We start from the raw sequence: 60,948 nt of genomic DNA, 5'->3' as shown, positions 1-60,948 counted from the left end.
ATCGATACTTGACCAAATGAACAATATTCAAATAAAACATAATGCCAAAATGGTATCAATTTTCAATTGATATCGATACGTTTTAATAAAATATCAATACCATCAACTAATTATCAATACCACGGTTTTACAAAGAAAACATAATTAAATTTTGGTATCGATTTTCCTTAAAGTTATCAATTGGGTATCATACCAACTGTGAAATTTTCTTTCTAAATTTTAAATCTTAATGATTTTGAGACTTAATCCTATTATAATTGAGGTTCACAAATAGGTCCTCTTAAAGTTCTAGAATTAAACTATATATATTAGTTTACACGTGATTGATGTTTTAAATACTAGAGTTTTGTGTATGACAAAGCGATTATCAATTGCCTAGCTTTGTCGTAACATTGTTTACTCGAGCCCGGTAGACGGGTCAGGTAAGGGGTGTTACAAATAAGGTATTGCAGGAGGTATTGATGGAGTAAACCACATCTGCCTTGTGGAAAAGGTTAGAAACTCTTTATACGACTAAGTCTCTAGTTAACCGTTTCGTGTTGAAACAATTTTTATTTACATTCCGCATAAAGGAAAATGAGCTTCTTAGAGATCACATTAGTTAATTTATTAATCTTTTCAATGATTTAGAAAATGTTAAGGTTAAGATTGATGATGAAGATCAAGCTATGCTATTATTGTGCTCTTTACCCTCTTCATACAAGTCTTTCAAGGAGACCCTAATTTATGGTAGAGACAAACTCTCGTTCAAGGATGTGAAGGGTCATTTGTTGAGTAAAAATAAATTCGACAATAAGTTTGGTTTGGATAGCAAGGCAGATAGGCAAGCTTCCATTTTGGTAGCATCAAAGAAACGAGACAAGAGATGTCGCTATTGTAAGAAGTTAGGGCAGTCCAAAGTATATTGTTATAAACTACGAAATAAAAGGGTTGTTGAGAGTAACGAGAAAGATGTAGGTGGTGCTAATTTGGTCGATGAAAGTAGTGATGAATTCTTGTTAGTGTCAATGAGCAGTAACTCCGAGCCTACGTCCTAGTGGAACCAAGATTCGGGATGTTCATTCCACATGTGTCCCAACAGAGAATGGTTCTCCACATACAATTTGGTTGAAGGTGGAGTTGTGCGCATGGGAAATGATTCATCTAGTAAGGTAACCGGTATTGGTACTATTAAAATTAGGTTGCACGATGGGACGATTAGAACACTCTCAGATGTCAGGTATGTACCTGATTTACGAGAGAATCCCATCTGTTTGAGTATTTTAGACTCGAAAGGTTGTAGAATCAACATCGAGTCGAGCGGTATTAAGGTGTCTCGTAGGCTCTCATTTTGTTAAAAGGTAAGCAGACCGACAGTCTTTATATTCTGGAAGGTTCTACAGTGACTGGTGAAACCAGACATCCCTTGTCTGTTATAGAGTCAAAGTCAACTCGTTTGGAGCTGGGGCAACTTGGTCTTTGGAGGGAAAAAGGTCTGGCCATTTCGTTAAAGAGAGGTTCTCTATTAGATGCAGGTTTTGAAGAGTTAGGGCACTGTGTTTGTGAAAATCAAACCTGGGTTAGTTTTGATTTGGCATTATACAAGTTGAAGGCTAGAAGTCTTCTAGCTTCTAAGTACATATTCAACTTAGTTAATTCCCTACATAGTTCAAAATAGGCCCGTGGCGGGTTTTGGCAAAGATGGCGTTGTGGAAATACAAGTCAATGTGGAGGTTTGTTGAGTATGCCATGTATTTCAGTCAAATTTGAAATATACTCTCCCAATTAAACACTATTTATTAGTTTCAGTCGAACGCTAATTAGTCTAGATTATTTTATTATTGTTTGACCTATGAATTTAGCCTATAAAAGCCTCTTTTATAACCTTAGAAAATACACTCATTAAAAGATTAGAACTCAAAACACTTTTGGAGAATTTTGTGTTTTCGGGTTTCAAGGTTTAGTTTTTATCTCCATCTTTTGTACTCTTCGTTCTTTTGTCATTATAGTAAAATCATCTTGCCGCGTGATTTTTTATCCTCTTTGGAAGGGTTTTTCCACATTAAATTTGTGTGTTCAATTTATCAATTTCTTCTGCTATTTTTTACTTATTCGTTGCTTAATCGGGTTGATCCTTAACATGGGGTCTTTTCAGAAATGTTGATTTTATTAGGCAAGTTAGCACAAACTTAGGACTGAATATGGGAGGAAAGAAAATTTTTGTCGTTGGAGATGATAAGAATATAGATCCTAATCGAGATTTGGTGAAGGAGGAGTGCCCAGTGGAGGTTGGGAAATAAACGAAACGGCCTCGTAGTTCATTGTTTTCTCAAGTTTCTGATGAGTTGGATCTTGGGAAGACTTCTAATGGACATTATCATGTTCATATATTTGAGACGTCGGTTGGCTCTAGAAGGCAGAGCGGGCAGTTGCAATGAAGCTATTAAGTTGAAATATTTGATGGATGGGGGGCCCTAAGACAAATCGTTGAATTCAACAAATGCTAAAGGAGACTAATCCCAAGATGGCTTTCTTCATGGAAATAAAGTTGTACAGTTCGAGGATGGAGAAAGTTTGGAAGAGCTAGGGATTTATGGAAGGAATTGAGGTGAGTAGTGATGGTACAAGGGGTGGTTTGTCATTATGTTGGAAACAAGGTAGAAGGTTTTATTACATAGTTTCTCTTTGTATCATACTGATGTAATGATGGAGAATGATGCAAAGAATGATAGATGGCACTTTATTGGTTTCTATGGCATCCGATGGAAAATTTAAGGCATCAATTGTGGGAATTACTATGTAGACTATCGATAGAGAGTACTGAACATGGCTATTTATGGGTGATTTTAATGAAATAAAGTATTCCCATAGGAAACAAGGAGGGAGATTAAGGGATGAAAGGGCTATGGAATCTTTTAGTTTTTTTCTTGATGATTGTGATCTTTTAGATGTGGGATACAAAGGTTAATGGCTTACATGGGAGTGAGGGAAATTACAACAAAATAACATTCGAGAAAGACTTTATAGAGGGGTGGACAGATTTGAGTAGGGGGACCTATTTCCGAATTATAGACTTAAACATTGTGCAAATTCAATATCTAATCATTGCCCATTATTACTTGACCCATGTGACCTGATAGAAAGACAAGAGAATAGGTAGCGAACCTCTAAGTTTGAAGTAGCTTAGATACTTGAGGAGTCATGTGAGGATGAGCTTTGACGTCTATGGATAGGTTCAAAGGAGATTAATGCAATTGGCAAAGGAGGTAAGACAACTTTCAGGCTAACCATGTGTACATTATAGTGTCGATTGGAAGAGCTTTGTAGTAAGACTCCCAATGATGAAATGCTGAAATAATTAGTCATTACGAAGATGCAATTAAATTTGGATATTGATAAGAGAGAAAGGAATTGGGAGCAACGAGCAATAGCCAATTGGTTGAGAAATGGTGACTGAAATACAACTTATTTTCATATGTTTCATAGCATAAAAAGGTTAAAATTATTCTTCAACTTGAAGATGGGGATGGTCAGATGATGGTGGGAGAGGAAGGGATTGAACAGGTTGCATGTAAGTATTTTTTACTTCACGAGGTAGAAGGGATATGAGGAGGCTCTTTTCAGGAGTTACGGTTCATGTTACTAAAGGCATGAATGGTTTCTTAAGATCGAGATCCACAGAGGAAGAGATAGAGGCAGCAGTTTACAGATGCAAATACGTCAAAAGAAAATGATATGCCTGCTCTTTTTTATAAAAAAAATTTGGCATATAGTTGGTTAAGATGTTAGTAAATGTTGCCTTGATATTTTGAATGGACGGTATTTAGAAGAGGTCAATTATACGAATATAGTGCTTATTCCAAAGCAAAAAAATCGTGTTAATATGACGCACTTTCGATCGATTAGCCTTCGTAAGATCTTGTTTAAAATAATTTCCAAGACAACTGTTAATAAATTATAGATGATTATGCCGCACTATATTGACGAAGCGCAAAGTGCTTTTGTACTAGGGAGGTTGATCACGGATAACGTAATAGTGGCTTTTGAGTTATTGCATTCTTTCAAGAAGAAAAGAGGTGGACGAAAGGTCTCTTTTGCGTTGAAACTGGATATAAGCATGGCGTACGATAAAGAGTAGTAACATTTGGTAGAGGAGGTAATGCTTAAGATGGGCTTCGCTAAGTCATGGGTGAATTTGGTGATACGTTGTGTAAAGACTGTTAAGTATTAAATGGTTTTGAACGGTCTACTGATAGGGCAAATCTCTCCTTCAAGAGGACTTCGATAAGGTGATCTGTTAAACCCTTTCCTAGTTCATTTCTGTAGTGAGGGACTATCAACACTATTACAGTTAGCTTGTCAAGAAGGTTTGGTGAAGAGAGTAAAACTGAGTCATTCAGGTCCCACAATATCGCATTTGTTCTTTACAGATGATAGTTTGATCTTTGGGGATGCATTTGTAATAAGGTAGTAAATTTGAAAAATGTCTTGAAGGAATATGAGAGATATTAGAGGCAGCTAATTAACTTCACTGAATCCCTTGTTTATTTTAGCTCGAATGTTAATGAAAGTGATCAAGCCTTAATATAAAGAGAGCTAGGCATGAGAAGTTCTATGGATCTTAAGAAGTATTTAGCTTTGCTAATGGTAGCAGGTCGCAACAGAAAATTAGCTTTTTGAAACATTAATGATTAAATCCGAGAAAAATTAAATAGATGGTGTAATCGGTGGTTATCACAAGAGGGTAAAGCGATTTTATTAAATCAGTGTTACAGGAGATTCCTACATATGTTATGTCATGTTTTTTATTGCCAAATTCTTTCTGTGAGGAAATAAAAGCTTTATTATATCGTTACTGGTGGCAAAAATTACAGTCAATGCGTAAAATTCATTGGTGCTCTTGGGAGGGATTGTGCAACTTAAAAAAGATTGGGGTTTGGGGTTTCAATAATTAGCAAAATTCAATAATACACTTTTGGACAAGTAGGGGTGGTGATTAATTAGTAATTCTTCCACTTTGCTAGCATGTATTGAAAGAAAAATACTACGGAAATAAGTACTTCTTAAAAGCTGAGTTAGGAAGCCAATATTCAACTATATGGAGAAGTATTTGGGCAGCAAAAAGGCTCCTACTGAAGGGTAGTAGCTGGCAAATTGGGGATGGAAAGTCGACGCCAGTTTGGGATGTATTGCCTGGAGATAGACCTTACATTATAAATTCACCATGGGTTATTAAGGTGACTTTTTGTGGCTAACCTTGATTGTTGAAATTGGAAATGGAAGGAGAATATACTAAGCACCATTTTTTTGGACCAAGAAGTAAGGAGAATTTTGAGCATCCTTTTGGTGCAGTACAGGCTAGAGAATAGGTTGAGATGGTGTCTGGAGAGTTCTGGAGAGTATACGGTACATAGTGGGTAAAGACTCTTGTTGCGAGGTCTTTCAAGAGATGAGAATGATTATACAAAGACATCAACCCGGATAAAATGTAACATCTTGTTATTAGTAATGTTAGAAACAATGATTTTAGGACTACAATTCCTACAAGTAAATTATTATTTTATTATTTATTTAATGTCTACGGGAATATATTAAGGTCGTATCAAAAATTCGTTAAGAAATTTTGATGTTTAAGTAGTTAATTAAGTAGAAATGACTAAATCATAAAAAGTGTAAAAGTTAAGTTATATTGTTAAAGGGGTCAAATGGCTGGAAATGAAAACTAAAGGACTTAATTGGTAAATAGACCATTTAAGGTGATAGTGGGTGTGCATGGACATGGTTTAAATGAAATTATTATGGTTTTTAAAGAATAAAATGATAAATGATCAATTAAACTTAAATTAAATAAAACAAAATTGGTTAATCTTCTTCAAACTTCTTCTCCACCGATTTTTGGTGAGAAAATAGTCATTTTTACACTTTGAAGGTTTGGTGAAGCTTTCTTCTTACATGTAAGTGATTCTAAGTCCCATTTTTAATGATTTTTATGTTTTTAAATTTGTTCTATGTAATGCTCTAAATAATTTATTTCTGTTTCTATAAATATTTAACATAAATATGTATTTGCTTTAATGGTTTAGTGTTCCGAGTGTGTGTGTGAGGTCTTAGGTTCAAGTTTCCCTTTTGCCTAAAGGTTGTTATTTTAGATCCAAGCCTTATCCTTGATGAATAGTGTTTTATAAATTTGTCTATTAACTTATATCAAAATGAGCTTGTTGGTTCGAGTGGTAAAAAGTCAGGGTGTTAGAGGTCTTGTGTTTAAATCTCTGCATGAGCATGGGTGATAGTTTTTGCTTCAGTTGACTATGAGAGTTTGGATGGAGTTGAATCGGTTGGTTAGTGGTGGATTTAGTGGGATATTAGGGATTTTAAATCTTTTATTTTTATTTCTATTTTTATTTTATTTTTCTTTCCAAAATTTCTGACGTCAAATTTCTACTACTTTACCCTTTTCTGACGTTTTTTCCTTTACTCAAAAAATCATTATTTCGTTCTTCTTCTTCGATTCTATTGGTGGTTCTATTGTTCAATTATGCCATTGGTTTTGTTGAGTTTTCTAATCGATTGGTAAGTAAAGTTTTGTTCCCTTTTAACTTTTGATTTGGAATTATAGTGATGTCAATCTGTAGCGATTGATTAGTGGAACTTCGTGTTTAGGAGCAGATTGTGGAGCAAGGAGTTCCACTCCAACAGTTTAGCGTGCATTAGAGGTGGTTGTTGTCTGCGGTAAGTAGGGTTTGTGTTGATTCTTGTTGTCGAATTCATTAATCAACTTGCTAAATCTTTAATGGGTACCCTGTTTTTAGGTTTTGGAAGGCTTGGGATTATTTTTGCATCGAAATCGTAAGAAGTGTGTTCCCAAAACACTAAAAATCGAACTTCGGTGAAAGCTGAAAAACTATACTGTCAACGCCACACAGGCGTGTGCCTGGCCATGTGGTTGGTCGTGTGTTTAACGAGGGCATGGCCGTGCGCAAGACACGACCGTGTGATGGTGTGAGTGTGGTCGTGTGGGCCATACGGGTTAGGCTAAGTTGGGCGTGTAGGGCCACACAGACATATGGGTTTAAGGGCAAGTCGTATGGGCCACACAAGCAAGGCCAATCTAGGCGTGTGGGCCATAGGGCGTGCGGGCCCACACGGGCATGTGGGCCCATATTTCTAAAATTTTCCTTAAGGTTGCACGGGTTGTTCCGATCGATTGTAGGCCTACTGTATGAATTTATACATTACGTTATACAAATAATATAGAGCATGCCACATATCTTACTCATCTGACCCAATATAACATCATACATCTATTTGACTCGACATCCAATCCAGCTTGTCCAACATGTGTGCTCACCATTCATGAGGTATACACTAGCTAGCCAGGGTCTTGCTCGCCACTAGCTCGCCCATATTCTCATGGTTTTGCTTGCCCTTTGCTCACCTATATATTTTGGAGAGTATTTGAGGACAGTTAAAACTCCTAAGATGATAACGTGTCACCACACATGGCACCTAGTTACCCCTAGCACGTCACATCAGTAAATCATGCCTTATATAGATATATGAAGATGAACCACCCTAAAAAGGGATAAAGGAACAAACACTCAACACACTACATCATATATGAATCCTTTCATAAATAATTTTAATTTTTTCCTCTTTTTTCACTTTTTTATACTTGGAGATTACTTTTTATTCTTCCGAAAAAATGTCATTGTTAGAAAGAAAAAGGAAAACAGTGATGGATTGATTTTCCTTCTCCTTTGAAATATGAAATAAAATTATTATATTTTTTACTTATTATTTTTTAACAAATAAGTTATATTTTTTAATTATTAGTAGAGGAGGAAGGAACCCATTTAATCTAAAAGCTTATAAAACTTTAACCAATTTTGCAAACAAATTTTAACATAAATAATTTATATTTGATACAGTAAACATAAATAGTTTCACATATTACCACTGAATTAAATAATGATATATCTTAAATTTTACCAACATTATAAAAACTAGAAAATTAATTAATCATACACTAAAGTTTTCAACAGGACAAACAAAGACAAAAAATTTATCAATCTAGCAATCAAAATCAACTGCAGCATTATTCGGCATTTGTAGCACATAATTAAACAGCAAGAACTGTTGTAGTGCTAATTATCAACAACTAAAGCAACCAAAGGATTAAAGCCATTGCCACAATCAACAAAATCATATCTAATAGTAAAGTGGCCTTGATCATGACCTACTCCATTAGTATTCAATCGGTTGAAAACTCCCACATCTAAATCTAACCCTCCATTGCTGCATCTGTCCAGAATCCTCACTATTTCTTGAGCTCCAGTCCTTGTGCTTCTTACTCTCAAGCACCTCCCACAAGCAGTCAGGAAAGAAGGACCAACGAGGCCACAAAAGGTAGTCCAACCATACTTATTCCTCCAAGAATATTACTTGTTAGCATCCCATATAGAGCAATCGACATTCACATCCATCAAATCCCATCCATTTTGCTTTGGATTATAGAAATGGTAAGTAGACCACACAGTCGCTCCTTCTCCTGTAAGGGGAGGAAGGCCACTTGTACAATTGCTCTGACAATTTTTTGCTGGTGAACAGCAATATCGGTGTTCCCACACCATCCATATTGGCTGCAACATAAGTTGTTAGGGCATAAAGCTCCACCAGTTTGCCGACCACATTGCTTGGCCATTGTTGCTCCCACTAAGCTAAACAAAAACACAAACAACATCACAAACTTAACTGTAGGAACTTAGAAAACAGATTAAGAATTTTCTGCAGATTCTTGTGTTTTAAGCCTGTTGGAAATTGGCCAACCATGCTGCTGTTACATTTTTTGGTTGAAGTGCATGCAGCTTGATGACATGCTGCAACACGTATGCTTGCTGTAACGGTAAGGTTTTCTCTGTAGTTTCATTATAATTAAACTAGTTGAAAATGAACAAGTTGATGGCAACTTGATGCATTAGGTGTTGAATGACTAGTTTAGGTGGCTTGTTTATGTGTACAAGCAATGTTTATCAAGTTACTAGGCTACTTAGTGGTAGTAGGTAGTATTTGTTGATGTATTTGACTATAAATGTATTGTTTTTCTAGTTGAATGAATGAGCTGAATGAGCTATCAGCCATAAGCTCCCTTGATGCACATTTGGAAGCAAGTAAAAATACTTCTTGCATCTTGTTCATTATTCTATTATCTCTATTCTCTTCTTTTGCTGCTGCAATGTTCCAACAATTGGTATCAAAGCCTAAGTCTTAAGGGACCATTGATTTTGCTTCTGCTACTTGTTAAAAAGAAAGAAACTGTCAAAGCACAAGCAAGTCATTAAGGACTGCTTGTAGAGAAGACAGCATCAACTCAACCTTATGAGACCCCCAAACAAGCTTGAATAAGAAGAATGAGGAGTTTCAAGGAAAGTATGTGAGCTTTCCAATGTGCAAGCTGCAAGCTCAACAAAAATGTGCAAGCTGCAAGCTTAGCAAGATGTCAAAGCTGCAAGATTAGTGAGAAATGCGAGCTATGAGCTCATCAAAAAGTGTGAGCCCTTTATAGTTGCAAGCCTGTTGAAGACAGTAAGCAAAGTGTAAGCCTGTCGAATTGCAAGCCACAATGGCAGACTGAAGGCAAGCAAACTATACTCACGAACTGTTTGTGCGAGAAGAAACAAGACTGTAATGAACAAAAAAATAAGACAAGAAAGAAAAGATGTGTTTGAAGGCAAGTTGTCAACCAAGGCTATGAAGAAGGAGAAGACTCCATTTGATGAACAAATCTTTGGCATAAAAGACTGGTATAGTCAAGTGTGTAAGTCAAATTTGGTTGAGAATGAAGCCAAGGTTGAAAATGAATTGCTTGGACAGAGTCAGCTTGAAACAAAGCATCTAAGGATTACCAAGTTAAAAAAAAACCCTTGATGAATGATTTGTATTTACAGCATGGAGTCTAAGGAGGAGTGTTGGAAATTGGCCAACCATACTGCTGTTACATTTTTTGGTTGAAGTGCATGCAACTTGATGACATGCTACAACACGTATGCTTACTGTAACACAATCCTGTTTCTTCTCGCACAAACAGTTTGTGAGTATAGTTTGCTTGCCTTCAATCTACCATTTTGGCTTGCAATTCAACAGGCTCACACTTTGCTTACTGTCTTCAACAGGCTCGCAATTATACAGGGCTCACACTTTTTGATGAGCTCATAGCTCGCACTTCTCGCTAAGTTTGCAGCTTTGACATCTTGCTAAGCTTGTAGCTTGTACATTTTTGCTGAGCTTGCAGCTTGCACATTGGAAAGATCACATACTTTCCTTGAAACTCCTCCTTCAGCGTATTCAATATTGTTTGGGGGTCTCATAAGGTCAAGCTAATGTTGTTTTCTCTACAAGTAGTCCTTAATGACTTGCTTGTGTTTTGACAGCTTCTTTCTTTTAACAAGCAGCGAAAGAAAAATCAATGGTCCCTTAAGATTTAGGCTCATGATACCAATTGTTGGAACATTGGTAGCAGCAAAAGAAGAGAATAGACAACACAGTACAATGAAGCAAGATGCGGGAAAGAAAAGATGTGTTTGAAGGCAAGTTGTCAACCAAGGCTGTGAAGGAGGAGAAGACTCCATTTGATGAACAAATCTTTGGCATAAAAGACTGGTATAGTCAAGTGTGTAAGTCAAATTTGGTTGAGAATGAAGCCAAGGTTGAAAATGAATTGCTTGGACAGAGTCAGCTTGAAACAAAGCATCTAAGGATTACCAAGTTAAAAAAAAACCCTTGATGAATGATTTGTATTTACAGCATGGAGTCTAAGGAGGAGTGTTGGAAATTGGCCAACCATACTGCTGTTACATTTTTTGGTTGAAGTGCATGCAACTTGATGACATGCTACAACACGTATGCTTACTGTAACACAATCCTGTTTCTTCTCGCACAAACAGTTTGTGAGTATAGTTTGCTTGCCTTCAATCTACCATTTTGGCTTGCAATTCAACAGGCTCACACTTTGCTTACTGTCTTCAACAGGCTCGCAATTATACAGGGCTCACACTTTTGATGAGCTCATAGCTCGCACTTCTCGCTAAGTTTGCAGCTTTGACATCTTGCTAAGCTTGTAGCTTGTACATTTTTGCTGAGCTTGCAGCTTGCACATTGGAAAGATCACATACTTTCCTTGAAACTCCTCCTTCAGCGTATTCAATATTGTTTGGGGGTCTCATAAGGTCAAGCTAATGTTGTTTTCTCTACAAGTAGTCCTTAATGACTTGCTTGTGTTTTGACAGCTTCTTTCTTTTTAACAAGCAGCGAAAGAAAAATCAATGGTCCCTTAAGATTTAGGCTCATGATACCAATTGTTGGAACATTGGTAGCAGCAAAAGAAGAGAATAGACAGCACAGTACAATGAAGCAAGATGCGGGAAAGAAAAGATGTGTTTGAAGGCAAGTTGTCAACCAAGGCTGTGAAGGAGGAGAAGACTCAATTTGATGAACAAATCTTTGGCACAAAGACTGGTATAGTCAAGTATGTAAGTCAGATTTGGTTGAGAAGGAAACTAAGGTTGAAAATGAATTGCTTGAGCAAAGTCAGCTTGAAACAAAGCATCTAAGGATTGCCAAATTCAAAAACAAAAAACTTGACGAATGATTTGTATTTGCAGCAAAGAGTCCAAGGAGGAGTGTTGGAAATTGTCCAACCATGTTGCTGTTACATTTTTTGGTTGAAGTGCATGCAGTTTGATGACATGCTGTAGCACGTATGCTTGTTGTAACAGCAATGTTTTCTCTCTAGTTTCATTCTAACAAAACTAGTTGAAAATGAACAAGTTGATGACAACTTGATTCATTAGGTGTTGAATGACTAGTTTAGGTGGCTTGTTTATGTGTACAAGAAATGTTTATCAAGTTACTAGGCTACTTAGTGGTAGTAAGTAGTATTTGGTGATGTATTTGACTATAAATATATTGTTTTTCTAGTTGAATGAATGAGCTGAATGAGCTATCAGCCATAAGCTCCCTTGCTGCACATTTATGAGTAAGTAAAAATACTTCTTGCGTCTTGCTTCATTGTTCTGTACTCTCTGTTCTCTTCTTTTGCTGTTGCCAATGTTCAAACAAAGCCACAATATCTTGCTGAAAAAACAAAGGATTCGAGCTCAAGCAAATAAGAACCAAAAACAAGAAGTGAATTTTCTGAATGGTTCATAGATTATATTTCTTAAAACATCACATTACATATATCAGGTATACAACTTGACTGAAAAAAAAAGTTACCTAAACACACCTAACTCCACTATCAAGGTCTTGAAACTTATAAAACCTTGCTTGGACACTTGGTTAAACTGATTGATCACATCCATCAACACCAAATTACAACAAATACATCACTAACTTAGTTCAAATGTAACTAACAAAATGTTAACTAATCAACAAAACAACAGCATGTTCTTCAGCTGCAATCTGCATGGCTCGAGTTGAATGGCTGCATGAAAGCCATCTTTTAACATTAGCTTTATCCATTTCTTTTCTTCTTCTTCCGAAGGGATGGATTTAGTATACTATGATGTCTATAATTTGTAAAGGTTTCATACTAAGATATATTCATGTTATTAGGACTAAATTTACCTTAGAACTTAGATTAGCTGACTTCATATTATATTTATGTGTATATTAAGATGACATCATAGGTGGTTAGGACGTAAGAGTTAAGGGTTTGAATCTATATAAGAAGCGAAAAAAAGCTAGAGAGTTTTAGGGAGCTTTTGTTTTCCTTATTAGTTATCAATTTATTTCATTATTTCAGTCTAGCTAAAACTGGCATATGTTTTTTTAGGCTTGTTTTCCAAACGGTTAATTTGTGCTTAGACTTGGAAATAAATCTTTGTTCACAATCCTTAAAGATTAAAAATAGCAAAAAAAAAATTTATCTATATCTATGTACATATTTACTTCTATAAAACCTTTATGATTGAATCTGATATTCAGAACTAATTTGACACCCAATACATTAAAAAGAACTTATTAATAAAATTCCTGATTCACCTAACACAAAACAAGCATAAGACCACCCACATCCCACATCATCTCCCATTCATTTTCTGAATAAATCTAGCTACTTGTTTTAAAGCTGATAAGTCATGCCAACTTTAAGTATCCGCTTGTGAGGAATATCAAACACCTTCTCTCTTTGCCTTACATTTCTCTTCAACAAATTATATACATGATTAATCACTATCCTCTTCATTATATTGGCTTCTTTCTTTGCAATCACCTCACTTTCACCAATCATGTGAACTATACCTGCCTCTTCCCATTCTTTCTGCAGTTGTTCTATTTCTTGTTGCATGATCTCTTCTTCCACTTGCTTCGCATTCGCAACATCATTGTTCCTTTCAACGATTTCCCCTTCCGGTTCTGTGCCCTTTTCAGCATTGTTTCCAATGGTAGATAGCATTTGATTTTGCAGCAGTATTTCTTCTTGGATGAACTCTTTCAGTCTTGTCACTAATGTTTCCTCAAAGGCCACTTCCCGCACATCTTTGTATCCGTATCGAACAACACATTGAAAGGCAAAAAGCTCTCTTGGTTCGACTCTTCGGAAAAAGTATCTTTCTTCCGGTGGAACTTTGTTAATGTGTAGTGATTTCATGGAAACAAAGACAATGATGGAATGCAATGCTGGTACATTTGAGACATAATGCTCGAAAATGGGTGGGATACCATGAACCAGCTCTGAATAGAACATGGCAAGTCCTGGAATTCTAGACATGTTTTTGTTGGCAGATATCTCCTTTAATCTTGCAGGGGAAATCTTATGGTCAAGCTCGTAATGGTACTTTCTTCGATACACATCATTCCAAACATACATTATAATCATTAAAACTGCTGAAAATGCCAGCGGCAAGTACCCTCCGGAGGTAAATTTATAGAGAACTGAACTCAGATAGAGTAGTTCCACAAATCCAATGGTAAGAATGTATAAGATTATTAAAAATATGTTAGTTTTCCATATCATGATCATGACCAGAACCAGCAAGGATGATGTAAGAGTCATTACAAACACTACAGCAGTTCCTGTAATAACATTGAAAAGGAATAATGGAAATTCATTAGCATTGTAAATTGAGAAGAGGCTAAAGCATAAAATGCAGAGTTGTTGAAATGATTACCATATGCATTGCCAATCTTTACTGTGGACTTGAAACCCGCAGTGACACCGATACAAGCCAACATCAAAATGTAATTGATTGCTGGTATGTAAACTTGTCCTTCATGATTTGCGGATGTATAGACAACTTTGACAGGAGGGAAACACCCTAGAGAGAGTGATTGATGGACTATTGAGAATGTCCCTGAGATCATTGCTTGACTTGCTATAGCTGCAGCCAATATGGACACTACAAACATTGGCCAATACAATGGACCTGCACATTCATAAATAATTATCATAAGAAGCCACTTATACATGATTAACACTACTAGAAAAGGAACCATGGACATTTATTCACGACCTGGAACTGATTTATAAAATGCATCAGAAACCTCATCTGGATACTGGCGAAGATAAGAGGATTGTCCAGTATATGCCAATATTAAAGCAGGGTAGACCATGGAGCACATGCTGACTTGAATGGCTCGAACCGAGAAATGACCAAGATCAGCAAATAGTGCTTCGGCTCCTGTTGTGCAAAGAACAACTCCACCGAGAGAAATCCATGCATCTTTTTTGTTCCTGATGAAGTACTCAACAATGTACATTGGATTGATGGCTTTAAGAACTGTTTTATCGTGTTTTATGATGTTGTAGAAACCGATTCCACCAATGAGTACAAACCAAACACAAAGAACGGGAGCAAAGGTGTAACTCACTCTGTGAGTTCCAAATCTTTGAATCATGAAGAGGAAGATCAATATTACTACTGATATCCCAGCAATCATATCTGTTTACAACACTAAATCTTGTTTAAGCCACATAGATATGTCAATAAGGAATGATAACAAACATATATATATACCGTCTGTGAGGGCAGATGTTACTTCCTTGACACCAGCCACGGCAGATAAAACTACAATACACCAAGTCATTTACTTTTTTTTCTATTTTTTTGAATTACCATGAAAAATTAATAAATTAATAAGAAGAGAAAGTAATTAGTGAATTACCAGAGATGGAAGGAGTGAAGATACTGTCGCCAATGACCATAGAAGTACCAAGCATGGTGACAAGCAATAAGAAAATTTTGGCGAATTGGCTCTTCTGTAAGCTAGACTTTAGTACCGAAGCTAGTTTCAATCGCTTGCTTGGCAATTCCAGTTTGTAATTGGATACTTCACGGTCTTCAGCTTGTTGACTAGGGATCAAACTCACTCTTGCATAGCGACATATCAATGAGTAGAGTGCAAACGTTCCTCCTGATTTTTATTTTGATAAAATTTATCAAAAAACATAAAATTATATATTCTGGCATCAAATTTTCATTTTTGGTCTGATTTTATTTATTATTGTGACTTTACAAAGTAAACCTAATTGAAAATCCTATCATAGGTTTGACTTACCTTCACCATTATCGTTGGCTCGTAAGACAACGAAAACATACTTAACCAGAGGAAGAAAGGTAAGGGTATAAAAGACCAAAGAAAGAGCCCCCAATATATCATCTCTATGCTTTATGCCATTACTGAAGATGCTGGGGTAAACGTAGAGTGGTGATGTTCCAAGATCCCCATAAACGATGCCTATGCTCTGAAATGCCAGATTCAACACCACCCACCAGTTCGAATCCTTCAATCCAATACATAACACATATATTTAGTACGTATAAATGGTAGTTTTCGAAATAAAATTGTAAACATGTAGAGAAGGTAGGGGATGGAGCAGGACCTTGGAGTGGGAACCGTGCTTGGCTGGGGCCTTGACGGAAACAAGATCCATGGAACCATATGGTTTATGCAATATTGGACGCATGTTTCGTTTGAGTTGGTCATCGGACATTGGAATGTCGACTCGTATATCGTCTTCTTCGGCAGTAGCGTTGGACATTGCTTCAAAGCACTGTGATCGAAGCACTGTGATTAAAGACTTGTTTAGAAAACGAGAAGGTTGGATTAGGGTCAGTGCGTATAATTTATAGTAGGAGAAAACACACCACACGGCTGAGACACGCTTTGTAAATCCTCAAAATTTTTCTTTTCCAAGTATTTGGTTTATATGGTAAGTAGATGAGATACTATCCATCTTTTAATTTCTTTTCCAAATAAATTTTAATTATTTTAATTTATTTTTCTTTAAATTCTCGTTCATATTATCATCTACATATTACAACAAAACGAAATTGTTAGTACTGATAAGAAAAACAATTGAGCTTAAATAAATAAAATAGTCATGGTGTCGTAGAAGAATCACTACCTTAGAAGTAAACGAGTCTGTCCTGATCGATATAATCGTATAGTGAACGTCACCCTCAAGGTTAATATAGTACTCTAATAATTAAAGAAAATGGAATACAATTGGTATTACTTTTCTCAAAAGAAATTGAAAAAACTGGATAAAAAACAGGCCAACTAAGGAAAGGAGAAGGAGAGAAAATGTTATTGTTTACTTGTGAGAAATAAGAAGAATGACCTACTATTTAAATTGTTTTCTGAAAGAGAAAACAGAAAAATAGGCAACTGAAAATATTTTAAAATATTTTCTGCAACAGTAGAAATTTTGGTAACTAAAAATATTCTTAAAACATTTTTTGGATTGCCAACAATAAATATACATATTAATAAATGTATGGATTAAATTTCTAAAATATTAATTATAAATATTATAGAAGTGTATACAAAAGTTAGTACCCCCTCCTGCACGTTATATATATATTGGGTGAGATTAACTCACTCGTGTCTTAAAAATTGGCTGGAGCTTTGACCTCTAGTGGAGTAAACGCAGGTCAAAATGAAGGGTTAATCTCTTGTTTTTAACTTTATTATTATATTATTTTTAACATAAATATAATCAAAATTATTATTTAATATCAGTTTTTTTAATGGATTTAAATGTAGTGCTTGTGTAATGTGTTATGAATATCTTATTAAGTGAATGTTTCTCATGATCAAAATCAAGATCAAGTTTTGATATACTTTAAATTCTTATGCCTATAAATAGAGACTCTGATGAAGCATTGTAATTATCCCTTTGATCAATAAAGTACATTCTCTATTGCTTTCATAATTTCTTTATTCTTTATTCTCTACATCTCTCTTTATTTTATAATATAATATTTTTATTTGTTAAAATAATATTTAGCATTGTTATAAAAATTATTAACTTTAAAAATAACTAAAATTATTTACCATTTAGTATAATAAATAATTTTAAATTATTATAAAACAATTAATTAAAATATTTATAAAAAAATATTGTGATACATATTATTTTATTAAATAAAATTACAATTTCACATTTTTATAATAATTTAATAAAAATAAAATATTTTAAAACTTCTATTATATATAAATTTTAATGTGATGTGCTTAATAGTCATTTTACTTTCTCATCTCATCGCTACAGTTGCGTTTGAATCCAAACACATACCTAATTATTGATTTTAATCTATAGACTATTAATTTTAATCTCACTAGAGATAATGTCTATCCAAAAAAACTGCCAGATAATTCAATTTGTTCCACACAAGTTTTCACGATAAGAGAGCAGCATCTTCCACATCTTATATCATTCGAAAAAAAGTCTAATTAAAGAAAAAAAATGCAACGCAACATCTCTCAATGCCGAACCATCGATCCCATCTTTCACTATCAAACAACGTTACTCGACAACAACTTTCTAAAGATCGTCAAAAAAGCATCCCATAAAGTTTGACACCTCCCTAGAGAAAAATCAAACTCAAATAATGGATAAACCTATTGATTTTGATCTTATATTGATGTTGTATCCATAAATCAGTGATCACAAGGTAACAAACTAATAATATAAGTGAGCAATTGATAAATTTATAAAATTTAATAATCAAAATGTAATTTGAATAATACATAAATAACTAAATCCATTATCCCAACTATAGCTTAAAAATATAGAGAAAACAAATTATAATTATAATTATACAATATTCATCCCAACGTACAAGCGAAGACCGCTATTTACTATTTATATAGTACATGCATGCAGATTGACATAATTCATCTCCTTCGCCTTCTTGTAGAAAATTTGGAGAAAGCCTTGGCAAACCAATGGGGTTTCCTTTTGATCACAACATACCCAATCACCGCTCCAAATAAGAATCCACATCCATAATCTAACACCACTACTTTCCAATCCAATCCATACTCTTCTGAAAAAGTTGAAGATGGAAGTGGCAGGCCTCCAGAAATGTTGCTACATTCTTTTAGCAAGGGTTTTCCACACATCCCTAGATTTCCTTCAAAGGAGTTACTTTGAAAAATCTCAAATTGGTTGCCTCGCGGTATGAACCCTGTGAGACAATTATAAGAGACGTTGAGGAATGCAAGGAAAGTGAGTTGAGTACTCAACTCCACTGGAATTCTACCCTCTAGCTTGTTCTGAGAAAGGTCCAAAGATTAAAGATTTGTGAGCTTCGCTATGGCTACTGAGATTCTTCCAACGAGATTGTTATTCGAAAAGTTGAGCAAGTGAAGCTCTTTTAGCTTCCCAATCTATTCTGGAATTTCTCCATCAAATCTGTTGCCGGAGAAATCAATGGCTGCAAGAGTCTGAATGATCTTTGGGCACTCCATCTCCATGCCTTTGTCTGTAATTGTCATTGGGTAATCATAATCCCTGGGAACTTGCATAACATTTATCCTCATATCTAAACTTTCAAGCATGTATTTAGGAGTTGGCGAGTTTTTCCCATCTAGACTTGATATGCTAATCCATCTCTCAAAGTAACCCCAAGGCAGGGTTCCATTAAATCTGTTGTGAGAAAGATCAATGATTCGCAACTTGGGAAAGACAACAAGATTCAACTTTGGAGTCCCTATCCTACCATAAAGTGCATTAGAAGATAAATTAAGAATATTCAACTCTGGAAGAGTCCTCAACCAGGAAGGGAATGTTGGAAGCGTGTGGATAATTAATAGTTGAAAATACACACAAATATTACCCAATATAAATACAATTTTTTTTCTTGCTCAAACATACTATTGTTGGCGAAGAAACCAGCCACTAATACGCTATATGTCACTTGTATTTTTTATTGACATGAAAATATTTTAAAAAATTAAAAAATACATTTAGGATAAACCCAAACAATTACTTGTCCTAGTTCATTTGAGCATGGACAACAATTTATCTAGGTTTAATTTGGACTTGATTTTTAAATAATTATGAAAAAATTATTTATTTTAATATTTTTTTATGTGACAAAATCTGCCACATTAGCATGTGGTACACGTGGCACATCATGGGCCGCTATTTTGGTGTTTTGTTTGTCACACCATTGCTTAAAAGTAGAAATAGTTTGAACTTTTAACAAAAATATTAGTTTGCTCTTTCATCTACTACACAATGACTATATTGTCCATTTTTTGAGTAGAGGAAGCAAAATACAATCTAACTCCTATCATAAAGCCCCCATGGTACTTCTACTTAATCCCAGTCATCCTTTCGTAGGACAAAACATGTTAGCGAACAAATATAAATATAAATATTAAATATAAGATCTGAACAAATAATATATAAACAAATATTTATATTTATGTAAAAATATCAAATCTGAAAAATAATTAAATAAATAAGATCTTGAAAAAACTAGAAATCGAATAAGATGTTGAGGCTTGTTTTCATAGTTTCCTTAAGATAGATTCAACCGTTTCTATGGTACTTGGAGAAATGTTGATCGTCTGTCTTTCAGGATGCAACAACAAAACGATCGCGGCAGCAGTACCTCTACAGTGATCAATGAACAAACATTGCTTTCTTCTATCACCGAAACGTTTGAAAATTTAGAGAGAAAAGAAAAGAATTTTTTAGAGTGAAATAAATTCGTTGTTTGTCTCTAAAAAATTTTGCAGTATTCTTTAGGCTTTTATAGATATTCAATATGGAGGAATTTTAGAAATTTTTATGAATAAAGATACAAAACTGCATTAAAGGAGCCTTTAAATCAATTTGAATAAAATCAAATCAAATTGATTGGAATAAAATCAAATTGAGATTTCTGTATAATATCTGCTGAGAGAAAAAAATACGTAATGGGCTAAAATATCAACAAGCCTAAAAAGACCCAAACATTCCACATCATGTGAGTGCACACCCCCCTTGCACATGAGAGAGAGCATTAGCTTAATTATTCAATAATTTATAGTTGGTTTACATATATATACAAGTTTTACTCTTAATTCTCAATCAATGTGGGACAAATGTTTTTCATTTTCCTCAATATAATTCAGAAGTAGTTTAATTTGAGCATCAATTTCTCATTCATCACTCAATCATTTTAAGTATATTATATCCCGTTGTAAATGTCTTATGGGGTAGAACATAAAATCATAATTTTATGATTCAAAACTCCTCATTTACCAATCGAAAATATGTCTCAAAGATTCCAAAAATCATATTTTTGCAACACCTTTAATTCCATATCACTTACATAAAAAATTGAAAAACCCATATAATCACTTAGAACACACATGGATGGAATTTTTAATGGAATGGTTAATTTGCACTTTTTTCTAATATATAAAAATTATTTTTTTTTATTTTTTTAATAGAGAAAACAAAATGTAATCCATCTTTGAGTTTCTATCATACTTTTACCCATCTAACACCCAAAAAAAAAAACCATTATCATCATCTCTCAAAACTAATTGCATCGCCAAAACGCACCATTGAAGCATAAAAAGACAAACGGAATTAAGCTATTAAATTATTAAGGGAAACTATTTACTTGGTCACCCAATTTTATGGGTGCTTTTATTTTGGTCACTCAATTTTTCTGGCACTTTTATTTTGGTCACCCGGAATGAAACTCTTATAATTTCATCATCCAAGCATTAAATCTCTAATGACAGTTAAATGTACACATCATATCATGTTCAGACTTTCATTTTGGTAACCCAACTTCTAGGTTGTTTTCATTTTGTTCACCCAAAAAATATTTTCTTTTAAGTATTGATCATGGTAAAAAAAATTAAGGGTTAAAGTGAAAATGTGGTAGAAACTAAAAAAAATAAATTATCAAATTGTACTTGCTTATCTCATTGCCAAAAATTCTAAATATCTTTTTTAATATTGAAATTTTAAATTTTAAAACATCAAAAATAAATAAATAAATTATTGAATGTTATGAATATCTTATTAAGTGAGTGTCCATCAAGATCAAGATAAATTTTAATATACTTTAAATTCTAATATTCATTAGAGTTAGATCTCTACTTCATTTATACTTTTTTTGCTTATAAATAGAGACTTTGGAGAAGCTTTGTAAATATCCCATTGATCAATAAAATACATTATCTATTGCTTCCCATATTTTTTTGTTCTTTACTCTTTGTCTATTTATTTTATAATATGTTATCAGCACGATTCTCTTTGAATTGTTTTTCTCCATAAGTTGCAAAATTTTTTCCCTTTCATCATGCATTTCCTCTTTCAAGCAACAACCAATGCAAAAGTTGGTCACTCAAATTTGATACTCAAGTTGTTGTCGATTGCCTTCTAGAGCTACTGCTATTTCAGTCTTCAATTGAGGCCTGGATATTATCGGTAATCATTATGTAACGAAATTTATATAATCCTTACCTGGTATGTTTTTCTTCTTTGTTGATTTATTTTTGGTAAAATTATTTTATGAAAAATATTATTACTTTAAGGTTTCTTTTAAACTAAAATTCTTTTATTAAATTATAGTATGTATGATATTTGGATGATTAAATTTTTTTATGATTAAATTATTGTTATTAATATGCTTGAAATTATTGTATCATATCTTTTAAATTGAATTTATAAATATTTGATTAGAGCATCATAAGATTTTATAACATATATGTGGTATTGAAATTTGGTACAATGTGTATCGGATAACTTTGAAGCATCGTACACAAAAATTTTTATTTTGTTTATTAAATGATTTTTTTTACTATTAGATTATAAATGTTATTACGAAAACAAAGTTGTTTTACTACTTGTAATAGTGCTCATGATAATAGCTAGGGTGATAACAATGATGTTAAAGAATCTCAAGTATATTTTACTATGATTTATTTATTATATCATGTTTATTATAATTGGAGACTAATCATGACAACATGAATAGATAGATTTTGATTTGAACATGTATGTTTTCCGATGGTGATTATGAAATAAAGTATCAATGAAGGCGTTTAGAAGTCTATCCGACCAGATTTGTTGTATTCCCTGAAGTGAATGCAAACATAAAGAAAAGAAAAGATATAATCATGGACCACTAAAAATGGGAACATAGTAATAAATAAGAGAACAATGAGAGTTCTCAAGATAACTCTTCAAAGTGTAAAGATAATCTATATTATCAATGTGATATGAAAGATTATTGGCCACATATGTGACGTATGCCCAAATATTTTGTTTCTGTTAATATTCTTTGAGGAATGATATGAGAATGTAATAATGAATTCTATCATTACAAATATAAAATATTTATCTTATTTGTTACTAAAACAAACAAATATTATTTCAATATTTGATAGTACAAAACTAGATGAAAACTCCAAAAAAGCTAATATATCAATATCTAAAAAGCACAAAATTTGTGATGGCTAATGCATTAGTTTTAAAAGATATTCATTATAATCAATATCATATTGGGATTGTGAATGAAGAAAAGATTATATTTCATATGAATCAAAAGAGGATTGGGTTATTGGTTTATATTTATTACTCTTGTTATAAATTAAATTGATCGTGACTATCTTTGTGATCTTCTTTTTCATCATCCCATTAAGGGGTTTAAAGCGAAATATTTGACTGTGAAAGATCTACTTATGAGCAATAAAATATGGTAAATCTATCTAAATCTCGTTATGGTTGGATGCACCTGAAGTTACAAGTTTTTTAAAACTGTGAGTATTACTCTATAGTATTCATAATAAGTTCTCAATTAAATTTACGTGGAAAAATATTACTGATGAGAACTGTGCAAGAGAGAACTTATTCAACTTTTCATAATTCAAATGTGCTCCTACGGTAGCAATATCATGAAAAAAAATTACTTATAATTGAACAAAAGTTTTTAACCACGAAACCTAATCATTCCTTGAAGAGAATGTAACAATATGTAATAAATTAGAAAGACATAATCTTTAATATAGATGTAGTAAATTGGACTATAATAATAGTCATGGAGGATTGTCGTAATAAATTTTCTCACCACCAAAAGTGGAAAAATGAAGAAAGTAAGAAAAGAACAAGAATTTCTAAGAACGTTTTAAGAAGAGAGACAATTTATTTATGAAGAGTCATTTGTTATGTATCTATTATACACTTGAAAAATAAGATCTACTCTCAAAATTTACTATTACTAGATTTTGATTGGATTCAAAGTCTACTACTGAAGTTTAATTTGCTTACTTCTTATCGTCAAGACTCAACATAGAAAAAAAAGGTACGCTTTTAAATATTAAATCAACTTGATAGGTGATTTTAATATTTTGAGATGGTCTTCTTTTTAAGTTTTGATTACATGTGTTAAATATTGTTTTAAGCATCTCATTTGTTCATGAAAATGAATATTAATTTATTTATTTATGTCGCTATAGTAGGTTTTATAATTAAATAATATATTTGATTAAAACATATTTTATTTGTAAATTTATATTAATAAACTGATGGATTTTATGGTTATTCAGATTTGATTTAGTTCAAAGAATGGTTAAAGGTAGTAGTTCATACATTTTATGTTATTCCGTTTGTTAATTATTTAGAGAAATAACATGAGCAATTGTAAATGAAAAGTTTTATGAGCTTGAATGGTTGGATTTTGAATTAAATTTCATGCATGTTTATGCGAAAAATTGCTAGTTTTTCATTATGTCATATTTTTATGTTTGAGATGTGACATTTATTGATATATTTATATAGGCTTGTTTCTATACATGACCTAGACAATTATTCTTGGTAGTTAATTGATTCTGTAAAACTCTTGTTAAAAGGGTTTTAAAGTTATTTTGAATCAAATTCGGGACTTCTCGCATCCGAAGCGAGAATCATACCACTAAACCAAATACCCTGTATTTGAAGATTTGACATATTTTTTGAAGCGAATATGGCATATAATTATTTAGAAATTATATTTATTGACTTAGTGGCATTATAGACTTCACATTGATTTAGACATTTCCAGTAGTAAATGTCACAATAATACCTATATGTGGATACAAAGTCAAAGGAATAATAGTAAACTTATCAATTTGTTACAATTTAGTACAATTGAAACGCATGTTAAAGTAAACTAGAAGTTTACTAATATAAATGCATTTACTACTTGGCATGACCAGTTAGACTATCCTAGATCATATATGATGCGAAAATTAATTGAGAATTCATATGGACATTCATTAAAAAACTAGAAGATTCTTTAATTTAAAGAATTCTCATTTGTTGTTTGTTTTCAATGAAAATTGATTGTTAAAGATAACTTATGTTATCAATGTGATATGAAAGATTATTGGCTACATAGGTGGCATATGCCCAAATATTTTGTTTCTGTTAATATTCTTTGAGGAAAGATATGATAATGTAGTAACGAATTTTATCATTACAAGAAGAAAATATTTATCTTATTTTGTACTGAAACAAACAAATATTATTCCAATATTTGGTATTACAAAATTAGTCGAAAGCTTCAGAAGATCTAATATATTAATATCTTGTGATGGTTAATCCATTAGTTTTAAAAGATATTCATTATAATGAAGATCATATTGAGATTATGAATGAAAAAAATATTATATTTCATATGAATCACTATTGCTATAAATATCTATTTTGAAAGGATGAAAAAAAAAGGAGGATTGAGTTATTGATTACTCTTGTTATTAAATTGAATTGACTATAACTATCTTTGTGATCTTCTTTTGTCATCATCCCATTAAGGGATTGAAAGCAAAATATTTGACTGTGAAAGATCTACTTATGAGCAATAGAATATGGTAATTCTATCTAAAGCTCGTTATGGTTGGATACACCTGAAGTTGCAAGTTTTTTTTTAAACTGTGAGTATAACTCTACAGTATTCAGAATAAGTTCTCAATTAAAATTATGTGAAAAAATATTACTAATGAGAACTAGCAAAAGAGAAAGCTTATGTATGAAAAGTCATTGGTTATGTACCTATTATACACCTGGAAAATAATTTTATAATCATTTTTTTGGATATTTGAATATTTTGGCATATTCCCTTAAGCTAAATGTAACACCCCAAACCCGGTCTAATCGTTATGGCCGAATCTGATTGTGTCACATGTTAAAGTGTTTAAAAACCATAACTTGTGTTGGAAACCATAATTTGCTTAAAACATTTCTTGTTTAGAATCTTTTCATTATTATTTATTAATTCTAATATCATGTTAATTAATCATTCGAAAGCTTTCAAAACTTTTATTCTACGTGGAAGCTTTTAAAATAGTTTGCGAATTCGTGAGTATTTTGTTAAAACGTTTGGTTCTTTTGAAAACTTGAGTTTTCCTAAAACTAGCAGTTATAAATTAAAAATCCCAAATTTAAGAAAAATCCATAGACGACTTTATCATAGTAAAATACCCTAAATAAAAGTTTAAAAACCTAATTAAATACGAAATAGTAAAAAGGGGTCGTGTGGCCACCGCTGAGTCCTCTGCCGCTTCAATCCGCCTAAGTTTGGAGATCACCTATACAGATAAAACAGAAGGGTGAGTTTATGAAAACTCAGTGTGTAATCCCCATATAAACAAGCAGTCAGGATGCAATCATAGTTTGGGCCTAAGCCCATTTCAGTAACAGTATTTCAGTAACAGTTTCAATTTCAGTTAGGGTCTTTGCCCATTACAGTGTCAATATTCAGTACAGTAACAGTTATGCAGTATCAATTCCTACCCAGCCAGCCTCTACACTCCAACTCCGTCCAACCCTACACTCCATGTGGGGATATAATCAACCCACCCATCCATACACTCCAAAAAGTATCGGATGCGGCACTAGACAGTAGTTTACAGCTGAGCTGCCAGTAAATTAAGATCGAAGCCTTTCAGTACACTTCCTCCGAACATTATAGTCCCTAACCCAATGCAAAGCAATACACAAATATGACATGCTATACATAATATTACGCATGTAAACCGGGCATATAGTATCAAATCAGTAGGACATCATCATGCTTAATCATATCAGTTATATAGTCACTTCAGTCAATTAGGGGTCTAGGTAAGCTTACCAACCCTACAGTAGGTCCACAGTCGACTCGGGTGACCCGTGCAACCTTAGCAATAAAACAGTGTAAATGGGCCTACAAGCCCATGATGTTCGCCCGTGTAGCCCACATGGCCCAAATTGGCCTTGGCAGTGTAGATCACATAGCCTAGCCCAAAAACCCCACATGCCCATGTGGTTCACCAGTGTGGGCCCACACACTCGTGTGGCCTACACGGCCCAATTCAGTCCGACTTGTGTATCGCACATGGCCAGCCTCATCGATCACATGCCCGTGTAGCGTCGACTGCCTCACTTTTCTACTTTTCACCAATTTTCGATTACAGTGTTACGATTACATACCTGGTTCAATTTTTACATCCAAAAACTCCTAAGTACACCGATACCTTATATTCAGTAGCAGGGATTCCCCGTCCCCAGAATATTGGAGAGCGATAAACAACCCTTTGATAAACCCCAGAAACGCGAAGAGAATGATGCGTAGAAAAAGAGTAGAAATAAAAATGACCGAAAAAGGGAAAGGTAGCAAGGCGAAGGTTCGACTAGGGAAAGAATAGGGAAACGTTAAGAGACTTCCAGCAAGAAAGGAAGAAACTGAAAGTTGAGAAGAAAACCAATACCACCTTATTTCACTTACTGAATAGACGGAAACAAAGGTTGCCACAAACGAACAATTGAAGCCAAGAAAAACAAAAAGAAACGCCAATGGTGGGGGAGAGAAACGGAATTTGGCAGCAATGGGAGAAATTGAGGAATGAAAACAGTAGAGATGGGGGAAAATCGTCAAGAAGATGGAGAGAAAACTGACTCTCTCTTTTTTTCAAAAAGAAAATAAAATGATCAGATTTTGGATATTTTTCCCATAATCCCCTAATTTCCTCCCACTTATCCCTAAATTCACTCCCACACTTCCCCATATCCCTCAAACACCCCATAACCGTCCACTACTTCCCCACACACCTCAAACACTCAACATTTTACCACACCTCAAACTCTTACATGGCACAAGCAGCAAAATAATTCCCTTGTTCGCGCAAAAACTCGAACCTCAGACCTCCAGTCACTTAACACTCCACCTAACCACTAGACCAGCAGGCCCATTCTGACATATTTTACCAATATTTATTTATAAGCCTACTGATTAGAGATAGGAGTTTATTCATTTAAAACAAAAATTCTACCCAAGTCATGGCTTGAACCCAGGACTTCTCAAATACTCTTAGAACACATAGCCACTGAAGCAAACAAGTATTTGTGTCATTCGATAGCAGAAACATATATAGAAAATTTTAGGGACACGAGTATTGTATATAATTATTTGGAAATTGTATTTATTTCATTGACTTAGTGGCATTATAAACTTCACATTGATTTAGACATTTACTACTTGGCGTGACCAGTTAGATCATCCTTGATCATATATGAGGCGAAAATTGATTGAGAATTCATATGGACATTTATTAAAGAACTAGAAGATTCTTTAATTTAAAGAATTCTCATTTGTTGCTTGTTTTCAATGAAAATTGCTTATTAGAAACTCACTAGCTAACGTTGAGATTTAATGCCTTGTATTTCTGAAATTAATATTGGCCTATTCATCCACCATATGGATGGTTTTGATATTATATGATTTTTGGTAGATGCATCTACAAAATAATCACATATGTGTTATCAACTTTCAACCTTTCTTTTGCAAGATTGCTTGTTTAAATAATTAATTTTAGATCATGCAATTAAGATAATTCATCTTGCTAATACTGATGAGTTTATATCTCAGTCTTTTATTGATTGAGTTTGAATTTTTTGGTAAAAGTTTGCTATTTATGCGCATAATGGTTTAGAGAAATTATTGATTAAACACCTCTGATTAATGTCTAAACCATTACTTATGAGAACTAGACTTCCAATTTCAACATGAGATTATGTTGATTTACGTGCTGTACACATCGAGCCAATAAGTTATAAATACTTCCTATTACAATTGGTTTTTGATCAAGAGCTAAATATTTCTCATCTTTGAATTTTTGTATGTGCATATATGTTCCAATTGCTCCACCACAACACACAAAGATGAGTGAATCCTCAAAAAAAAGTTGAGAATATATATTAATTACAAGTTTCTTTGTATTATTAGATGTTTTGAATGTATTGGAGATTCAATTATGACATGATTTGCGATTAAAATTTTGATTCGATAGTTTTCCCGACATTAGAGGGAGAGAAATGATAACTTGTAATGAGTTAGGAGAGAGTAATATGAACTAGAAGTTCAATAAGCATAACTCATTACAAGTTAACTGTTAGATGCATTTACAAACTTAATGAGAATAACCAAGTGTTATATATCATCTAATATTTTAAATTGAATCAAAGTCCTAATGGGACAATCAGTTAGAATAAATAATAGATTGATCGGTTCCAAAGATGAAAATTCTTCTAGATGGTCATATAGTGAAGGCGAGTGCTCTAGAAGAGACCCAAGACATAACTAATAAGTAAAAGTCTAGAAGAGATTCAGGTACTTGAAACTGAAATCTAAAAATAATGAAAATAAAAGATCTTGATAAGTTATGTCAATTTGAGAAAATGTGGAACGGAATAATAAAAGTGGTCGACAATGATTTTGCATGCATTATTATTATTATTAAAATAATAAAATAAAAGGAGGATATTGAATAAATCTATTGAGCAATATAGATCTGGAATAAACTGATCAAAATTGAAAGACACAACTCAAGTACAATTAAATTCGTAGAGTTTTTGGACCAGTAGTCACTACAGCAAAATAAGCTTTTAATGGCACTTTTAGCGACATTTGGACAAAAAACGCTGCTAAGAATCGAGCATTAGTGGCGCCTTACATAAAACGCCACTAAAAATGAGCATTAAAAACCTAAGCCCAACGGCATCGTTTTGTACCTTTCGGGGCTTTAGCGACGTTTTTAAAAAAAGGGCCGCTAATGCTCAGATCTTTAGCGGCGTTTTTAAAAAAGCGCCGTAAAAACATTTTATCTGTCTATTTACTATTTAATTTGTTTATTTATATTAATTAAAATTCAATTTATCTTTAATTGAATATTTGTTAAAAATTGGTAAATTTGAAATAAGGACACGTAGAAATAATTTGAAATAAAAAAACATAGAAAAATATTTGTTAAAAATGGAGTAATTAAAATACTATTATTTAAAATAATTTTAATTTTTTTGGGTACATGATTGATTGATTTTTAATTTATATATTAAATAATTTCAAATATAATTGTAAAAGATACGATAGTATTAATTTTAAAATATTTAATTTAATTATCATTTTAGTTTAGGGTTTAATATATATGGTTTAGGGTATATATATGGTTGATTTAGGATTTAGGGCCGGTTTAAGAGTTACAATTTTAAAGTTTATAGATTATGGAATTAAGGATTAGGGATTAGGGATTCTGATTTAGGGGTTGTGATTTAAGGTTTATAGGTTAGGGGTTAGGGGTTAAAGGTTAAGATTTAGGGATTTAGGGTTTATGGATTTGGTGTTAGGTTAAGGTTTAGGGTTTAGATTAATTAGTGTGTTTTAATTTACATATTAAATAATGGTTAGGGGTTAGGGATTTGGGGTCGGGTTAGGGTTTAGGGTTTAAGGTTTAGATTAATTAGTGTTTTTTAATTTATATATTACATAAGGTTTAGGGGTTAGGGGTTAGGGGTTTGGGTTAAGAGTTAGTGATTTAGGGTTTAAAGATTCGAGGCCGGGTTAGGGTTTAAGGTTTAGATTAATTAGTATTTTTTAATTTATATATTAAATAAGTTCTTATATAATTGTAAAAGAGATAATAATAAATTGTAAAGATTATTAATTTAAAATTGATATGCAATATACAATAATTGAATATAAAAAATTGCAAAATATGCGAGCTTTGGCGGCGTTTATAGCAAAAACGCCACTAATATGTATTAGAATTTTCCAAAACGGTTTCGTTTCATTACAAGAATTTAATTTATTAGTGGCGTTTCTTCTGTAAACGCCGGAAAAGGTAACATTAGCGGTGTTTATGACTAAAAAATATTTAATCTAAACCATTTGATATATTTAAATATTAGGTTTAAAAAAATTAATAAATAAATATAACAAATTGATACAGATAGGTAACTATCTATTTTGGATATATAGGACCAAATTATAACAAATAAAAATAAAATACAAAAACTAAAATCATTCCACATCGAACATCTAGCAAAATAATTATATTTGAGTTAGGAAGAAATATCTCTAATAAAATGGAGGTTAGATCGGAAATGAATAATATAAAATCATGATTAACGTCTCAATCTTTAATAGAAATTTGATATGTGAGAGATTAATTGCTTACATTGGATAATTCTAACTTAATAATTAATTACAGCTATTTAATCATTTTTTTCTTATTAAAATATATGATATTTATTTTGAGAGTACTTGATTTTTTTTATAAAAATTCAATTTATAAAAAATAATAAAAATGTTTTATAAAATCACTTAACTAATAATTTTTAACAGGCAAAATAAAAGATTTTTAACATAGCAAAACAGTATCGTTTTATTCCAAATGAAATAATTTTTTGCGGTGCGTTTTTATAAAAAATGCCACAAAAAATATTTACTTTAAAAAAATAGCGCCATTTTATAGAGCAAAACAATGTGGTTTTATTCCAAATGAAATAATTTTTTGCGGCGTTTTTATAAAAAACGCCACAAAAAATAATTTTACTTTAAAAAAATAGCGTCATTTTATATAGCAAAATAGTGTCGTTTTATTCCAAATGAAATAATTTTTGCGGCATTTTTTATAAAAACGCCACAAAATTCATTTTACTTAAAAAAATTCGCGCTGATTTTTCCCCAAATTTCCCCCCTAAAACCTAAAAATGAAAAAATCCCAAATTTCCCCCTAAAATGGAGGCACCAAAGACGATTCATCTTCTTTGATGAGAGTAGCAGTGTGAGGAATGGGAATTCATCTTCTCATTTGTTGAATATCAGTGTAACACATGCCTGACACATGCTTAAACTTTGACCATTTCATATGGTTGTTTAAACTCACTATATCTGTATTGTTAGCTTAATTTTAGGTAGTTTATACTTTGATCTCATCTCCTAAAGAATAGGGATTAGCTCGTGTATAGCTTGTATATATTCTTCTGTATCTTTGATCATTAAAGATAGAAAAACTAATTCCACAATTCTCTGCTTCTTTGTGGTAACCAGAGCTTCCAAATCTTAACCGATCCAAATCCAGTTTTTTTTTCCTCTAATCTCGTCCCCTCCAATGGCCCTCCCTACTGCTAGTGGTGACAACACTCTCACCACATCGCCGGTAATTCAATTTCATCCAGCATCTCAACTCCCGATCAAGCTCACTGGGAGTCTCAACTTCTCTACATGGAAAGCTCAATTTTCCATGCTTATGTATGGCCACGATCTCTACAATCATCTCGATGGCACCAAACCATCGCCTGCACGTACCATTGGCGAGAGTGACAACCCAAATCCAACTTTTAGCCTTTGGTTTTGATAAGATCAGCTCATTCAGAATGCGCTTATGGCATCGGTCGATCCGACCATTGCACCTACGGTGGCCAACACTTCCTCCGCTCAACGTGCTTGGGAAGTCCTCCACTCTACTTATGCCAACAAGTCTCACTCTAGGCTCTTTAGTCTACGCGACCAGCTTGCTCGCATCTCCAAAGACACTCAATCTATTTCAGAATACCTCTCTCGTGCCTGTGCAATTGCTGATGACCTGGCTGCGGCTGGTGCCCCACTTGCTGATGGAGACTTGGTCATTCACATTCTTCGTGGTCTTGGCTCCAAGTATCATGAAATCTCGGCTGCCATTAGAGCCAGAGATGTGACCATTTCTTATGAAGATTTGTGCGACAAGTTAATGGATCATGAGGTGTTCTTAGCCCATGAAGAATCCAAGAAGCCGATGGCTCCTATAACAGCTGCAGTAGCATAACGCGCAAGATCTTCGAACAACACTACCCCTCGGAACAACCGAAGAAATTCCCAGCCGTGGCGTAACAATGAACGATCCAGCAACCAATCCTCCTACTGGCAAGACAACAATCGCTCATCAAATAGGCGCAGAAACAATTCTAATTCGGATGTTCGCTGCCAATTATGTAAAAAAAACATGACATGAAGCGGATGTTTGTCGCTCAGCCTCGCACAACTATTATGAGGCTAAGGCAAATTTTGCAATGACACACTCTTAAAATCAAAACACATGGCTGGTTGACTCTGGTGCATCGCATCACATGACTTCCGAATCTCATGATATGCCTAAATATTTTGGAAATGATGATATTACTGTTGGCAATGGTATGAAAATTCCGGTAACTCACTCAGGCACAACACACTTACAAGCATCGAATTTTGTTTTTAAGCTTCCTCACACTCTTTGTGCTCCTGAGCTTAAACGCAATTTAATTTCGGTTTCACAATTTTATCATGATAACCAAACATCAATTGAATTTTTCCCCTCTTACTTTTGTGTGAAGGATCTCACCACGAAGACACTATTGGTGCACGGACGGAGTAGAGATGGATTGTACGAGTGGCCTAGCCGATCACCTTCACAACCCACAGCCTTCACTGCCCACCACACCGTGCCAAATACAGTCTGGCATCATAGGCTAGGTCATCCAAATTTAAGATTTTTCAATTTTATTTGCAGCAAGTTCCAGTTATCAGTTTCAAACAAAAACAATTTTACGACTTGTAATTCTTGTCAATGCAATAAATCCCATCGTTTGCCGTTTAAAGAGTTTTCTCTCACAAGTACAAAACCTTTGCAAACTATTTTCAGTGATTTATGGGGTCCTTCTCCAGTCCTTTCCATTGACAACAAGTTATATTATTGTATCTTTGTTGATCAATTTACCAAGTATACCTGGTTATTTACTTTGAAACTCAAAAGTGAAGTCAAAACCATTTTCCAAATGCTCAAACCATTGCTTGAAAAACACTACTCCACAACCATTCTCTCCCTCTACACTGATGGAGGGACTGAATATAAGAGCCTAGACCCATGCCTTCAAACCAATGGTATTGAACATTTAGTGAGTCCACCTTACACACCACAACGAGTAGCCACTGTTGAGCGTCGACATCGACACATAGTTGAGACGGCAAAATCCTTACTACATCAAGCTACCCTTCCTCCCTCATTTTGGTCCTTTTCTTGTCACCATGCGGTCTACTTAATCAATCGCATGCCCACTCCCTTGCTGCAGTATAAGTCCCTCTATGAACAACTACACCACAAAACACCAACCTATAATAACCTTAAAAGCTTCGGTTGCTTGTGTTATCCATGGCTCAAACCCTACGCTAATCATAAACTTGATCCCAAGTCTAAGCCATGTGTCTACCTAGGCGTGTCAACCACTCATCATTCCTACATTTCTTATGATCCTGTGAATTCCAAGGTCTATCTATCTCGTGATGTCTCCTTTTTTGAAACCGAATTCCCGTATCAAACACGATTCTGTAACTTGTTACCCACCTCCAAAATCATTGAGTGGGATATGTTTCCCACCAACAATCAAGAACATCACTCCTCAGTGCACCCAAACGAACCTGCCTTACCTCCCTCAATTCTCGAACCATGTCTGCCCCCATCCATGGTCTGCTCTCAACCAACCCCACCAACCAGGACTATCGACTCGTGTCCGGTACCACTGGCGTGCTCGATCACCCTAGGTATATCTTCTCATCCTACTGCTCCTTCATCACCAAACAACGCCTCTCACTCACACACCAAGGCAACCCCAGCCCTACCCGATAACCCAATTGTTTTATCAACACCTATTGACGAGTCAGCCTCACCCTCATCTGATACAGCCCATGCCTCGTCCCCAAGCCCCACTGCTACTGCCTCTTCCCCTCCGATACCACAACCTTCCCCTGTTATTCCACGAGTTGTCACTCGCTCCCAGAACAATATTTTCAAACCAAAAAAACCATTTAGTTGCCTTACACTTGTCTCACCTGAAACCATACCCACTACTGTGAAACAAGCTCAAAAACACAAAGAGTGGCGGGATGCTATGAAAGAAGAGCTTGATGCTTTAGCTCGAACCAGAACTTGGGAACTAGTTCCCAAAGATAACACTAAAAATATTGTTGCTTGTAAGTGGATTTTCAGGATAAAACGCAAGTCGGATGGAACGATTGATCGTTATAAAGTGAGGCTGGTTGCCAAGGGGTTTACCTAACGACCAGGCATTGACTACCACTCAACCTTCAGTCCCGTGGCCAAACAAACAACGGCACGAGTTGTACTATCCCTTGCCATTTTGAATAATTGGGTGCTTCGATAGCTAGATGTCAACAATGCGTTTCTACAAGGCGATCTTACTGAAGAGGTTTATATGTCTCAACCTCCTGGTTTTGCATCCTCTACTGCTCCGACTCATGTATGTCGTCTTAACAAAGTAATTTACGGCCTCAAGCAAGCTCCGCTGGCATGGTATACTGCCCTCACGACCTACCTGCATGAGCTCCTCACGACCTACTTGCATGAGCTTGGTTTTGCCAAGTCTAAATCTGATCCTTCTCTCTTTATAATGTGCAATGGTGCAGTCCAAATAATTGATCTGGTTTATGTCGATGATATCATTATTACTGGGACTCATACTTCCACAATTGACCGAGTTATAAACTCTCTTGCCAATCGATTTTCAATAAAGGATCTTGGGCATCTACACTATTTTTTGGGAGTTGAGGTAACCCGAACCGTTGACAACCTATATCTCACTCAAACAAACTACATTGTCGAACTGCTCAGTGCTGAGAATATGCAGGATTGTAATCCTGCTCCTACACCGATGAGCAGCACTAATTTGTTATCTTTACGTGATGGAGCACCCTCATTTGATGCTACACGCTATCGTACAGTGCTTAGTAAATTGCAGTATTTATCCTTTACAAGGCCTGGCATTAATTACTCTGTCAACAAGCTCTCTCAATTCATGCATCAACCATTCGAGCTGCATTGGAAATCTTTGAAGCGTATACTACGATATCTGCGTGGCACCACTACACTTGGTTTGAGACTTCAATCTGCGCAACAATTTGATCTGTCCATGTATGTTGACGCCGACTGGGCCGGGGATCTTGATAGTCGAAATTCAATATCAGGCAACATTCTGTTTCTTGGACCAAACCCGATCAGTAGGGTCTCCAAGAAATAACAAACCATTGCTCAGTCATCAACTGAAGCGGAGTTCAAGGCTGTTGCAAACTCTGTATCCGAGGTCTGTTGGGTCACCAATCTTCTTCTAGAATTGCGAGTTCATCAAACAGTTCCGCCAACGGTATATTGTGACAATGTCGGCGTGATTTATCTCAGTAAAAATCCTACAATCCACACTCGTATGAAGCATGTTGCTGTCGATTTTCATTATGTTCGTGATAAAGTACACCGAAACCAGCTCCATATTGTTCATGTTCATGTCAAGGATCAACTTGCAGACACGTTTACCAAACCCTTGGCAAATAATCTTTTCCAACTTCATCTGTCCAAGCTTGGAGTTACTTCGAACTCTCAGCTTGGGGGGCGTATCAGTGTAACACATGCCTGACACATGCTTAAACTTTGACCATTTCATATGGTTGTTTAAACTCACTATATCTGTATTGTTAGCTTAATTTTAGATAGTTTAAACTTTGATCTCATCTCCTAAAGAATAGGGATTAGCTCGTGTATAGCTTGTATTTATTCCTCTGTATCTTTGATCATTAAAGATAGAAAAACTAATTCCCCAATTCTCTGCTTCTTTATTGAAACCTGAATCCGAAGAGATATTAAATTTTGGTGAGAATAAGAGAACTGGGAATGGGAATTTGTTCACAGGAAACTCTCCATTCTTCGTGGAGAACAAGAAGAGGTCGCCTAATTCAAGAGGGAGCAACGAATAAGCTATGCTTTCGTTTACTTCAGGTGTAATTTTACCTTCATCTGGTGTGGTGAAATCAAGTGGGAAGTGTAGGAAAAAAGTAGCTGAAAGTTTTGGGTTTTGCTTCGTTGATTTTCTTTTTGTTTCACATTTTCCTACTGACCAAACAAAGGGTAAAGATAGAATGTTATTTTCCTCATTTTTCTTTTTGTTTTCTTTTTGTTTTGTTCTACAATTTTCAAGTTATTCTTGGGTCTCATAGTTTTCTAATTTTACTCTTTTACTAAGATTAAATGCCATCAGGATTATTGTTTCCTCTAATAGATCTAGCATATCGATTTGATTAATGCTTCTTTGTTTCAACGCTTGAGAAGCTATTAAAAGATCATGCTGGAAAATATGCGACTGGAGATGAAGTTTCCATGGTTAGTTTCATTCTCTCCTGTTTATACATGCCTTTGAATTAATGTGGTTTGATTTTTTTATTTATTTTTATTTTTATTTTTATTTTGAGGGGGTGCTTCCTGCAGCAATATGTGATTAAGAAAATGTAAATCAGGCATCATCTAGGTGCCATTCTACCCCTAAACTATATATGCCTTTGGATTTCAGATGAAATGAGTTAGCTATAGATCTAAGTTCTGTTTGACTTAGCTAATATCATCTTCTGTTTCTTGTTATAAAACCCTTTTAGAAGTTCACTCCTAATGTACTGTAGAATAAGAAATATCTGAAACTATTTATTTTGAAATGTTCTGAATAATACATAAATATGACCTGTTGACTTTGTTTGCAGGCAGATCTATTTCTAGCACCACAGATTCTGGCTAGGATTGAACGATTCAATGTTGACATGGTAATCTGCTTATTCCATTAACTACTAGTTTCTGCATCCAATTGATATTTGTTCACTTCTAACTCATTTGAAGTTGCCATTCCTCTCCTCACACTCAAACGCAGGCATGTATTCTTGGCTTTTCTATTTGCTCTTATGCTTCTGAATTTTTTGTGAGTTAGAGGGAGAAAGATTGCTTCATATATCATCATCCTCCTAAGATTTTTCAATGACACCAAATAAAATTTTTAGCTCTTAACTCAGGTTTCTTTTTTACTTGGATTTGTACACACACATATATCACATTATGCAAAAGACACATATATCACAAAATTACTCTCTTTCTTAACTTTTTATATTATATAAATATATGTTTTATAAGATTAGCTTTAGCTCTCAGTTTTCACTTTCACATTGAGTTATTTGAGCATTTTTCATATTTCTTTCTAATGTGGGACAGATTTCATTTTCTTAAAAAGAAAAAAATTATATTGTTTTTGTTGCCTCAATCCTATTTATTTGTCTATTTAACCTCATTGGATATAGAGTCTATGTTGTCTTTTCTTTTCAGTTTTTCCATTTTAGATTAATAGTTAAACTTCAAAGTGGTTCTGCTTCAAGTTAAAACAGTGGGGTTTCTTACATTGATCATCTTAAGTTTTTAGAAAATATTTTTCCTGTTGATTTGGATTTTTTAAGGTTATTTTTCTTTTTCCTTTCTAAAATGCTTTTTTTGGATGATTTAATGAATATGGCAGATTAAGCTTTAGAAATCCATGATTAACTGAGGACTTTATATTGGGTCCTCGGTTCAGTTGTTTAAAATCTATATATATATTTTTTATAATATGCTATGTTATCCAGACTTAGATATGTCCTTGGAGGATCATATCCCAGTACCTTTGTTTGCATATGTGCTGGACACGGGTGCTTTAAATAAAATGAAGAGTGATTGCTGTCAACTAGGAGTTTTGATGATTATGATCATGATTGTTTCATATATATATATATTTCACCTATAGTAACATTAATTTTGTAAATATATTTTCTTCAATTCTGAAACTGCTTTAATATCTCTTATTATCTTAAAAGTTTTGTTTATCTCGGTAACCTTAATTTTGCAGCTGCTACTGAATTTTTTGAGCTTCTCTGCTTCTAGCTTTTCATCTATGGCCAGATACTCAGTTGTGACTAATAAGGTCTCAATGAAGGTTGTTGAAGAATTCATTCTAGAATAGTTGAATCTGACAAAAGGCACAAAATCTGAAATTAAGGTACCTAATTCTTTTTTTCCTTCTTAGCCATTAATCATTATTGAGTTTTGACATGGGGGATCTATGCTACTATATCTATGTTACTCTAACTCATCATTTTTTCTGAAGTGCTAATGTTTGACACTTGTGTTTGATGCATATTTGGACATGGATACGTGAACATGATCCTCCAAATATATGAAAATCCATAAAAAAGTTGAGCATACCTATGTGGGATATATACCTTATCTGAAAATAAAGGTTATACCTTTTTAAAAACCTGCTTAATACATTATATAAATGTCTTCTTAAAAGTTTGTTAGGGCTGAAGCATGCATTAGTCTACTATAATTTGCCGCATAAATGAAAATTCAGGCTGATCTAGTCTGTTGCTTGCAGCATTTGCAGGTATTTTGTGTAGTTTAAGTTGTGAACATTGGGTTTTGATTTGTCATGTGAACAAATATGATGAATCTAAAATGCATTTATATTCTTCTATTTGCAGTTAAGATTTGAAACTGAAGACAAAGCAAGGAGACTTCTTAAGTAATCTGTCATTTTTGTTGAAACCAAGGGGTTATTTTTTCGGAATTACTCCTGAAAAAGTGATTGCCAAAAACTGTTGTTTCTAGATTTGTGTATTTTCCTTCTTCTTTTTTTCTTGTGGTTACTGCTGCACCTGTTTCTGGGAGGTGATTGTGTAAACATTTTAGTGTGCTTTAGTTATTGTAAGAATATTTTTAACATTGTTAATTTTAATATTATTGTAAGAATATTTTGAATTATAATTCAGTTATCAATTTATATCATATATCTTTCATTGAATTTGAAGTATCATTTAAATTTACCGTTTTTGGTTGGATTTTATGTTACAAGAAGGATCTGTATATGGATGAAAATCGGGTGTTACAAATTTGCCAAAATTAGTGGCGTTTTTCATAAATGCCGCTAAAGAACGTACTTTTAGCGGCGTTTGTGGGTAAAGCGCCGCTAAAGGTCATGTTCTTTAGCGGCATTTGTGGTAAAAGCGCCGTTAAAGGTCATGGTCTATAACGGCGTTTGTGGGAAAAGCTCCGCAAATGTTAGCGACGCTGTCAATAGCGGCATTTTTTGCGGCGTTTGTCGAAGCACCGCAAATACTTTTAGCGCCGCTAAATACCTGTTTTGGTGTAGTGAGTCCAAATATCTAAAGGTATAAAGCCAGTAAGGGTGCAAATGAAGTAGTTTTGCAAAAGCGAAATAAAAATATAAATTTTTTCGCTAAGTCTTGGCATTGATTATAAAAAGATATAATATTATTTTGTGGTGGATGCAATAACCTTTAGATATATTATTTTGACAATTCATAAAAGATTTAACTTGCGTCTAATGGTTGTTGTTATAACCTTTTATGAACCACTATATAGTAAAGTTTATATTAAAATCCTTGAAGGATTTAGAATACTAGTAGCATATTGAAATTCTCGGGAAATTGTTCATTTATATGAATTAAAATAATTTGAACATATGTGGTAAATAGTAGTTGAAGGAGGACTATAAAATGATCCAAAAATACCAATTTGTGTTTTTATAGAAGAATCATGATTAAAGTTTGCTATGATTATTGTTGAAACTCTTGAAGATATCAAAATATATTTTCCCCAAATTTTCCCTCACTCATGACTTTCAAAAGAATGGTGATATAAATGCTTAACAAATACATTCAAATAGTCATTTGAAAAACTAGTATTCAAGATTGAATACGTAGAATATGAGAAAGTATGTGATGTTTTCACAAAGGGGAGTAATACGTGCTATACTCTTTTTCCCTTAACCGAGGTTTTGTCCCATTGGGTTTTCCTAGTAAGGTTTTGTCCCATTGGGTTTTCCTGGTAAGGTTTTTAATGAGGCGGCATATTATGCGTATTATAGATATATGTACTCTTTTTCATTCACTAGAAGTTTTTTTTCCCACAGGGTTTTTATCTTAGTAAAGTTTTAACGAGGTACAATATTATCTACCAATGAACATCCAAGAGGGAGTGTTATGAATATCTTATTAATAGGATATCCATCAAGATCAAGATAAGTTTTGATGTACTTTAAATTCTGGTAAGATCTCTACATTATACTTCTTATGCCTATAAATAAAGAGTTTGGAGAAGCTTTGTAAATATCCCTATTGATCAATAAAATACATTCTCTATTGCTTCGCATATTTTTTTTTTGTTCTTTACTCTTTGTCTATTTATTTTATAACATTGAAAACTTTTTATCCCCTGATAATGTCAGTCAATTTGTTAGTATGATATTGAAATTCATTAATTTTAATTAATTTAATCTCCTAAAATTTAAAATTTTGTTTTATGTTTCAAAATTAAAATCAACTCAAATAACTCATCTTTAATCTAGAAACATAAAATAGAATTTTAAAGTTTAGAAGGAGATTAAATTAATTAATTTCAATATTATACTAACAAATCGGTTGGCATTATCAAAAATAAAAAAAGTTTCAACAATTTATTTAATTGATTTTTATGTTTCGAAATTAAAAAATTCAATATTAAATTTTTTTTAGGTAATGGGATAAGCAAGTACAATTTGATAATGTATTTTTTTTAGTTTCTACCACATTTTCACTTGAACCCTTTTTTTTTTTACCATGATCAATATTTTAAAAAAATGTATTTTTTTGGGTGACCGAAATGAAAGCAACCTAGAAGTTAGGTGATCAAAATGAAAGTATAAATATGATGTGATGTGTACAATCAATCATTGTTAGATATTTAACACTTGAGTGATTAAAATGAATGTATCCTAAAAGTTGAGCAACGAAATTGTAAAAATTTTATTTTGAATAACCAAATGAAAGCGTCCTAAAAATTAAGTGACCAACTAGATAGTTTACCCATTATTAAATCAAAAGTCTTATAGTACTTAATAATCCCTGTAGTTAAACGACATTGACAACTCACGAACTGTTATCCTGTAAAACCCCTTCACCTCTTAATTTAGGTCCCTATAGCTCTCATTCTCGTCATTATCATTAATAATCCTTTCAAAATTTTCACTTTAAATAAATAATTTAGGCAAGTGTGGTCCATTTTGCTCAGAACCCATAATATTATCATTAATAATCCTTTCAAAATATCTTGATATTTTGAAATTATTTTAAAAAATTATCAATGAAATTATTATCTTTAATAGTTTTCTATAAAATTTAAATTTCTTTTGACTGTATGATCTTGAATCTTCCGTGTTAAGCTAAAAGTAAAAAACAAAAAAATCCTTACAATTACTTAAATTAATTAATTTTTTCTTCCATGCCAAACAAAACTCTTAATCTTTTTCATCACTTATTTACCCAAATGAAAAATAAGCAATTAATTTAATTAACTGCAATGATATTTTCCTTCACTTTTAGTTTAGCATGAAAAATTCAAGATTATATAATCAAAAGAGATTTTAGTTTCATAGACAATTATTAAATATGAATCATTTGAGTTGATTTCGTTAATTTTAAAATTTAAAATGAGATTAAATTAATTAATTTTAATATTATAGTAATAAATTGGTTGACATTACCAATAGGTAAAATTTTTTCAACAATTTATTATGATGTTTTAAAATTTAAATTTTAAATATTAAAAAAATTAGAATTTCTACAATTGAAAATTTTGTGTACTATTTTAGTTTCTACAATTTTTCCACTTTAATCATTGATTTTTTTTACCCCAATCAATATTCTTAAAAAGATATTTTTTTGGGTGACCAGAATGAAAGTGTGAACATGATGTGCCGTATATAGTTAACCGCAGTCAAAGATTTAATACTTGGGTGACCAAAATGAAAGTACCTTAAAGATTAGGTGACCAACTAAGTAATTTAGTCTTTTTAATTTATGATGATGTAAAAGTTACATATTGCCTACATAACATATTTGATAATTACAAAATTAGGAGAGAGAAAAAGGGTTAACAGAATTTGAACTTGTTTCACTTAAGTGCCATACACGAGGTTTAACCTCTACTGAGTTTTAACATATCAACAGATTCAGCATACTTTCATATCTATTTTTTTTCCTTTTATGATCTGACATGAGTTACATCACTTTTCAGCCAAATTATTGGTGGGTTTTATCCACTTTGAAAGTGGATTAAATGCTATTCCTAGTCATGAAAATTGTTAGGTATAATCGTATAAGCAAAATTAATGAGTTCTTAATTACCAATTAATTTGTTGAATATAAGAAACATATGATTTGTGTTTTTAATGTTACGTACCAACAAGTCATGATAAAATGTTTGAGTAAAATATTTTATGTAAATGTTGTTTTGATATATGGTGTTGGTGTCATATCAGTATTAATTATATTAATTAGTATGTATCGTTTCGGTCTTAAATGGGTATCAAGTAATTTACGTTTTGTTTTGGTTAAAATTTTGATGTGCTTCCTTCGTTTCAATCCATTTCGGTGTGTACCTGCCAATTCCAATCCGTACAAAATTAAAATATAGTTATTAAATTAGATTATCGAAAATAAATATTAATTTTAAAATTTATATTTACATAGAACTATATTTATATATATGAATGTAATTAAGATATATGATGTATAATTTATTAAGAAACTAAAAATTAAACTGTAAATATACATGTAAAAATATTTAAATATATTATAATTTATCGAGGAATTAAAAATTAGACTACAAATATATATGAAAAATATTTAAAATTATCGATAAACTTGAAACGATACATCAAAACATGGTGATATTGATACGTATCAATATCAAAACTTTTTATATACATTTATGTATAAAATACTAATTACCTTACTTACAATATTAAGCGACATAGAGAGGTGATATTTTCTTGACCGTGTGCAATTTACACCAATCATGTGGTAAGCTACATAGATGTTTCAATAAATTTAAGTTTGTGGTAAGTATATTTTTATCATTCATCGACACTATGAACAGATATTTAGATTCACCAATAAATAGTAAATGTATAATTAATAATAATTAAAATTGCATCTAACAGTATGTAATTCTTGACTAATCAGCAATTGTTCAAACTCGTATTTATTATTGGATTGGCAATTCAAAAATACTTTATGAATTTGCCCCTTTTGGCTTTTTCTCTTTATCAAATAGGTACATAAAATTGTTTTATTTGGTTATAGGAGGGAGTTCTCTTATTCTTTAATTTTAAGAAAAGCTTGAATCTCAACAGGCGACAAATTGGTAATCCACCAGAAGGTGGCCTCGGGCATGGCCTCTGCCATCAGTGTCAATCTGCTGGAACACGGCTACATCTAAATCTAGGCCTCCGTTGCTGCACTGATCCACAATTCTTACTGTTACTTGTGCTCTTGTAGCTCTATTTGTCACCTGCTCATCATAACCAATATTAGCTTATTATGTATCATAGCTCTTAAACTCAACCAGACATGATTGAGATGGTGTTGAAGTAATGGTCAGCATGCAGCAACCAAGACTATCGAAGGCACTACATGCAGAAGCTGCTGGTTCTTCTAGTCAGCAAGCTGTTTATGTTTCATTTTGTAATTTTAAGTTAGAGTAATGTAACTTAGTTGCTTTATAACTATGTTAGGTTTATGCTTGATGTAATTTTGATGTTGATTGAGCTGATAAATCAGCTTTGTTTATTTGTTCAAGCTAATTAGCACAAGTTACTATGTGTATTAGTGGTAGTAGGTGAAGTTTAGGTCAACCTACTGTTTTGTCAAGATTGTAAACTTGTTTATGTATTGGCTTTGTGCCATTTTCAGTTTAAGGAATGAATTCAACAAGTTTTCATCCATATGCTCTCCATTTTTAGTTTTGCTTCAAAATCTATTTGAGTTTTCTGCTTTGTTTCTCCTGCAAGTCACGAGACTTGCTAGACAAGCATTCTGTTGAAGCTTGCTGCTGTTGCACTTAGATCCAACAGATGGTGAAAGAAACAAATTGAAAACTAACCCTTAAGCATCTTCCACAAGATGCTTGGCCACGAGGTCCGACCGGTCCGCAGAAGGCGGTCCATCCATACTTCTGGCGCCATGCTAAGGGCTTGTTTGCATCCCAAGTTGAGCAGTAGGCACTTACAGCATTTAGGTTCCATCCATTTTGTGCAGGGTTGTAGTAATGGTAGGTAGCTCTGACATTGGAGGCACTTTCACCACCGCCGCCACTACCACCCCCACCCCGACAGTTACTTTGGCAACCTCTAGAAGGTGAACAATAATCATCTGTGGTGCCACAATAACCAAACTGGCTGCAACAAAGGTTGTTAGCACAAGTCCGGCCACCGGCTTGGCGCCCACACTGCTGGGAAGCGGCAGTAGCTAATAAGCATAGTAAAGAAACAAGGGATAGGCTTAGATTACCCATTTCAGTTTTGTGTAATTTTCATGCTTAAGGCAGTTCAATGGTGTTTGAATTTATAGGAAGGGTTTACCGAATGGCATTTAATACGTTTGGCATTGAGGGTCGTGAATTTCTACATCATAATAATACCTTTGAATTTCTACAACGAGAGTAAAAAGAAGGCAACTGAAATGTGTCATCGTACAAATACTCGGCCTTTATGGTCACCAAAAGATGACTGTAAGGAAAATAAAGATTTTTTTTTCTTTGAAGAGCAAAATAATAATAATAAAAGTTATGGAAAGAAAGAAGCATACTTTATTCCTTCAAAAAAAAATTGTTTGCGAACAACATGCAATATCATAAAAAACAGTTTACTCTTTTATTTAATTTACAATGATTAATTTTTCTTTTTGTGTAAAAAATAAAATACAATCAACTCTTATTATAGAGGCGTCCAAAGTATTTTTTCTTAATCTTACTCATCTATTAATTCCATATCACTTATATAAATTTTTTCAAAAAATCATTATCATCACTTAGGAACACATGGATAAAATTTGTAATAGAATGATAAATTTATATATTTTTTAATATATAACGAATAATTTTTTCAATATTTATTAAATAAAATAAAATATACTCCATCCAATATAGGAGACTAATACTATTACCCATCTAACACCCCAAACAAACATTATCATCATCTCTCAAATCTAAATGCATCGCCAAAACGCACCATTGAAGCATAAAAAGATAAATTGAATTAATCTATTAAATTATTAAAGGGTAAATTATCAAGTTGGTCGCCTAATTTTTAGGTCACTTTTATTTTAGTCATTTAGAATGAAATCCTTGTAATTTTGTCATCTAACTTTCAGCACTTTCATGTTAGTCACCCAAGCGTTAAATCTCTAACGACAGTTAACTGTAAAAGTCATATCATGTTTAGACTTTCATTTTAGTCACTCAACTTTTAGGTTGCTTTCATTTTGGTCACAAATTTTTTTTATTAAAGTATTAATCGGGATAAAATCACATTAAAGATGGAAAAAAATAGTAGAAATTAAATGGTGCATTAAAAAATTGTCAAATTGTACTTGTTTACTCCCTTGCAACAATTCTAAATTTTCTTTTTCAATATTGGAATTTTAAATTTCAAAACATCAAAATTAATTAAATAATTTATTGATTTTTTTTATCTATTGATGGTGTTAATTTATTTGTTATTATAATATTAAAATCAATTAAATCAATTAATTTAATCTCCTTCTAAAATTAAAATTTTATTTTATGTTTCCAATTTAAAATAAACTCAAATAACTCATCTTTAATAATTGTTTATGAAACCCAAATTACTTTTGATTATATGATCTTGAATTTTTTATGCTAAGTTAAAAGCAAAAAAACAAAATCATTTCATTTAATTAAATTAATTACTTTTATCTTCCATGCCAAATAAAACCAATAAATTTTCGTCACCTCTAACCCAAATGAAGGACAAGCAATTAATTTAATTAATTGTAAGGATTTTTTATTTGCTTTTAGCCTAACATGGAAGATTCGATATTATATAATTAAAAAAACTAAGGGTGCGTTTGGTTCGCTGTATTGGATTAGAGGTGTATTGGATTAGAGGTGTAATAGTAAATCAACTGTTTGGTTGAATGTAATGGAATAGAGGCGTAATAGTAATCTTGTGTTTGGTTGAATGGAATAGAGGTGTAATAGCATAATGGAAAAAACTAAAATGACTAGAATACCCTTAGCATAAATTTGTTTTGGTAAATGATTATTGTTATTGTTATTTAAATTTTAATAAGATTATTATTATCAATAATAAATAATTTAATCATATTTAAACATAATTTTTATTAAATATATTTTAATTAAAATATATAATTTAATAAAATTCTTAATAATTAATATTCTTATATGAATTTACTCAAATCATAATATATGATACTGTAAAATATAAATTAACATAATTATTATTAAATATATTTTAATTAAAATATATAATTTAATAAAATATAAATTAACATAATTATTATTAAATATATTTTAATTAAAATATATATTTTATTTAAAATATATGATTTAATAAGATTTAAAATAATTATAACTAATTAATTATATTTTATGAATTTGTATAATTTAAAATAATAATTATTACATATAATTTAATAATTAATATTAAATTTCATAAAATTCTTGATAATAAATTTTCTTATATGAATTTATACAATTTAAAATAATTAATATTAAATATAATTTAATAGTGATATATAATTTCATAAAATTCTTAATAATAAAATGTTCTTATATGAATTTACTAAAATCAATATATAACTTGAGAATTATATTCTGCATAAACATAATTAACTTATATTAAGAAAATGTTAGATGAAAATGAAATTGTACATCATAATCCATATGTTATATAGTTTTACAACATCAAAAAGTTTGAACATTGATATTTAATGGTGAGAAAGAAATCTTCTGACCCATTCCAATCGGGCAACAGAAGGTAAACTAAAGAAAACGATCATTTGAGTTGGATGATCGGGAATTTTACTCAAAGCATCATACCGCTGATCGTCGATTAAACCTTCAATTGACCATAAGGCTGAATATAAATTTGAAGCTTTCTCTTCCATCTTTTCTTCTGACTTCTGCTGAACTACCACCTCGGAGGCAATACTCCTACTGATTTGATCGCCAACGGACTGGATTTTTTCCCCCAACAAAGTGGCAGCCTCTTCAAATGAAGAATACACATTATCACGAGCATCAGATTTCTTCTTTCTCTTGTTTGAAGATGAGGAACCCCCTTGGTCTTTATCTCCTCGCAGATCTGTACCAGAAACATCCATGTCGTCTAAAGAGACGTCAGCTTCGCAGTCATAGAATGTGTTTCTCTCTTCATTCATATCTGTAGTACGTTCATCCTCAGCATGTATTTCTTCAAGAACATCAGCAGCTTTTTGAGCGTCTTTCCCAGTCGCCCGATCTCTTGCGTATATCGCAGTAAGCTGGTTGTAATAATGGAAAGTACGATGTCTGAACTGAGAGGCTTCTTTGTGACTCTAAAAAAAATGAGGAAATCATATTAGTTATAAGTTTTGTAAAAAAACAAATAAATACTTGAAATACATTTTACCTTTACATAGGGTTTCCAAACTGCATCTTCAGCAACAACGAGCTGCCTATGCTCGTCCCAACAAAACCACTATTGTTTTGGCCATTAAGCATGTCGTAGACGACTGACCATTCCCTTTTTAGGCACCTAATCCGAGATTCAATATTTGGTTTCGCCTTCAACATTGCTCTTGGTAAAGCCTTCTCTAGCATTTTCTCTAGCTCGTTCAAATAACCAGCTTTGAACCCGGTATCAGCATTAAATGTTCCTACATTGTGCAAATCCACCATGCAAGAAACCAAGGCTGCATCCTCTTCTAGAACCCATTTTCTTTTGCTTCCTCGAGAAGCTTGAGAAGAAGCACCCGTTGGTGGAACACCTGACATATTGTTCTTAAGAAAAAAAAACAAATTAACATTATTTACTATTTTGAATATCATGAATCAAAGGGTGAACAGTTTATAATATTATATCGGTAGTTCAATACAAGAATTTAAATTTATAACACATGCTGAATGAAAAGATAATTAAATTATGATTCACCAAAGTTTAGTACAATACAAAATTTTAATCAAAGACCACCAAAGTTTCATAAACTAGATACATAAAATAACATTAACAAATCAATTCAAACTCAATTTGTCCCTAAACCTAACTAATTTCTAGATGCTTGCCATTCATCGAACATTTGGGTGGCTAGTTCCATCCTCCAAGTAGCCCAAGCATCCGATGGATGAATATTTGTGATATTCGGTTTATCGTCATCCACCACATTAGTAGGTAATCCTTCTCCCACCTCCGCTTCAATGGGATCAATACTCATATGGGTTCGAATAAAATTATGGAGCAAACAACATGCTATAATAGTTCTATTGTGCACCCATACAGGATAAAACGATGGACTCCTAAGTATTCCCCATCTAAGTTTTAATAAGCCAAAGCATCTTTCAATGACATTACGTGCTGAGGCATGTTTCATATTAAAAAACTCTTGCGGAGAACTTGGCTGATAACCTTGACGCCACTCGTTCAGATGATATTGCTGTCCTCTAAATGGTACAAGAAATCCCTCAGAATTTGTGTGTCCAGCATCAACTAGATAATAACAACCTATAAAATAAATTTTTTAAAAAATGATTAATTTAGCAAACAAATTTTGATCTTAATAACTCGATTCAAATTCCTCTAACTATACACTGTACCATGAGGAACTTTTAGTCCATGTCTTCTACTAATGGCATCTCGAAGCACCCGTCCATCGGCAACTGAACCTTCCCAACCAGGAAGAACATAAACAAATTGCATCTCAGGTGTACAAACACCTAGCATATTTGTTGCTATGTCACCTTTTTGGGTTCGATATCTAGGTTTATCAACTATTGGCACCCTAATCTTGATGTGGATTCCATCAAGAGCACCTAAGCAATTCTATATCACATGATATAAAACCTTGAGTTAGAATACCAATTTAAATCTAAGTCAACTAAATGTTGTACAAGCTATATATAAAACTCAATCTAATACCTTAAACCATTTCCACCTTGTGTCAGAAGAATCGGCTGTAATTGGCTCTGGCTTTTTAAATAAGACATCTTGTAAGCGTATGACAGCATTTAAAACACTATGAAATGCTCTGCTAATAGTTTCCCCGGACATTCTAAAGTGATGCTTGATAACTCGATTTTTCAGGTGATGGGAGATGATATGTAAAAACATTGCTACTTGCTCATCAACCAGCATGTTTCTTGACGACTTCAATCCCCCTATCGATTCTAACATCTCACATAATTTAAAAAAGGCAGTTCTATTCATCCTAACTTGTGAAACACAGGTCTCGTCACTAGCATATACAAGCCTTTTCACATAATCCCGTTTTGCATAAAAATCTAAGGTATAGGACCTAATCCTTGGTCTATAAGTATGTAGGCTAAGGCTGGCACCCATTCTAAATAAGAACCAAATCGCAATTCTACAGAGTTCCAACCATAATGTTAATGCAATACCAATTCTTTTACGCCTCACACTTTGTGCAATTAAAGGCAGACGAGTCATTACTGCAACATATTAAAATTGGAACACACTATCAAAGAATTGAAGTTGCAATTACACATTATAAAAAAAATAAACAATATTAATTTAGAACACACTATCAAAGAATTGAAGATGCAAATTAAATTTTATAAAAATAATTGAGAGACAAACAAATTAAAAATGAGAGCAACTAGGTTATTAATTTTGGGGGAGTTGATAGGATTATATGGGGGATAACTTGACAAGTTGCTTCTCAAACAAAAATGCTTATAAGAAATTACAGGAAGGAACATTGAATCTAAAAGAATCAAGCTGGCACGTGTTTATTTTTAGTTACTCAAATTATTAGTAAAAATTTGCATAAATGATTGATAGCTATTAACAAATTTAATATTTTAAAGATAAATAATTATAAATTAATAATATATTGTGTTTAACATATAGAAAATGATAATATTTTGTAATCAAATAATAATAAAGAGGTAAACACTCCATAAGTAATAAATAATCTATAACACACAGGTAAAAAATATTATGGAAAAAAATTTAAATAATAAATATAATATTAAATATGTTTTTCTATTAATATTAAATTTTAATTGTTATGCCATGTTTTATTTATATTTTCAATTTAAATGTATAGTTTTATATTAATATTATATAATCAAAATGATTTTAATAATATTTCAATTAAAAATATTATATAATCAAAATAATTTTAATTATATTTTAATATACCTTAAATAACAACTATGAAATTTTTATTTCAGCTTAAAGTTAGCACAATTTATTTTAATAATGTTTAAATTTGAACGAGATCTTTGAAAGTATCAAAATCGTTATATTTTTACCATAATTGATATTAATACAAGAATTGGTACTAAAGTTTGATGTCCTTTTTAAATTATAACGAAGACTTGGTACACCATTATCTTTAAGTATCAAAATATTTATCAAATACAAATAATAGATTAAAAAAAGAAAAAACACAAGTACCAAATTATATATTGCTCCTTTTTATAACAACATTCTGTCCATGAATTTCCTCTTTAATACAAGAATTGGTACTAAAGTTTGATGTCCTTTTTAAATTATATAGTACTCATTAATGGTTTTGGGGACAAAGGAATACAACATATGATATCCAAGTACAAATCAGATGTGTGCTCACATGCAATTTGCAATCATAAGCATAACCTGGTTTTTTTAATGAATGAAACAAATTATAAAACATCTTTTAAGGTAGACATATAACCATAAATATTCGACAGTTGCATGTTAATCTTCAAAAGATCCTAGAATTCCAACGATTTGCTTGAAAGTTGGACAATGGAAGGTGGAGGAGAGAGAGCAAGTGAAAACAGCAACCACGTGATAACTTTTTCATGATTGTTTGGAAAGAAAGGAAGTACATCCACAACTGAAAAATGGGTTAATGTTTGATATATTGACAGATTATAAGTTTGATAGATAATTTAAAACTTTTAAAAGTAAGATGACAGATTTGGTAATGAAGAAAGCTTTGGGTAATTTATGTTCCTTGGGTGGCATCAACTGGAGGTACAGGTCATGGCTTCATTTTCACTTCAATATATATATATAGCCGAATAAGAAAGGGTTTTCTTGGTTTCTCATATATGGCCAGAAGCAGATACAGTGGAAGGAGACCTTATCAGGTAAATATTTCAGAAAGAGTGAAACGTAAAAGCAACATATAGGAAAATACTCTCTTAGTTTCATAATTCCACACCAACTTGGAGATCAAATTAGCAGTAAATGTACTTGGGTGTTAACTCATTTCAAACATTTCAAAGCATTCAAAGTTAACAGTACCAAATTAATAGCACCATTTCAAACATTTATCAGTGAGCAAACATTTCAAAGCATTCAAAGTTGAAGTAGTAACAGCACCAATTCAAACATTTCAAAGCATTCAAAGTTAACAGTACCAAATTAACAGCACCATTTCAAACATTTATTAGTGAGCAAACATTTCAAAGCATTCAAAGTTGAAGTAGTAACAGCACCATTTCAAACATTTCAAAGCATTCAAAGTTAACAGTACCAAATTAACAACACCATTTCAAACATTTCAAAGCATTCAAAATTAACAGTACCAAATTAACAGCTCCAGGACTATGCATGTCAATCTAGAGCTCATTATATGCAGGTTAAATTGCAGTAGCCATGACAGAATATCAGAGTGTTTCTATTCAACAAAAATCTCAAAAAGCATACAAATCCAAACAAGACATGAGCATTCATAGTCCTTTGTTTTCATTTCTGACTGATCAAGCAGATGGAGCCACTACAAATAAATTATATAACCACTGCAAACAATTGTATAGCCACATGCAATGGGGGGAAACTAACCTGTAATGAGGAAATCGGAGAGGAGACCGATGGAGAACTGCTGAAGCAAAGAACCTGTAATTCAAGACAAACAAACAAACAATGAAAAAAAAACCATAACCGATTTATGTTCGGTCTGAATAAATAACAGATTTATGTTTATTTCTGATTTAACAATCAATATTCATGTCTCTATCTTCTTTTTAAAACTCATTTCTGATTTTATTTAAAACAATGGATTAAAATCATGTTTTTATTTGAAGTTAGTTGTTGTATAATTCCATGTCATTCGGTTGAATTTAGATTTAATTTTCAGTAACAGCAGTGTGTAAATGATAGAGAAACAAAACATGCTAAATAAAATGGCTACACAAGAGAACATGATGTTCATTGATAATAAATTAAGCTACACAAGCAAAAATGGCTAGAGGAACAAAACATGGTACAGAAACAGAAAATAGAGAAACAAAAAACCACTACAGAAACAGAAATTTATGTGTTCATATTCCTTTCTAAGCTGCAATATTTGTTACCAAGTAAAAGAATTGAACTTCAAGAAAGAAAACCAAACAAATAAATAAAATTTGTGATTTAAGCAACGTCTAAATTTGATTATGCATCAGTTAACCCCAGTACTTTCATCAAACAATAAATCTCTAAACCTATGGAAAGAAACATAAAGCAGACAGTCAACAGCAAAATAAAATGATATTAACAAGACTGTCAAGAAAATTCATCCAAGACAGTAAGCAAAATAAAGAAACATAAAGCAGACAGAATATGAAAACTGTTGGAGCAAAGAACCTGTAATTCAGGACAAACAAACAAACAATGAAAAAAAAACCATAACCGGCAAGAAACGAAACGCCGATTTACCAAGAACTGAAACAATCGCATGCAGAGAGGAAAGAAATAGGTTACTCAGAGGCGGAGATTACTGATTCAAGCCGTCCAGAGATCTGACACCGTCGAGTCGGAGAAGGATGCAAAGCTGAAATCGGGAGCTGGTAGAGGTTTGGTTCGCTGGCACGTTCTGTTTATGTTGGGAGGGAGAGGGTCGGCTGGAGTCGATTTCGGCAAGGGGAGGGTAAATAAGACACCGATTAGCTAATCTTTGCTTTTGCAAGGGATTAAAAATCGGTGGTGAAGCAGCCAAAATGTGGAATCCGTCCGCAACGGATTAGGCCGGTATTAGAGAAAACAGCGAACCAAACGTTGTATTCTGTGGGGCCACCGATTCGAGGTGTAATGGCTAATCCATTACACCCAACCAAACAAAGCCTAAAGTTTTGTACACAATTATTAAATATGAGTTCTTTGAGTTGATTTCATTAAGAATAATATAGAAACATAAAATAAAAATTTAAAATTTAGGAGATTAAATTAATTAATTTAATTAATTTCAATATTATACTAACAAATCGGTTGACATTATCAAGGGATAAAAAAGTTTCAACAATTTATTTATTTGATTTTAATGTTTTGAAATTCAAAAATTCAACATTAAAAAACAGAAATTTAGAATTTTTGACAATGAGATAAACAAGTATGATTTGACATTTTAATGTATTTTTTTAGTTTCTACCACATTTTCACTTTAACCCTTTTTTTTACCAACAATATTTTTTTAAAAAATGTATTTTTTTTGGATGACCAAAATGAAAGCAACCTAGAAGTTGGGTGACCAAAATGAAAGTGTAAATATGATGTGGTGTGTACAGTCAACCGTCGTTAGTTATTTAATGCTTGGAGGACTAAAATGAATATGCCCTAAAAGTTGGACAATGTAATTGCAAAGATTTCATTTTAAGTGAAAAAAATGAAAGCACTCCTAAAAATTGGATGACCAACTAGACAATTTACCCATTATTAAACCAAAAGTCTTATATTTTTGAAAGTAGTACTTAATAATTTCACTTCACCAATATACTTCAATCTTAAAGTAGACTCCCTGTAGTTAAACGACATTGGCAACTCACGAACTGCTATCCTGTAAAACTACTTCACCTCTTAATTAAGGTCCCATTCTCGTCATTATCATTAATAATCCTTTCAAAATTTTAACTTTAAATAAATAATTTCATGCAAGTATGGTCAATTTTGCTCAGAACCCATAATATGATCTCATTAAAGCCTTTACCGAGAGTCGCCATTCCTTCCAAGAGATAAATAAGAAATTTCAGTCCACTTAGAATTACATATAACTATATTTATATGAATGTAATTAAGATATATGATGTATATATAACATATAATTTATTAAGAAACTAAAAATTAAACTGTAAATATACATGTGAAAATATTTAAATATATTATAATTTATCAAGGAATTAAGAATTAGACTACAAATATATATATGAAAAATATTTAAAATTATCGATAAACTTGAAATGATACATCAAAACATAAGCCAAAGCCCTGCCAGGGAAAAAATCATAAGCCCGGCCAGGCCCATTTTTTAAATAAATACCAAAAATTTATTTTAAAAATTAAAAAAAGTATTTTAAAAATATTTTAAAATTAAAAAAACTAAAAAAGTATTTTAAAAATATTTTAAAATTTAAAAATATAAATAATAAATATATTTATTATATTCGGGTCAGGTCCAGGCCGGGCCTGGGCCAAAAAAGTGGTGCCCGAGGCCCGGTCCATATTCTAATCGGGCCTCCTTTTTTGCCCAAGCCCATATTTCGGGCCTATATTTTTACCCAAACCCTCCCATATTTTGGGCGGGCCGTTGGGCAGGACCAGGCCGGGCCGCCCGGCCCATGAGCACCTCTAGACCTGACCAACAGGTTGGGTCTGCGTGTTTTCGCCCTAAAGGGTAATTTGTTCAATTGACCCCCCGATTTTATCTCATTGCTTCAATTTTGTTTTTTTTTTAAATTTACCCTGTTTAATTTGAATTTATTCATTTTAGCCCGTATCTCTGCGCAGCGTTTTGGGAAGGCGGATTATTTTTTAATCTGGTCCCCCATTTCATTCGCGTGTTGCATTTTTGTCCCTCATTTGTTTTTAATTTCATTCATTACTTGTTAATTTTATTTCAATTGCAATATGATCCTTTTTTTGTTATTTTTTGTTTTTTAAAACTAGTTTAATATTAATTCATTATTCTTATTATCGTTATTATTATTATTTATTATCATTACTCTTATTGTATCGATATTATTAATATATTTGTTATATTTTCACTTACTTTCTTATATATTTATATTATTTTATAATGTATTCTTTAAAAAAATTATTCAATGATATTATCCCATATTTGTTTTTTTTAAGTTTATTTTATGTATTATTTTAAGTGTATCTTGCATTTTAAATATTGTTTTATTATTTCAAATTTTTTTATATTATTTAAATTTTTCATGAATAATTTTCTTAAGAAATTCATTTCATTTTTTTTCAAGTTTTTCATGTGTTATTGTAAACTTCATACAAATTTTATAAATTGAATACATTTTTTAATGGCATATTTTGCAATATATTTTTAATTCATTTTTTTTATTATTTCTAATTTCAAAGATTATATGATAATATTCTTATAATATATTTTCATATACTTATAGTAATTTATATTAAATGATTTTATTATACACTTATACACATATAATATACCATAGTTTTCAAGTCATATTTTTCACCTATTTCTATATATGTAGATTTTTCATTTCTTTCAAATATATTAATGTCTTTAATCTATTTTTACTTTTTTATATATTTTATATATGTATCATTTATATGAAGTTTTTCTCTCCACGTGTATTATTTCTCTAAAATAATGTATCTATATATTTCATGGATTTTTTTTTGTATTTACTTTTAAAACCTCATTGTATACTATTATTTTATTGATAATTTTTTTTAATTAAAACCTTTATACATTGTTCATTTTAGATTTTTTTTATACATGCGATTTACTAATTATAATTTATCTTTCTTCATGCTACCCATTCTTTAAATTATGTTTAAATTGGTATATTTTGCTTGATTTTTAGTCTTTTTTTTTTTACTAGCCAATGTGGGTATTTGCATCATATATGATCGAGATTATTGTTGCTATGCTTTTGTATTCATTTATTGATTATTCATTATTCATTAATGTATATTTTATTTTCGAATTATCCTTTTGCGTTGTACGTTATCGTTCAATCGCAATATATTCGTTTAAAAGGTTATGTTTTATTAAAATATTGAAATCGTTTTTTATCCATAAGTTTTCAATAAATTCGGTATCTAAGATTCTCGAGAAGATTGTGCTCTAACTTACTGGGCTTCAATTTTCCTTATTGAATTTAAGTAACCGAGTATTTCTTCTTCAATTAAAGCATAAAAAATTCAAACCAAATCTTATCTCGGGAATTCAAAGTGTTATGTCCTAACTCACTGGATACAACATTTTGTTATCTCAAGACGAGGTTTTTAATAAAAGCAAATTTGCATGTTGTCACCAGAACTTCAAAGAATCGCACCCTAACTTACGGGTTTTCGATTTCTTCGTTGAAGCAAGATGACCAAATTTTTTTAATTTTCAAAATAATAAATTTCAATAAAGATTTTTTAAGGGGAATCATTTTTTAAATTTTTTCGGCATTTGACCTTGAAACATTAAATGATCAATTAGGTACCAATTTTGGGTGTTACAAAGGTACTAACACTTCCTTGTACGTAACTGACTCCCGAACTCATTTTTCTGAAACTCGTAGACCAAAATCGTTTTCAATGTGATCCGATCACACCTTAATAAAAGATCGATGGCGACTCCAATCTTCGTTTTAAAGTCGACAACTAATTTTTATTTTTCAAAAAGTGGTTTCGACATTAATCATCCTTCATCCTTTATTTAACATTTCTCTTTCATTCTCTCATTCCCTCTCTTCATTCCCACGCATAGCATCTCATATTTCCTTTCTTTCTTAGCCAGAAAAAACTTGATAAGATCATCTCTTGGTCGGCCACCTTGAGAAGCCATTAGCAAAGGAGCAACACGAGGACAGGAGGAAACTTCTTCAATCGGAGTTCGCAAGACTGCTGATTCGAACAGAGTTTATTCTTCATTTACTTATTACTTTGATTTTAATCATGTTTGCAATGTGCTTTGTTATCTTGTCATCAACAATGGTAGCTTAAATCTATTTAGCTAGAATGATTGAATCAATTCAATGAAGTTTGTTTAAATCATGTTTATAGTGTTTTTGCCTCAGTCATTCATGTTTTCAATTAAACTCAAGCATGTATTTCATTCATATGTGATTGGATGCATTAGAATTAGCTGAGCGATCCTAACCAGACAACTGCTAATATACACAATAGTTGAAAAGTGCATGCTTAATTTAGATCCTAACCCGACTAAATTAAAGGTTCATAATAACTTTAACGAGCTCTATTATCTTGCATAGTTTTTAGGTTTATGTGATTAAATTGTTTCAAACTTAACCTATACCTGTTATGTCACATGAATTCTTAAAAACCTTTAGTTTAATATGATCAGTAAATGCATGTTTTACTAAGTAAAATGTTTCGAAAGGACTTAATTTGGTGTCAAACTCATAAAAGATTGAGTTGCCATGGAATATTTTTTGAACACTGTTAAACATAAGAAATATGAATTAAGTTGAACACTGTTAAACACAGTTGTTAACCTATTCTTGTTATTGATTGTTAAAGTTTGTGTTGTTGTTGCTAAATTCATCTTATACATTTTAGTTAATTATCAACTTATATTAGAATTGTATTAGGGATCATCTTGCCACTGCACCAAAATAGGTTTTTAGCGACATTTTTTTAGGTTTAAAAGCACCGCAAAAAATGCGGCTATAGACAACGCCGCTAAATTTTACGACATTTATGTTGAAAAAAGGCCGCTATAAAACATGACCTTTAGCGGCGCTTTTATCACAAACGCCGCTAAAGAATATGACCTTTAGTGGCGCTTTTATCACAAACGCCGCTAAAAAGCATGACCTTTAGCGGCTTTTTTGACAAAAAAAGCCGCTAACACCGCTAAATTACATAATCTTTAGCGTCGCTTTTATCACAAACGCCGCTAAAAGTATCATTAGCGGCGTTTATGAAAAAACGCCACTAACTTCGGCAGATTTGTAATATTCAGTTTTCATCCATATACAACCCTTCCTGTAGCATGAAATCCAACCAAAAATGGCAAATCTAAATAATACTTCAAATTCAACGAAAGATATATGATATAAATTGATAACTAAAGTATAATTCAAAATATTATTATAATAATATTCCCTTTACAATTGCAGGTTCTTCATAATACCCAAAAAGGGTTGATAACAGTGGCAGTAGAATCTGAACAAAACTACCTTACAGAAAATGTTCCCTTTACAACAAAGTCAGAAATAGCAAAAAGGATGGCATTACAACAGCTATTCACAATATATGCCCCTAACATGAGAGGATGAACAACAGCACTAGAATGCTAGCAGGAACATAAAAATGACTACAAAAGCATGTACCTCCTCGTTTGGGTTTGGAAATTCAATCTTCCTGTCAATTCGGCCTGGCCTAAGAAGAACTTGATCCAAGATATCAATCCGATTTGTAGCCATCAGAACTTGTCATCGATGCATCAAAGTAGGTAAAGGAAGCAAAAAAAAGAGTAGCCGCAGGCAAACTAAAAGACAGTCTCCTAATTTGACAAATCACCATCCAGTAAAGTAATTAATACCTTGATCTTGTTAGATGCTTCAAATCCATCCAGCTGGTTGAGAAGCTCCAACATGTTCCTCTGCACCTCACTGTCACCATTGCCACTGCTTCCAGATTCCATTCGAGCAGATCCAATACTGTCTATCTCATCCATAAATATGATTGATGGAGCATGCTCCCTAGAGAGGCGAGAGGAAGAAGAAGGAACCACTTAAGCAAACAAAGAAGTATAAAACCAAAAAATAACAGCATGGTAGATAATCAGACAGAAGTGGAAGTACTTTGTCTTTCAGGCTACATGTCTGGCTATTAGCTAACGACTAATCACAGATGACACGCAACTATCCACATATATATTAAAAATATGTATTCTTTTCTTCAATACACTCAAAACCAAAAAGGGCTTTGAAATCAAATTTGTATATTAGTACCTCGCTATAATATATAACACGGTTTACTATACCTATGCATTTGTATTTATTTATATGAACGAGGACAAGCAAGGAAGAAAAATAAACCTGGCCATGACGAAAAGCTCTCTAACCATCCGAGAGCCCTCACCAATGTATTTCTGAATTAATTTAGAACCAAAACCCTAATGAAAGTACAATCAGTATGATGGGCCACAGCTCTAGCCAACAGAGTTTTTCCCGTACCAGGTGGTCCATACAGCAGAACACCCTACAATTTATAGCAGGGAACAAGATTTAGCCTTAAGATGTTATCACATGAGAAGTAAATCCACAAAAGGCTACCAATTGCCAGCATAATGGTACCTTGGGCTGGGCTATTCCAAGACTTTCAAACAATTTAGGATGTTTAATAGGAAGTTCTATGACCTGCAAATTTTACCACATAGCAGGTGTAAAGGATTAACCAATCCACAGGCAAACATGATATTAATAACGGAGAATCATACCAGAAAAGGGAAAACCAAAAAATGATAAGCCATTAATGAAAAACTTAAGAAAATGCAAGAGAAACCTCTTTTATCTCTTTAATTTGTTGGTCAAGCCCACCAATCATGTCATATGTAGAATCTGGAACTTTTTCAACTTTCATAAGATTAACCAAGGGATCAACTTTGCTTGGTAAGATCAGATGCAAGACATAGCATGTAAATTATGTATGTTATATGAGTTATTTAAGTTATGATATGATATATATAAGTTATTAAGTTAAGATCCAAAGTTTTTTTAATTCTTTAAAGTTATGTAAATTATGAAAGTTATGTAAGTTTTGATACAATATATATTTATGTAAGTTATGTAAATTATGCAAGTTATGTAAGTTATGATATATATTTTATAAGTTTTAAAAACATTTAAAAATATTAAATATTAAAATCAAACATCATTAATATCAAAAAAGAATAGTAATTTGATTTTTATATTAAAATAAATTTAAATAATGATCAAAATTATTATATTGATAAAAATATTTATAAGTTTTAAAAACATTTAAAAATATTAAATATTAAAATCAAACATTATTAATATAAAAATTAATTAGTATTAAATATACACTTTTAGTCAAAAAGGTAGTATTTAATCATATAATAAATTAATATTTTTTAGTCAAAATATTGAAAAATCATGTTAATATCAAAATCATAATCAAAGAAGATGTGTTCTCTGCTTTGTTGCACCCTTCCATAAACTCATCAATATTCGTAACATAAGAAAATAATTTCTCCTTTGTTGGCAAACTGTCCAATATAGCCATCCAAGAAATAATAAAGTGTATTGATAGATGATAACAGTTTGAGCAAAATATTGGTATTAGTGTTACGTATTGTCATTGTGATAGTTGACTAATTGCAAAACCGTCATTAAGTTTGAGAGAAAGGGATATTGTGTTATTTCAAAAACCATCATAATATCACTAAGTTCTATACTCTTCCCTCATCAAGCTTTACACCAGACACCAACTCTCATCAGCAAAGAATACTGACTTGCACCAATGAGTATCCACCAGAAGATAAGATTTCC

The 60,948-nt window shown here is 32.4% G+C and overlaps 3 protein-coding genes and 2 pseudogenes across 4 annotated transcripts; 1 reads left to right on the top strand and 4 right to left on the bottom strand.

Annotated features, from left to right (window-relative positions):
- Positions 1–8,123: 8,123 nt before the first annotated feature.
- Positions 8,124–8,719, bottom strand: LOC107926791 (pathogenesis-related protein PR-4-like; annotated as a pseudogene).
- A 4,194-nt stretch (positions 8,720–12,913) lies between these two features.
- On the bottom strand, positions 12,914–16,556 carry LOC107904611 (potassium transporter 5). Of its 2 annotated transcripts, none has more exons than XM_041104589.1 (8): positions 16,382–16,556; positions 15,857–16,041; positions 15,532–15,757; positions 15,139–15,387; positions 14,991–15,041; positions 14,487–14,915; positions 14,145–14,399; positions 12,914–14,049 (listed from the first exon to the last, which is right to left on the bottom strand). In XM_041104589.1, the coding sequence occupies exons 2-8, from the start codon at positions 16,013–16,015 to the stop codon at positions 13,097–13,099; spliced, it is 2,322 nt and encodes a 773-aa protein (XP_040960523.1). In that variant the 5' UTR covers positions 16,016–16,041; positions 16,382–16,556; the 3' UTR covers positions 12,914–13,096. The 2 variants fall into 2 exon arrangements, with proteins under 2 accessions (XP_040960523.1, XP_040960524.1); XM_041104590.1 differs by having other exon boundaries at positions 15,857–16,027.
- Positions 16,557–31,950: 15,394 nt separating this feature from the next.
- On the top strand, positions 31,951–32,370 carry LOC107926790 (uncharacterized). Its single transcript, XM_016857715.1, has one exon. The coding sequence runs from the start codon at positions 31,951–31,953 to the stop codon at positions 32,368–32,370; it is 420 nt and encodes a 139-aa protein (XP_016713204.1).
- An 11,084-nt stretch (positions 32,371–43,454) lies between these two features.
- On the bottom strand, positions 43,455–44,828 carry LOC107926765 (hevein-like preproprotein). Its single transcript, XM_016857697.2, has 2 exons — positions 44,371–44,828; positions 43,455–43,779 (listed from the first exon to the last, which is right to left on the bottom strand). Exons 1-2 carry the CDS (start codon positions 44,779–44,781, stop codon positions 43,615–43,617), a joined length of 576 nt encoding a protein of 191 aa, XP_016713186.1. The 5' UTR covers positions 44,782–44,828; the 3' UTR covers positions 43,455–43,614.
- Positions 44,829–58,505: 13,677 nt separating this feature from the next.
- LOC107926771 (26S proteasome regulatory subunit 8 homolog B-like) lies at positions 58,506–60,070 on the bottom strand (annotated as a pseudogene).
- Positions 60,071–60,948: the final 878 nt, after the last annotated feature.

The sequence above is a fragment of the Gossypium hirsutum genome, chromosome D11 (genome assembly GCF_007990345.1).
Source record: "Gossypium hirsutum isolate 1008001.06 chromosome D11, Gossypium_hirsutum_v2.1, whole genome shotgun sequence".
In the NCBI taxonomy this organism is placed as follows: domain Eukaryota; kingdom Viridiplantae; phylum Streptophyta; class Magnoliopsida; order Malvales; family Malvaceae; genus Gossypium; species Gossypium hirsutum.
Note: the sequence above shows the minus strand (reverse complement) of the source record. Positions and strands in the feature narration are given on the sequence as shown.

Coding starts and splice junctions, on each gene's coding strand:
- LOC107904611 (XM_041104589.1), bottom strand. CDS start 16,015: ATGTCCAACGCTACTGCCGAAGAAGACGATATACGAGTCGACATTCCA. Junction 15,042..15,138: donor CTTCACTCCTTCCATCTCTG/GTAATTCACTAA, acceptor GGTGTATTGTAG/TTTTATCTGCCGTGGCTGGT. Junction 14,400..14,486: donor ATTTTATAAATCAGTTCCAG/GTCGTGAATAAA, acceptor ATGAATGTGCAG/GTCCATTGTATTGGCCAATG.
- LOC107926790 (XM_016857715.1), top strand. CDS start 31,951: ATGGCATCGGTCGATCCGACCATTGCACCTACGGTGGCCAACACTTCC.
- LOC107926765 (XM_016857697.2), bottom strand. CDS start 44,781: ATGGGTAATCTAAGCCTATCCCTTGTTTCTTTACTATGCTTATTAGCT. Junction 43,780..44,370: donor CTTGTGGAAGATGCTTAAGG/GTTAGTTTTCAA, acceptor TATGATGAGCAG/GTGACAAATAGAGCTACAAG.